Raw genomic sequence first — 60,948 nt, 5'->3', positions numbered from 1 at the left:
TTGGCGAGCAGATTTAAAATTGCTAGCCAAGTCTGAAACTGCTTTCTTTTGTCTTGCCATGTCTCTATAAATTTATTGTTCTTTTGTCAAAGCTGGTGTTCTAAATCATCTCTTTGAGCTAATGTGATTTTGATTCTTTTTCCTTGCTTATCTATCTTTTTAAAAAATATTTGTTTATTTATTCCTTTTTCTTACCCTTGTTTTTATTGTTGTTATTGATGTCATCGTTGTTGGATAGGACAGAGAGAAATGGAGAGAGTAGGGGAAGACAGAGAGAGGGAGAGAGAACGAGAGACACCTGCAGACCTGCTTTCCTGCTTGTGAAGCGACTCCCCTGCAGGTGGGGAGCCGGGGGCTCAAACCCGCATGGTCACGCTGGTGCTTGCACTTTGTGTATGTGCACTTAACGGGCTGCGCTACCGCCCGACTCTTGCTTATCTATCCTTTATTACAGTGATCTCATGCAAGAACTCAGAAGGGTAGAGGAGAAGTTACTTTTTCCTAGCTAAATACACTCAAAGCTTATATTTCAGGGCCGGGTGGTGGTGCATCTGTTTGGGTGCACATGTTACAATGTGCAAGACCTGGGTTCACGCCTCGAGTCCTCACCTACAGGGGGAAAACCTCGTGAGTGGTGAAGCCGTGCTGTAGGTGTCTCTCTGTCTCTCTCCCACTCTGTATCCCTCTTTCTGTTGATTTCTGGTTGTCTCTATCAAATAATGATAATAAAAAAAGAACAATAAAAATAAAGAAAAAAAACCCTGTATTTCTTCAGGACCAAGTTCTAAATACCCAACCTCAGACTTCCTGCCCAAAAGGCTCTAAGTCTTCCTCTAGGGCTTTTGCATGGCAAAGATCATGCTACTGGAGCACATGACATAAAGCTGATAGATTGAGAGGCCAATGCTGGAGGAGTTGAAGCAACTGTGTCACAACTTGCATTCACAGCAAACAAGTCACTGTTCAGATAGTTTAGCAGACATTTATTCAAGAATTCAGAGCTGCCCTATGGAAGACATGGACTCAAAAGCTGTGTTGGATTTTCCTGGTGGGGAGTTCACTTACATATACAAAAACAACTGTCAGTCCTCACTTAGGTCAGTTTTAAGCAAATGAAGTTTTAAGTCAGTGCTGCCTTTTTTTTTTCTTTAACTAGATATATTTGTTTTTTTGTTCATTATATTGCCAAGATCAATGGTGGTCATGTGGCTATTTTTCAAAAGTGATAATCGATCTTGGATTTTCAGATTGGACTATCCACATTATGTTTTCAGAGGACACATATTCTTTTTAGTGTGGGACAAAATTTGGGGGAAAAAGTTGGATTCATTATTTCCACATCATCAGTGTAGAAAATCAAGGAATCAGGGCTGGGGTACATAGCATAATGGTTATGTAAAGAGACTCTCATGCCTGAGGCTCCGAAGTTCCAAGTTCAATCTCCTGCACCATCATAAACCAGAGCTGAGCAGTGCTCTCATTATAAAAAGAAGAAAGAAAGAAAGAAAGAAAGAAAGAAAGAAAGAGAAAAGAATAAGAAAAAAAATCAAGGAGTCAGATATTTCTAACTTTGAAGCTGGAATTCAGGTGTGAGGTGAGTATGATTTCTGTCATAGGGAAGAGGAAGCTCCTAAAGTAACTTGCTGGGATGACATAGCCAAAGGGCTAGTAAATGTTTTTTTTGTTTTTTCCTCTAGGGTTATTGCTGGGGTTCGGTGCTTGTACTACGAATTCACTGCTCCTGGAGGCTATGTTTTTTTCCCTTTTGTTGCCCTTGTTTTTTTTTTTTTTTTTAATCGGTTGTGGTTATTATTATTGTTATTGCTGTCGTTGTTGTTTGATAGAACAGAGAGAAATGGAGAGAAGAGGGGAAGACAGAGAGGGGGAGAGAAAGACAGACACCTGTAGACACGCTTCACTGCTTGTGAAGAGACTCCCCTGCAGGTGGGGAGCCGGGTGCTGGAACCGGGATCCTTACACCATCATGTGCCTTGCACCATGTGTGCTTGCTTAACCCACTGCGCTAGCATCTAACCCCACTTAAACACTCTCTTTACTACTCGTATTTACTCCACCTCCTCACTTCTACTAAATGATTTACTTCCTGTTCACTAAGATTGAGGCTGGATACAGTGAAAATCCCCAAATTATCTTCTATCTCAATGTGACAGAATGATACATAGCCATCCTTTGGCATTATATCAGATTTTGGGTATTTTCTCACACTTATCCTTAATCCTGTGTTACTGTTAGGTGGTGGTGGGACTATGTTTTAAAGGGTTAAAGAATGATGAAAGTGGGGCCAGGCCGTGGCGCACCAGGTTAAGCACATTATAAGAAGCCCAAGGGACCCACACAAGGATCTGAGTTCCAGCTTCTGCAGATCCTGCCCCACGAGGGAAAGATAGAAACAGGCCGGGGGTATGGAGCAGCCAGCCGACACCCATGTCCAGTAGAGAAGCAATTATAGAAGCCAGACCTGCCACCTTCTGCGCCCCATGGAGAATTAACATCTTTTTATTATATTTATTGATTTACTGGATAGAGACAGTCAGTAACTGAGAGGGAAGGGGTATATAGAAAGGGAGAGAGATAGAGAGACACCTGCTGTACCGCTTCACCACTCGCAAAGCTTTCTTCCTGCAGGTGGGGAACCAGGGGCTTGAACTGGGTCCTTGTGCACTCAACCAGGTGCGCCACCAATGGAGGGGATGGGACATGGAACTCTGGTGGTAGGAACTGTATGGAATTTTACTCATTATCTTACAGTCTTGGTAATAATTATTAAGTCACTAATAAAAATTAAAAGATGACATTAACCTGTAGGATATTAGAATTGAATACTTATGACTACCTACCTGTACATACTCAGTTTCTGTGTAATTTTTGTGAACTTCTTGTATCATTATGCAAGTTTCCTCAGTAAGGATGTTCCTGAAGTACTTATTCTATAGGCATATAGTATAGTTTAATTATTACTACAAATTACAAAGTTTGCTTAAATCTTTAAACTGAAAAAAATTACCCCTTCACAGTAGTGAGGTGTTCAATGTTATTCCAAGGAGTTATGTAAACTGATTGGTTGTTGATATAATTATCCAAGGCAGAAAATACATTAGAATTTGTAGAAGAAGAAAGTGATTTTTATTTTGGTATGTTATTTTTTTTCCTCATGAAGATGAGAAGGCATAACACACAAATGGAAGACTGGGAATAAAGCACGAGAAAAAAATAATTTGAGAATTTTGGAAGATCAGCCGCATATTAGGTGATTGTTGAAATTTAGGGACGAGAATTCTTAGGAGCAACATAGAAGTATTAAGGGCATTACTCAGATAATAAATTAGGGCACAGGGATGAAGAAAAGCTATAAAAGGAACGAGGAAGAACAGTAAAAAGCAGCCAAGAGAGCAAGTTTAAGGTGTGGTCAATGCGTAGATGTGACCCATGGGACTACTAAGATGGGAATTGAAAAAGAAAAAAAAAGCAATTGAACTCAGCAATTAAGAGTTCTTTGGTGACCTAGTGAAAGCATTTCCAGTAGAGAGGTAAGGATGTAAGTCTGATTTGTTGTGGGCTGGAAGAAAATGAGATATGAGGAAATGGATACTGTAAATATAGATTAATGTTTCAGGAAGTTTGACTCTAAAGCCGAAATCAGATAATAATTCACTTCCTAAATCCTGCTGATGGATTTCCATTACACTTGAAAAAAAAAAATTAAGCACTCACCACAGCCTGTTAGGCATTACAGTGTATAATTAGGACTCAGTGCTTAGTCTGACTTTTTTTTTTAAATTTATTTATTTATTCCCTTTTGTTGCCCTTGTTGTTTTATTGTTGTAGTTATTATTGTTCTTGTTATTGTTGTCATCGTTGTTGGATAGGACAGAGAGAAATGGAGAGAGTAGGGGAAGAGAGAGAGGGGGAGAGAAAGACAGACACCTGCAGACCTGCTTCACCGCCTGTGAAGCGACTCCCCTGCAGGTGGGGAGCGGGGGTCTTGAACCAGGATCCTTACACGGGTCCTTGTGCTTCGCGCCACGTGTGCTTAACACGCTGTGCTACCGCCCGACTCCTTAGTCTGACTTCTTATGCCACTCTGATTCTTTAGTAAGGTTTCAAACCTAGTGAACTTTCTCGTCCTTGAGTACGCCAAACTTGTTGCTGTGTTGTCATTTCCTCTTAGTTCTGCTGGAACAGCACTGAAGACACCATGGTTAGATCTCCCTTGAAGAAAACCTGCTGGGGGCTGCCATTAGTGGAGATCCACTCATACTGAAAGAAGCTACATATCCAGGGCAATGCTGAGTCAGTGACTGAGTAACGAAGGGACACGGGAACTGTTACTTCTGTCGAACATAGGACTCTTATGGAGACAATTTTTACTTTGGGCTCTTTCTTGTTCTGAGTCTTTCACAACTCCAAGGACTCTGAGGTTCCTATTGGGTTCTCCTTTTTTGACTTCTCCTTTTTTCCTTGCTTTTCTTTCAACGGTGTGAAAACTGTACTATAGTTGGAAGACTCTCTTGCCTTCTCCTGCTTATTGCACTAAACTTCACGGTTGTTTCCTAGTCTCTTTCACAACTAACCTTATTTTGCCATTTGTTCAGAGTCATCGCAGTTGTCAGTCACTGACTACCTCCCAAAAGTCACTTTCTCAGTCTTATAGTACTTAATCCTGGTCACTTTATATTTCATCCTTCAATCTTATTTTCTACATAGAAGTTATTGCTGTGCCATTTAAATGTTTGTATGTTAATTTAAACCATAGGCTAATTAAAAAAAAATTTTTATGGGGGGGGCTAATGGTTTACAGTATAGTCGTTGATACATGGGTGTAATCACTCATTGCCACATAATAGGTGTCTGCAAAACATTCTTTTTAAAAAAAATATTTATTTTTATTTATTTATTCCCTTTTGTTGCCCTTGTTGTTTTATTGTTGTAGTTATTATTGTTGTCATTGTTGTTGGATAGGACAGAGAGAAATGGAGAGGGGAGGGGGAAGACAGAGAGAGGGAGAGAAAGACAGACACCTGCAGACCTGTTTCACCGCTTGTGAAGCGACACCCCTGCAGGTGGGGAGCCAGGGCTTGAACCAGGATCCTTATTCGGGTCCTTGTGCTTAGCGCCACCTGCGCTTAACCCGCTGCGCCACAGCCCGACTCCCTGCAAAACATTCTTACCTCCTCCAGCTTGGGTCCCTTTCCACCATCTATGCCAACACTCTTTTTTTTTTTCCCCTCCTCCAGGGTTATTGCTGGGCTCGGTGCCTGCACCATGAATCCACCGCTCCTGGAGGCCATTTTTCCCCCCCTTTTGTTGCCCTTGTTGTAGCTTTGTTGTGGTTATTATTATTGCCCTTGTTGACGCAATTCGTTGTTGGATAGGACAGAGAGAAATGGAGAGAGGAGGGGAAGACAGAGAAGGGGAGAGAAGGATAGACACCTGCAGACCTGCTTCACCGCCTGTGAAGCGACTCCCCTGCAGGTGGGGAGCCGGGGGCTCGAACTGGGATCCTTACGCCGGTCCCTGCGCTTTGCGCCACATGCGCTTAACCCACTGCGCCACTGCGCCACTGCGCCACCGCCCCCCCCCCCCCATGCCAACACTCTTAACTCTCCCTGTCCCTCCCCTCCCAGGCCTATTTCCTTTCCTCCTTCTCCAGAGTCCTTGGGTTTGGTGCAATACACCAAATTCAGTTCAAATTGTACTTTGTATGTTCCTTTTCTACCTTGTTTCTTAAGTTTTTCTTATGAGTGAGAGCATTCAATATTCAACATTCTCTTTTTGGCCTAGTTCACTAAACATGATTCCCTCAAGCTCCATTCCAGATTAGGTAAAGAAGATGACTTTATCATTTTTAAAGAGATTTATTTATTATTTTAAAAATCATTTATTTATTATTGGAGATAGACAGAGAGAAGTTGAGAAAGGAGGAAGAGGTAGAAAAGGAGACAGACAAGACCTGCAGCCCTGCTTCACCGCTTCTGAAGTTTTCCCCCTGCAGATGGGGACCAGGGGCTTGAACCTGGGTATTTGAGTACTGTAATGTGTGCGTTTAATCAAGTGTGCCACCTCCTGGCCCTTACTTATTTATTTTAACCACAGCACTACACAGCTCTGGTTTATGATGGTGTGGGTGATTGAACCTGGGACTTTGAAGCCTCAGGCATGAGAATCTCTTTGCATAATCATTATGTTATTTTCCCCTCCAGACTTTATCACTTTTAACAGCTAAGTAGTATTCCACTGATAAACTGATCTGTTGTGGGCTGGAAGAAAATGAGATATGAGGAAATGGATACTATAAATATAGATTGATGTTTTGAGAATGTTGACTCAAAAGTCAGAATCAGCTAATTCATTGCAATTGTAAATATACTTCAACTTTCTTTGCCACTCTTCTGTTGTTGGACATCTGGGTTGCTTCCAAATTTAGGCTATTACAAATTGTGCTGCTATAAACATAGGTGTACATAGATCTCCTTGGATAGGTGTCTGTTTCCTTTGGATATAGCCCCAGGAGAGGAATTGCTGTTCCATAGGGGAGGCCCATTTCTAGTGTTCTGAGAAGTCTTCAGATTGTTTTCGCAGGCATTGGGCCAATTTACATTCCCACCAGCAGTGAGGAAAGTTTCCTTTTCTTCATATTCCTGCTAACGCTTGTTGTTACTATACTTTCTAATGTATGATATACTCACCGTTGAATTACAGGCATTTTAAACATGCAATCTCTAAGTAGTTAACATCTTTAACAAAGAGAATACCTTTATGGACAGACAAAACATTTTTTGCTAGAATGCTTATCAAAATTAATTATTTATATTAGCTAATTCCCTGTCTACTTTAAAAATATTTATTTATTCCCTTTTGGTGCCCTTGTTGTAGTTATTATTGTTGTTGTTATTGATGTCGTTGCTGTTGGATAGAACAGAGAGAAATGGAGAGAGGAGGGGAAGACAGAGAGGGGAAGAGAAAGACAGACACCTACAGACCTGCTTCACCGCCTGTGAAGCGATGCCCCGGGGCTCCAACCGAAATCCTTATGCCAGTTCTTGCGCTTTGTGCCACCTGTCCCTGTCTACTTTTAAATTCCCTCAGTTACTTCCATAATGACTTCTATAACTGCTTTGTCTAAACAAATAGTATGTAATCCAACAAACAAACAAAATAAAATAAAAGAACACCCTATCATGACCATGTAGTTGCGTGGGCCGGGGAGATAGCCTCATGGCAAAAAGATTTGCATGTCTGAGGCACCAAAAGTCCCAGGTTCTACCCCTAGTAGCACTACAAGCCAGAGCTAAGCAATAATCATAATTATATATAATAGATTTTTTAAAGTTGTACTTTATATTCTTTTAAATCTAAGTCAGTCTCTCTTTCACAAGCATTGGTTTTTAGAAAAGAATGATCAGTTGGGAACAAATGCAGCTTCACTCCTACTATCAACAGAATCAAATAGGGGGCCATTTAAATCTGCATTTTAAACAAATTATTCTCCAAGTCTTCAGGATTTACAAAAATTAAGAATAAATCGGTGCAAAAACTCTGCAGTCTAGTTCCGCAGTCATCCCCTCCTTTTACCCCGGCTGTAGTCTGGGAAAGCGTGCTTCCCTGATCCCTTGGGGGCATCAGGACACAAGAGGAGCTCAGCTCTAGGGAGCCTGCAGGGCGCCCACCTGGCAGGCAGAGCCCGCCCCGCAAAGGATCAGGGGAAAACGCCATCAGGCCAATCTAAGGGGCGGGCGGAGCTCGGGAGAGGCCGAAGGGGAAGATTTCTTTGACAGACGTGAGATTCGTCCAATGAGAGGAGAGGATAAGGACGCTTCCGCCTCAGTGGGTAGGGCGTGAGCGATTTCCACCAATCCAGCCCAGAGGTGTCCGCCTATGGGAGGCCCTGGAGGCCGCTGAGGTCATTGGTTTCTGTTGAACGGCTTGTGGGAGTGTTGCTTGCTGCTTTGGGGAGGGGGTTTAAAATCCTTCTCCGGAAGAGTCTCAGTCCGAAGAGAAAATGAGTTTAGCGCTGAGGTCGGTAACGAGGCGGCGGCAATGCCCTCCAGACCCCGCAGTGGGACTCAGGGCGGGCGTTGCAGAAGGGAGGCAGCTTTGGTGGGAGGCGGGGGGAGGGGTGTGAAGCCAGGGAAAGGCGTCTCCGACGGCGGCCCTGTGCGCCTCTCTCCGCCCCTTAAAAGCCTTTGCGGCCGGAATGGTGATTCCTGTTAGCGCCCCGGGCTTTGGGGACTGCCGGAAGGACGGGCTGTTGTCGCGGTTCGGAGGGAGCGAAGTATCGCGAGGTTTCCGCGGCGAGCTGGCGAGCGCCGGGAGCTGCGGCTCTGGGTGCATCGGCGCCTGGCCTCGCCTCCCGCCTTATCTCAGCCGTCCAGCTGCAGACAAAATAATAGGCCCACACACTCCTGCAAATAACACAGCCCCCCCTTCTTTACTCTCGTCCCGAGGCCCGGGGGTGGGTGGGTGTGTGTGTGTGTGTTGGGGGGGGAGCCGGGGACCTAATTCCTGGAATTCCTAAGAATTCCTGGGTCTCCAGTTTGTCTTGGGGCGAGTGCTGCAGTTTTAGGGTGAATTCAACCTCATCTGTTCATGCCAAGTGAGATTTTTGCAAGAGCATTCATGAACCGCACATGTATTTTATAAAAGCAATCACAACCATATGGCTGCCTTAAGTTATATATATACACACACACACACACATATATATACTGACTTGTAAATATCAAGTAGAAGAAATTACCAATGAAATGTTAAGTATTAGGCAAATGCAATCTTAAAAAAGATTTGAACCAACAGTGGTAACACGTTGCAAGGGAATGGATACATTAGATAGCGTTTCTCAAGTGATTCGAATAATTAATTATAGGTGCTATTAAAAGTTGAGTGGTTGTTAGACATTTTCCTTTTAGCTTTTTGCTGTTTTTTTTTTTTTTTTAATATATATATACAAATAAGGTTTTGTTTCATCGTAGTGCTTTTAGCGGGAGTACATGCGAATTTAGGAGAAGGGAAGTTAGGTCCATATTTCTTTTAATAATTTGTAATACTGTTCAGTTTGGGGGAGTGCAGATTTATAGACTGTGAAGTGAGTTGGGCTTTGGCTTGAAGGAGAGTTTTTAGGAGAAATTTCATTATCATCTCTTTTCTTCCGTTTTAGAAGTTTAGAAAATGACTGGCTTCCCAAAAAATTAGAAAAAACAACCTGAATTATTGAAAAGCATTGGGGAATAGGATTATCTTTATACAAATAGACTCCCCCCCTTTTTCTCTTTTATCTCATAGAGGTGAGCTTGTAGACAAAACAAAGAGAAAAAAACGAAGGGAACTCTCTGAAGAACAGAAACAAGAAATTAAAGATGCTTTTGAACTATTTGATACTGATAAAGATGAAGCGATAGATTATCATGAACTAAAGGTAATAATATACTTTAACATTTCTATTTTTTTTTCTGTTAAAAAAGTGTGTATTTCAACACTTTTTAAAACAAATGCAGTTCTAATTTAGTATTTTAACTTGCCAGGTTATGAGAATATGAAACCAACCAGGTTAAACATTTACAATTAAGTACTACAATAAAACTGAGTAATGCTCCTAACACATTTTTTTTTTCCAGAAAATCTTCGTATGGCAGAATGAATAATATTTTAAGTGTAAGATTAATTTCTGTGGGGGGGCTTTTTTTATATTAATTAAAAGGACCTAAGCTATAGCATTAAAACAGCCACTGCTGTGTTCTCCCCATTTACTCTTGCTTTCTCTCGTGGTGACGTTGTTCATGATCTATTTTGGACTTGTTATTAATTTATCACTCTCCTTTTTTCCAGTACAAACAAGTGAAATCTGATGTTGATACAACACTATATTTTAAAATTTATTTTCACTTTTGTTGCCCTTGTTGTCTTTTTATTGTTATTGTAGTTGTTGTTGTTATTGATGTCGTCGTTGTTGGATAGGACAGAGAGAAATGGAGAGAGGAGGGGAAGACAGAGGGGGGGAGAGAAAGAGAGACACCTGCAGACCTGCTTCACCGCCTGTGAAGCGACTCCCCTGCAGGTGGGGAGCCGGGGGCTGGAACCAGGATCCTTCGCCTGTCCTTTCGCTTTGCGCCATCCGCGCTTAATCTGCTGCGCTACCGCCCGACTCCCACAACACTAACTATTTTAATGTTAGTTTTAAGATCTAGAATTATTTATAAAGATACCAGGGTGAACACCATGAGTGCCCGTGGGATTACGGCTGGCTCTTGGAATGAACACAGTGAGAAAGATAACATTTTAATAACTCGTTAGTTCAACTACACTTTGTTTCTACCCACCTTTGATCTGTTCTTTTTTTTTTTTTTTTTTACTTTGTGTCTCTTTTATTTGTTGCTACTTTTAATTTCTTAATTTGGAAGTATTATTTCACTGAAGGAATCACCTAAATGGATTTTCCATTCTGGTTCATCCTGTCCCACACAGTAGATTAATCTTTCTTAAAATTCTTGTACTTCGATGTTCATTTCTCATAAGTCTTTAGAGATTCTTCTTTGTACACTGTATAGAGTTGACGTTCTTTTGATTGCAACTGAGTGCCTACTTTTGTCTCTCTTTAAAATATTTCATTTATTTACTTAATAGAGACAGATCAGTGGGGGGGGGGGAGAAGGGCAAGATAGAGAGGAAGAGAGAGACACCAGCAGCACCGCTTTTCCACTTGCAAAGCTTCCCCCTGCAGGTGGGGGCGGGGCCTTGAACCCGGTCTGGTCCTTGCACATTGGAATATGGGCTCAGCCAGGTGCGCCCCCACCCCGCCCCTCACCTGCTTCTCTCATTTGCTAACTGCTTGCTTCCACCTGAGCTCTTCCCATTTCAGGTAAGGTAAGTTGACCTCACTATCTCCAAGTCTAGTTTTTATTTCTGTGTCTGTTTTAATGTTGATCAGTTTTTTTTTTTGTTTTTGTTTAATAAAAGCTTGTCCTTTTACTCTTTATACAACAACAGTTTGGGTCTCTTCAATCAGATTTCTTTAATCAGTAACATGTCAAGATCTTTCTCTAAATTCAAGTTCCTGGATAATTGCTTGATGATTAAAATGTTAGTCTCATAGTAGTTCTTATATTGCTTTAAAATTTCTCCTGCTGCATAATGTTTTAATATTATATTACACTTTTATTTTTAATTTTGGTTAATCCTTTGAGAACAGATAGCTTGTTAAGATGATCTGTGTGCCAAGCCTGTGCATTGTGTAGTCTGTTAACTCTAGTTGAATGCTTTATCACGTTTTAAAAAGGAAGGTAAGAATGATAAGTTACCATTGAAGTTCATTAGTAAAGCAAAGCTATCACTTTATTCTTTTAGAGATATAACACATGTAAGAGTTACATGTTTTATTAATGTGTTGTCACGCCTTAAATTATAAAAACTTTTATAAGGATTGGAAATCACTCCTTTTGTTAACAGTGCTTTGTAATTTGCTTTTCCCTTTTAATCCAAAAGGTGGCAATGAGAGCCTTGGGGTTTGATGTGAAAAAAGCTGATGTTCTGAAGATTCTTAAAGATTATGACAGAGAAGCCACAGGGAAAATAACCTTTGACGATTTTAACGAAGTGGGTGTGTATTTTAATAGTTTTTGTAAACAGCAGTCACTAGGTGATTAGTTAATACCAGTATTTCTTAAATTCTCTGGGCTATGGAATTTTGTAACTGAACATTGTTGTATAATGTGAATTTCAGTTTAGAAATTATTGTTTTAGCCTTGCTGTAGGATTTATTGTATAGATTCTGAACATTCTTAACCAAGGAACTATTTGTGTAGTTTTGTTTTTTTTATGGAAAGATGTCATTTTAAGTAATGTGCATTTTTATTACATGATAAAACTGAATGGTTGATAGAAATTTATCTTCTATAAATATACAAAATTTGTTATTCTTTTGTTCCCAAGACCATTTGGGGGTGTGATTTTTTTTTTTTTTTTTTTTTTTTTTGTGAAAATAACTGTTGGTGTCTTCTTCTGTAGATGAAATGCCTGTTTTCAGGTTTACAAAATGAGGGTTTACATACTCTGGCTAATCTAGATCTCTGTGAACAGGGTTCTCTGTGCAGAGGTGGGGGTGCAGAGAGGATTGTTTGTTGTCAGACTAGAATCAGGATAAAAATTTTTAGAATTTTTAAAGCTATGTTTAAATTTTTATGATTTTTTTTTTATAGGACCAACTTAAAATAATGTGCCATAGACTTAATGTGGTTGGACTTTTCTGTAGATGATTTTAATGGGTCAGTTATTTATGTATGTCTGTTTATCATGTTAGAGTATTCTTAAAGGCATGGGCTTTGCTTTTGTAACTTAAAATTTATTTCCTATAGTCTGATAAATAACATATATGTATGACTTTTTTCTTAGCTAGTGATATCACTTTATGTGTGTCGTGGTATAGTTATTTAGGGACAGATTGAATTACATACAAACACCAACACATCTACCCTTTATTTTTTTATTATTTATAAAACGGAAATATTTTTTTAAAAAACGGAAATATTAACAAGACTACAGGATAAGAGGGGTACATTTCCACACATTTCCCACTCTCAGAGCTCCATATCCAATCCCCTCCCTTGGTAGCTTCCCTACTCTTTATCCCTCTGGGAGTATGAACCCACGATCATTGTGGGGTGCAGAAGGTGGAAGGTCTGGCTTCTGTAATTGCTTCCCCACTGAACATGGGTGTTGACAGGTGGATCCATACTCCCAGCCTGCCTCTCTCTTTCCCTGGTGGGGAAGCCTCTGGGGATGTGGAGCTCCAGGACATATTGGTGTGGTTGTCTGTCCAGGGAAGTCAGGTTGACATCATGGTGGCATCTGGAACCTGGTGGCATTACTGGAGATTCCCAGGTTGAAAGCAGCTTCCTTGCAGAGCTCACACCAAGTGTTGTCTTTACCCTTTACTTTAAATTCTGAGCCAGAAGCAGATAGTGAGAAACAAAAAGATATGGTGATTAGTCCGTATGCAGGAAATAGGTTCATGTTAGTAATTTTTAAAATCTGAAACTTAAACTAAAAACAAAAAGGGAAAGATAAATTCCTCCCTCTTTCTCTTCCCCTCTTTTACCTGAGTACTTCTCAGTTTGGCTTATGTTGGTGTTGAGGGATTGAACCTGAGACTGTAGAGCCTCAGGCATGAGAGTCTCTTATGCTATCTCCTTCACCCTTAAAAGAGAAACTACAGCACAGAAGAATCTTCCACAGTTTATAAACTAAGAGATACCTTACCTTTCAAAGAGGCCATTTGAGGGCTGGGATCCGAGCTCACCTGGAGAATTCCTTGTATTGCCATGCCTGCAACCCAGATTTTAAAGTAACCCAAGTTTGAGCCTGGCACTGGCTGCACAGGGGGACGCATCAGTGCTGTGGTGTCTTTTGCCTTGCCTTGCCTTGCCTTGCCTTTCTCTGTCTCCTTCCTTCCTTCCTTCCTTCCTTCCTTCCTTCCTCCCTCCCTCCCTCCCTCCCTCCCTCCCTTCCTCCAGGGTTATTGCTGGGTCTCAGTGCCTGTACCATGAATCCACTGCTCCTGGAGGCCATCCCCCTCTTTTGTTTCCCTTGTTTTGTTTCCCTTGTTGTAGTCATTGTTGTTGTTGATGTCCTTCATGTTGGATAGGACAGAAAGAAATCAAGAGAGGAGGGGAAGACAGAGAGGGGGAGAGAAAGATACACACCTGCAGATCGGCTTCACTGCAGGGGCTTGAACCGTGATCCCTATGCCGGTCCTTGCACTTTGCTGTCCTTGCGCTTTGCTCCACGTGCGCCTAACCCGCTGCACTACCGCCCGACCCCCTTCTTCTGTCTTTCTGTCTACCTCTTTCTTTCTTTTTTTTTTTTTAATATTTATTTTATTTATTTATTCCCTTTTGTTGCCCTTGTTGTTTTATTGTTGTAGTTATTATTGTTGTCGTTGTTGGATAGGACAGAGAGAAATGGAGAGAAGAGGGGAAGACAGAGAGTAGGAGAGAAAAATAGACACCTGCAGACCTGCTTCACCACTTGTGAAGCGACTCCCCTGCAGGTGGGGAGCCGGGGTTTGAACCGGGATCCTTATGCCGGTCCTTGTGCTTTGCGCTACCTGCGCTTAACCCGCTGCGCTACAGCCTGACTCCCAGTCTACCTCTTTCTATCTGAAAAATGGCTGACTTGGAGTGGTGAAGTCCCAGTGGTAATAAAAATATAAATAAATTAAAATACCTTTCCCCCCCTGTATTTGTGGGATAATTTAGTGGGAGGGAAAAACCAACTTAATTCTCCCAATATTATAAAACTTTTTTGGATTATCTGATCTCAGTTCAGATTTTAAGGTGTTAGGATATAATAGGAATGATACTAATAGAAACGAGAGGTATTTATGTAACATTTGGTTCAATGAAGTAGTTTAACATAGATACTTTGGAGAAAAACATGGATTCAGCAGCTCTTTTGTCATTTATAAGCTGTATAATTGGGTCATTTTACTTTTCTTTGCTTAATTGTCAACTATAAAATAGAAATAGGTTTTTAAAAAAATATTTTTAAAGTTCATATAACTTTCATTTATATATTTATCTTCCCTTTTGTTGCCCTTATTGTTTTGTTGTTGTAGTTACTATTGTTGTTGTTATTGTTGGGTAGGAGAGAGAAATGGTGAGAGGAGGGGAAGACAGGAAGGGAGAGAGAAAGACAGACACCTGCAGACCTGCTTCACCGCCTGTGAAGTGATGCTCCTGCAGGTGGGGAGCTGAGGGCTCGAACTGGGATCCTTAAGCAGGTCCTTGTGCTTTGCGCCATGTGCGCTTAACCCGCTGCGCTACCACCCAACTCCCAGAAATAGTTTTATATAGTTGCTCTAGAAACTGATTTTTTAAACTGAGAACAAGATAAATAACATTTAGTAACATTTATTTTTGGTATATATTATTTCACTGCCTATGTATGTTTGGCTTATTTAAAAAGCATCTGCCTTTATATATATATATATTTTTGCCTTTAGGTACACTACTGGGGTGAGAGAAATTAAAAGTTATGAAAAAAGTTATTTTAAGGAGCTTACAGTTTAAGTGCAGGTGACAAGAAGTTATGGTGTGATGTGGTAAATTATAGTTTTCTTTAGGACAGGAGTTGGCAAATTACAGCCCTTGGGCTATAAATTCAAGTACTGCTTGTGCACTGACACATCTGTTCTTTGATGCTGCTTTTGTGCTACCAAGGCAGAGTAGTGTAGATGAATACCTCACCCACCCATTCCCCCCCCAAACAAACAAAACTGAAACATATTTACTGTTTGATTTTTGTATGAGAGATTCATCAACTCTTGGTCTAGAGCAATTGAAGAAGATTTGCAGAGGGGATTTTTAATTTAGACCTTTAGGAATGGCAATAGGATTTCATTGAGGATAAAGATTGTGGGAGGAACTGAGAAGGACATAGGAGCAAGAGGAAACAGGAACAGCAGAGAATGAGACTGGAAGCTTCTCATGTTTGGGAAACTGCAGGTCATTCTCTCCACTACGTTCTGTCTACTCAAGTCACTCAAGTGACTAGGAAGTTTGAAGTGATTATTCAGATACGTAAAATCTTTTTTTTTTTTTTTTCCTCCAGGGTTATTGCTGGGCTCAGTGCCTGCACCATGAATCCACCACTCCTGGAGGCCATTTTTCCCCTTTTGTTGCCCTAGTTGTTGCATCCTCGTTGCGGTTATTATTGCCATTGTTGACGTTGCTTTGTTGTTTGATAGGACAGAGAGAAATGGAGAGAGGAGGGGAAGACAGAGAGAGGGGGAGAGAAAGATAGACACCTGCAGACCTGCTTCACCGCCTGTGAAGCGACTCCCCTGCAGGTGGGGAGCCGGGGGCTCGAACCGGGATCCTTACGCCGGTCCCTGCGCATTGCGCTATGTGCGCTTAACCCACTGCGCCACCGCCCGACCCCCTCAGATACGTAAAATCTTATACGACGTGTAGAATTTGGGTTTTTAGTCAGCAAAGGATTATTGCTAGTTTTTTTTTTTTTTTGTGGTGAGTTTTATTGAGGGGTTAATGCTTTACAGTGCAATTATTGCCACATGCATATAATTTTATTATGCACCTGGTCCCCACAGTTACCTTCCACCCTCCCTACCTCCCCTTTCCCCAGAGCTCCTTGCTTTGATATAATACACCATGCCCAGTTCATGTTTCACTTAGTTTTCTTCCTCCTTGTCCTTACTTATTAGGTCTCATTTATAAGTGAAATCATTGGTTATTTGGCCTTCTCATTTAGTTTATCTCACTTAACATGGTGTTTTCCAGTTTTATCCAAGACGATGCAAAGGGGACGGCTTCATCATTTTAAACAGCTGAATAGTATTCCATCATGTATAAAAACCACACTTGTTTTAACCACCCACCTGACCCTGGACATGGTGGTTACTTCCTAGTTTTGGCGATTATAAGTTGTGCTGCTATGAACGTGGGTGTATATAGATGTCTTCTGATAGGTGTTTCCTTTGGATGAGTCCTTAGGAGAAATTGTGGGGACATATAGTAGGTCTATTTCTAGTGTTGTGAGAAATCTCCAGACTGTCTTCTACAAGGTTGGACTGATTTACCCTCTCACCAGCAGTGTAGGAGCGTTCCCTTTTCTCCGCATTCACTCCAGTATTTTTTTTTAAATTTATTTCTTTATTGGGGAATTAATGTTTTACATTCAACAGTAAATACAATAGTTTGTACATGCATAACATTCCCCAGTTTCCCATTTAACAATACAACCCCCAGTATGCCATCTGTCATCCTTCATGGACCTGTTGGACCTGTGTTCTCCCCACCCACCCACCCCAGAGTCTTTTACTTTGGTGCAATACGCCAATTCCATTTCAGGTTCTACTTGTGTTTTTGTTTCTGATCTTGTTTTTCAACTTCAGCCTGAGAGTGAGATCATCCCATATTCATCCTTCTCTTTCTGACTTATTTCACTTAACATGAATTTTTCAAGGTCCATCCAAGATCGGCTGAAAATGGTGAAGTCACCATTTTTTACAGCTGAGTAGTATTCCATTGTGTATATAGACCACAACTTGCTCAGCCACTCATCTATTGTTGGACACCTGGGTTGCTTCCAGGTTTTGGCTGTTACAAATTTTGCTGCCAAGAACATATGTGTACAGAGATCTTTTTGGATGGATGTGTTGGGTTCCTTAGGATATATCCCCAGGAGAGGAATTGCAGGATCATAGAGTAGGTCCATTTCTAGCCTTCTGAGAGTTCTCCAGACTGTTCCCCACAGAGGTTGGACCAATTGACATTCCCACCAGCAGTGTAGGAGGGTTCCTTTGACCCCACACCGTCTCCAGCATTTGCTGCTGTTACCTTTTCTGATGTATGACATTCTCACAGGAGTGAAGTGGTATCTCATTGTTGTCTTTATTTGCATTTCTCTGACAGTCAGAGACTTGGAGCATTTTTTCATGTGTTTCTCGGCCTTTTGGATCTCTTCTGTGGTCAATATTCTGTCCATGTCCTCCCCCCATTTTTGGATGGGGTTATTTGTTTTCTTGTGGTTGAGTTTGGCAAGCTCTTTATATATGTTGGTTATTAAACTCTTATCTGATGTATGGCATGTAAAGATCTTCTCCCATTCTGTGAGGGGTCTCTTGGTATGGGTAGTGGTTTCTTTTGCTGTGCAGAAGCTTTTTAATTTGATGTAGACCCATAGGTTTATACTTGCCTTAGTCTTCTTTGTAATTGGATTTGTTTCATCAAAGATGTCTTCAAAATTTACGCAGAAAAGAGTTCTGCCAATATTTTCCTCTAAGTATCTGATAGTTTGTGGTCTAACATCCAAGTCCTTGATCCACTTGGAATTTACTTTTGTATTTGGTGAAATACAGTGATTCAGTTTCATTCTTCTGCATGTTTCTTTTTTTAAATTTTTAAAAATATTTATTTATTCCCTTTTGTTGTCTTTGTTGCTTTATTGTTGTAGTTATTATTGATGTCGTTGTTGCTGGACAGGACAGAGAGAAATGGAGAGAGGAGGGGAAGATAGAGAGGGAGAGAGAAAGACACCAGCAGACCTGCTTCACCGCCTGTGAAGCGACTCCCCTGCAGGTGGGGAGCCGGGGGCTTGAACTGGGATCCTTACTCTGGTCCTTGCGCTTTGCACCATGTGTGCTTAACCCGCTGCGCTACAGCCTGGCTCCGTCTTCTGCATGTTTCAACCCATTGTTTCCAACACCATTTGTTGAAGAGACTTATCGTTCCCCATTTAATAGTCTGGGCACCTTTGTCAAAGATTAGATGTCCATAGGTGTGGGGCCACTCCAGTATTTTTTGTTACTGTCTTTATGACATTCTCACATATGTAAAGTGGTATCTCATGGTTGTCTTCCTTTGCATTTCTCTGGCAATCCGTGACTTTGAGCACTTTCTCACATGGATCTCTTCTGTAAGGTTTCTGTTCATGGCCCCACCCCACATTCTTAATAGGGTTGTTTATTTTCTTGGTGTTAAGTTTACTGAGCTCTTTATGTATTTTGGTTATTAGTCCCTTATCTGAAGTATGTTGTATAAAGATCTTCTCCCATCCTATAGGATGTCTTTCTGCTAGTTTGGTGATGCCCTTTGCTAGGAAGAAGCTTTTCGGTGTGATGTAGTTCCACCGATTTATTTATTTATTTTAACTTTTTAATTTTTTTTTTGCATTATCTTTATTTATTTATTGGATAGAGACAGCCAGAAATTGAAGAGGGAAGGGGAATGATAGAGAGGGAGAGAGACAGAGAGACACCTGCAGCACTACTTCATCACTTGTAAAGCTTTTCCCCTGCCCGTGGGGACCAGGGGCTCGAACCTGGGCCCTTGAGCACTGTAACATGTACTTCAACCAGGTGCGCCGCCACCACCCGGCCCCTTGTTTTTGTTTTCTTTGCTGTTGGATTTGAATCTCTGAAGACCTGTTTTTTTTTTTTTTTCCAAAGATTTTTTATTTATTTATGAGAAAGGAGGGAGAGAAAGAACCAGCCATCCCTCTGGCACGTGGTGCCGGAGATCAAACTCAGGACCTCATGCTTGAGAATCCAAAGCTTTACCACTGTGCTACCTCCCGGACCACGAAGACCTGTTTTAAAGAAAGGAAATGCTTGAACTGGGAGGTGGTGCAGTGGATAGTGTTGGACTCTGGATGAGCTTGAGGTCATCGAGATCCCGGCACCTCCTGTGCCACAGTGATGATCCTCTCGTGTTCTCTTTCTCTCCCTTTCATCGTTAATGAACACTTTGAAAAAAAGAAAGGGGAAAGTCATATTTTAGAAAGCTAATACTTCATGAGGTATTTAAGATGGGTTGTATTGAAGAGAGATTGTAGGTAGAAGACAAGACTTTATTCTGAAGGTGGTGAGAATAAAAAAAGGGACATTAATGGGTAAAGTATTATCCTTAGCACTTTAGGATTTGATTACTGAGTAGGATTATGGGATATTATTTCTAGTTGTTATTGTGGTTTTATTCTTGTGGGGCATGGAGCATCACAGCTATGTCAGTGAGTTTAGATTCCAAAATGTTTAACTGGCATACTAGTTATAGACACTCAGAAAAAGTAGTGAGACATGTAGATAAGCTATGTTTCTATCATCACCTTTAGTGATTGTTAGTGAAATATTTTTTAATTTGATATTTTTTTTCCCCCTTTGTTGCCCTTATTGTTGTAGCCTTGTTGTGGTTATTGTTGTTGATGTCATCATTGTTGGATAGGACAGAGAGAAATGGAGAGAGGAGGGGAAGACAGAGAGGGGGAGAGAAAGATAGATCTGCTTTGTTGCCTGTGAAGCGACTCGCCTGCAGGTGGGGAGCTGGGGGCTTGAACCGGGATCTTTATGCTAGTCCCTGTGCTTTGCGTCACCTGCGCTTAACCCGCTTTGCCTGACCCCCTAGTTTTGATATGTTTTTAAGTGATGTGCCGGTATATTTCTAGTATGGTAATTAAATTTGAAAATAGAGAATTATAAGGGTGGGCCAGGTGGTAGTGCACCTTTTTTAGTGCATACACCATAAGCAGTGCACATCGACCTCAGGTTCAAGCCCCTGGTCCCCACCTGCAGGAGGAAAACTTCATGAATGGTTAAGTTGGGTGCTGGTGTCTGTCTCTTTTTCTATCCCCTACTCCTCTCAGTTTCTGTCTATCCAACAGTAAAAAAAAAAAAATGAAAATATTGAAAAAAAATTATAGGGGATAGAATGTGCTATATGCCTTATATGTTTTAGACCCTTGGTTCAATCCCTGGTGTGTGTGTACTTAAACACACACAGTTACATGAAGAGAAATTTGTGAAGTAGATTGAACCTACAGTTGTCTGTATGTCAGTTACCTTATTTACAGTGGTAAAAAATATATCTCTTACAACTAAATTCTGCTTTGTAGAACAGGAATAGGACATGACGTTGTGGAGGACAATAACCAAAAAGGTTGTACTGAGTTTTTTTTTTTTTAAATAGGCAGCTTTATTTATTTATTTATTTTAAACCAGAGCACTGTTCAGGTCTGGTTTATGGTGGTGCGGGGGATTGAACCTGGGACTTTGGAGACTCAGGCAAAACTTTATTTATTTATTTTCCCTTTTGTTGCCCTTGTTGTCTTTTTATTATTGTTGTAGTTATTATTGTTGTTGTTATTGATGTCATTGTTGTTGGATAGGACAGAGAGAAATGGAGAGAGGAGGGGAAGACAGAGAGGGGGAGAGAAAGATAGACACCTGCAGACCTGCTTCACCGCCTGTGAAGCGACTCCCCTGCAGGTGGGGAGCCGGGGGCTGGAACCGGGATCCTTGTGCTGGTCCTTGTGCTTTGAGCCACCTGCGCTTCACCCACTGCACTACCGCCCAACTCCCTGTACTGAGTTTTTAAAAAAATATTTATTTTATATATTTATTCCCTTTTTTTGCCCCTGTTGTTTTATTGTAATTATTATTGTTATTATTGATGTCATTGTTGTTGGATAGGACAGAGAGAAATCGAGAGAGGAGGGGAGAGGGAGAGAAAGATAGACACCTACAGACCTGAAGCGACCCCCGGCAGGTGGGTAGCCGGGACTCCAACCGGGATCCTTAAGCTAGTCCTTGTGCTTTGTGCCACGTGCGCTTAACCCGCTGCGCTACAGCCTGACTCCCGATTGTCCTGATTTTTAAAAATATTTTATTGATTTACTTTAGTGAGAGGGAGTGAGAGAGAGAGAGAGAGAAAGAGAAGGGGAGGATACCAGAGCACTGCCCAGCTCTGGCTTATGGGTGGGCCTGGGGATTGAACTTGGGACCTCAGAGCCTTAGAAATGAAAAGTCTTTTGTGTAACCACTTTTGCTATCTCATACTACTGTTTTAAATGTCCAGAATGATGATTTTTGATGGTTCTCAAGAAAAGCAGCCTTTTAAGAAAAAGTATTGATAAAAGATTAGACACATAAGTCTGAAGTAGCTAACACAATTAAAGCATCAGTGGGCTAAGAATTTATACATCTTGGAGCCCAATCTGTTCCCCACATCACCCTGTTGCTTCTTTAAGTACGTTAATACTTTCAGCAAGCTGCTTTTCTGGTTCACCTGTCATGTAAATTATTTAATTGGTGAGGAAAAATTTTTAACACTTTTTTTTTTTTTCCTTGTCCTGCTTTTTTGTTGGGACTAAATTCAAAACTAGTTGAGTATGAGCCATAGAGTTAAGTGTGGTATTTTATTTCGGTGTTATGGCTGTGTATATGCCAACTCCTTCTGGGCTGAATATTTATGAGCTTTGATGCTATGCATACTTACAGTAATATACTTCAATTAGTTACTTGGAAGACTTTTTGGATAAAATTTAATCGATAAAAAGTAAGTTATTGAATATATATGCAGATGAGTAGGGGCTTATTCTAAAGTTTATTGAGCCAAATATGAAACAGCAGCAAAATCAACAGCGATTATTACAAGGGACTTGAGTTTCATTTATTTACATTTTTTTCTGTTTTGGGTGGGTTAAATGTTACAGTACTTTTTATAAGAATCTACAAGTTTTTAATAAACCCTTAGCAGGACTGGATTCTTTTTAATGGCATGTTGGAAGTTTTAAATAGCTTTTGTTGTAGCCTAGCATATAGAACTCATTCAGCAGTGTTTTATTTAGATATTCTCATGGCCATTTAGCTGGGAAGTAGTCTAATTTTTGCTCCCAATTTTTGTTTCTGCAGCTATTGACTTAAAGACTGGCAACACTGAGAACATTACCTTTACTCAATCACCGTAGTCCTCCATATATTAAAATTACTATTAATTTCTAGGTCTGAAATTAGATTTAAGTGGCTTGGGAGGTATCTTACTAGGTAGACCACTGGACTTGCAAGCGTGCGGTTTCTAGGTTGATCCCTAGAACTGTGTATCAAAGTGACGCTCTGGCTTGTCTTTCTCTGCCTTCTGTCTCATGCCAAACTCTTCCTCTATGTAATACTAAATCTTAAAAGATTAGAAATTAGAGCTATGTTTAACTTGAATTTTCTGAAAGTTTATTATTATAAACTTGGACAAATTGCTGGACAAATTGATATAGCAGAAAACTTTAAAAAAACTTTTTAAAAAATTTTTTATTTAAGAAAGGATTAATTAACAAAACCATAGGGTAGGAGGGCTACAATTCCACACAATTCCCACCACCCAATCTCCATATCCCACCCCCTCCCCTGATAGCTTTCCCAACTTTTTTATAGTTAGATTCAGTTCTTTTAATGGCTACTTTTCATATTTTGGAAAACTATTACATTCTTTAATCGTTCAGATGCCGGTGGAATTTTCACCTGCCTTTGTCAAGGATTATAGTACATTCTGCTAGTTTTTAGTTTTGTTTGTTATTAAGTCATAGTAAATTTAAAGACCAGTGATAGTACTAGGTTTTTGTAGTCAACAACACTTTTTATCCAGTTAGTGCTATTTTGTTGGTATTTTCAACTAGATTACACACTGATAACTGGACATTAAATAAATATGATGTAAGGACAGTAGTTTTTTTTTTTTAATTTCTGTGTACTGTAAACTAGATTTGCTTTCTTTTATAATGTAGCCCAAACTGTTGAACACTTATTCATTAAATGATTTTTTTTTCTGATAACCAAGTTTATCTCCGAATTTTGGGACCTTGATTTGGCAGGTCCTTGTCAAATGATACAGGGACAGCTTCACTGCTTTAGAAATCTAATACTTCACTGTAAGCTTAATTTTTATTTTACTTTTCCTTTTTTTCTTTTCTTTTTTAATTGACTATAGTGACAGACTGGATATTGGATAGAGATCCACATGAAGAAATACTGAAGGCATTCAAGTTATTTGATGATGATGATTCTGGTAAAATAAGCTTGAGGAATCTGCGACGAGTTGCCCGAGAACTGGGTGAAAACATGAGTGATGAAGAGCTTCGGGCTATGATAGAAGAATTCGATAAAGATGGTGATGGCGAAAGTAAGTTTTGAATCAGACAAAATATTCCACTTCTGTACACAGATGATAGACTTTTCCGAAGCCATGTGACCTTTTTTTTTTTTTTTTTTTTTGCTTCCAGGGTTAATTGCTAGGGTTGGGTGCCTGTGCTACAAACCCACTGCTCCTGGAGGCTATTTCTCCCTCCTTTTGTTGCTCTTGTTGTTTATTGTTGTCATTGTTATTATTGTTGTGTTGTTATTGCTGTCGTTGTTGGAGAGAGAAATGGAGAGAGGAGGGGAAGAGAGGGAGAGAAAGATAGACACCTGCAGACCTGCTTCACCGCCTGTGAAGCGACTCCCCTGCAGGTGGGGAACCAGGGGCTCGAACAGGGTGCCTTAAGCTGGTCCTTCTGTTTTGCGCCTTGTGTGCTCAACCTGCTGCATTATTGCCCACCCCCCCCAGCCATGTGACCATTTTTAAGAGCCTTTGAAAACTATTTGGTGTAGTTGTTCATCCTGCAATGGACTTTTTGCATGTATGTTATATATACTCAATTTACAATGTTGCAGACCTTTGAAAACAGCTGTATGTATTCTAATAGGAAGTCTCATAGCCTGAGAAGGTACTGTTGATTTTCACTCTTTAAGTTAGCTTTAAAGAAATGTTCTGTAAAGGTACTTTCTTTAGTAGCATAGAGAATCTTGTTGTATTAATTTTATGAATCTTTAAACATGACTACTCTGCATCAGTCAAAAAGTAAGAATTGGCAGGAGAGATACAGCATGGTGGCTATGCAAACAGACCCTGGTGCCTGAGGCTCCAAAGTTTCAGTTTCAATCCCTCATATAACACCATAAGCCAGAGCTGAGCAGTTTCTCTGGTAAGAAAAAAAAAATTACAGTTTTTTCATGTGACGGATATCAGTTTACATTTTGGCTATTCGTCTGACATTAGATGAAAACAGCACTTAGCGGGAGGGGAGTTGGGCAGTAGCACAGCGGGTTAAACACACATGGCGCAAAGCGCAGGGACCATAAAGATCCTGGTTCCAGTCCCCAGCTCCCCACTTGCAGGGGAGTCGCTTCACAGGCGGTGAAGCAGGTCTGCAGGTGTCTGTCTTTCTCTCCCCCTCTGTCTTCCCCTCCTCTCTCCATTTCTCTCTGTCCTATCCAAGAGCGATGACAACAATAATAACAACAACACAAAACAACAAGGGCAACAAAAGGGAATAAATAAATATTAAAAAAAGAAAACAGCACTTAGAAACTGCCTTTGAAATTTAAAGATGTGAAGTTTGCTGCTTATCTGTATATTTCCTTTGAATGTTAGAGTTCATCCTAACTGCTCCATTACTTGAAAAAAATGACTTATCTACTTAATGCTTTATTGGGGGTTAATGACTTACAGTGTAGCTGTTGACACATAGGAACAACTCTTATCTCCCTGTGATAGGTGTCTAGGTATCTGTAAGACTCTTGCTCCCCCAACCTAGATCCTTTTTAATAACTGCATCCATGAAAAATTTCATCGGCTTTCCTGCCTGCATTACTCCAAGTTACTATACAACTAACTTACTTGGGCATTGTCCTATGTTCAGATGACTAGCAAGCAAATTATATATATATTTTCCCCCTAATTATTGATTACAAATAAAATTCAATGCTAAGAAATGTGTGATATTAAAATAGTCTAATTTGATAATTTTTGATTTGGGATTTGTGTTTTCATGAGTTGGGCTTTCTGAGACTTTGCATGAAATCTGGGAATTCATTATGTTGTCTGTAGACCATATGAATAATAATAATATTGTATATACATACACTGCTGTTTTTCCTCTATACATGTTACAAATATTACTACGATTGATATTTTATAATTGTTTTGCAGAATTCAACTAACTTCCAATTAAGTGTAAAATAACAGAATTATACTTTAAGACCTTTTTCAGTAGTTGCTACTTGACACTTGTCAAGGAACACTAAGTGTAGGTGTGTAGTCAGTCCAGAAAATAGTCTGTTGAAAGGCATTTTCTCATTCAGAAGCAATGAGACTATCACTTTCCTTGTTTGGCCTAGCTTTAGGAAACTGCATACCGCCTAAACTGACATGGGTCCTTGCTGCCTTCTGAAACTCTTCTCATTTTTTTGAAAAGCAAATTATATTTATAATAATTTGAGTTCCTTTGACTGTAGTTTTGTTTAGATATAACCTGTTTTCTTTGTATATATTAAACTGGTGGCAATTATAATACTTTTGTAATGCTTTTGCTGCCCTTTTTTGGTGTGGATTTAGTAATTCATTTGTCTTTGAATTTTTTCTATCCACTACTTACGCATAATGAAAGTGTGTGTGTATAGAGAACAATAAACAGGGCCGGGTGGTTGAGCACACGTTACAGTGTGCAAGAACTGGACATAGAGCCCCTGGCCTCCACCTAGAGGGGAAAGCTTTGTGGGTGGTGAAGCAGGGCTGCAGGTGTCTCTTTGTTCCCTCCCTTTCTACCACACCTTCCTCTCTCCATGTCTGGCTGTCTCTGTACAATAAATTAAAAAAACAAAAACAAAACGTGAATGAAAAGTTACAGGAAAGAAGGTATAAAGTGAAATAATAATAAAACTGTGATATTGCTATTCAGAGAGTCCCTTTTCTAGCCCTTACTTCCCTACAAGAAGTATGAAGTAAAGCATCGTGAGTCTTTTTTGGAAAGTGCAAGTAATAATATAAAGCCTGCTGAATAATTTTTAAAAATTTGGAGCTGGAAAGACAGCATAATGGTTATACAAAAAGATTTTCATGCCTGAAGCTCCAAGGTTCCAGGTTCAGTTGCCAGCACCACCATAAGCCAGGGCTTTCAGCTGTGCTCTGGTTAAAAAAAAAAAAAAATCTGATAAGTATTAACATATTTAATAATTAATATCTTTTAGGATGCATGTGTATTGTCAGTTAATATCTTTTGCAAAGTAAATCTATTGATTCCTATTCATGTATATGCATGTGCAGATGAAGAAGCTAAAACTCCGAGTGGCCTTGTTCCACTACCTCAGAGCCAGTATATGACAGAGGCAGAGCTGAAACACAGATTACCGCAATGCGAAAGAAGATGCTTTACACTCTGACACTGCATTGCCTCTTGTGCTATAGAACAAAATGTTAACTAAGTTTTTATTTCCATAAAATTTTGAAAAATTGATTACTGTTAAAAGAGGCAATAGATAAATAAAATATTCAACTGGCACTTCAGATGTTGAAGTGTTTTTTTTTTTTTTCTTTTCTTTTCCCTTATAAAGCCAGATGGTCTTGAAAGTACTTACTCTACTTGGTTTTTCTAATATTCTTAATTTTTATGACATATAATAAGATTTACCCTAGACAAATACATAGCAAAGTTACAACATACATGGAAAAGGCCTCCTTGGAGAGGGACCTGAATCACATACAAGCTTCCACCACAGAGAACAACAGCTTAAGTAAAGGAACCAATCTGCACTGCCTGGTCACCACCTGGCCAGCATCTCCACTGACCTGCCCAGCACCCTACGACCTGTATCCATATGAGCTCCCTGTCAGCTGCCCTGTGACCCAAGTTCTAGGAGCTCGGCATAATACATACTTGATAGAGAAGATTATAAAGTCAAATTCACAAAGGCACCAAATTGCCTAAAAGACCCACTGGTAATAGGCTAATTTCCGTAGCCATTTTCCCTTCACTTTTGTACCTTTTTTTGACAAGTTTCCACAACCAGGGAGATGGTACCGTGGATAATAAATGTTGGACTATCAATCATGGAATCCCAAGTTTAGATCCCTGGCATCACATATGCCAGATGGTCTGGTTATCTCATCTCCCTTGTTTTAAAAAATCTTTTTAAAAGGGAATACAGAATACTTTTAAAGTGCTATTGTACTTTGTTTTTTTTTTTTCTTTTTTTTTAAATTTTTTTTAATTTATTTTTTTCTTTTTTATTTAAGAAAGGATTAATTAACAAAACCATAGGGTAGGAGGGGTACAACCCCACACAATTCCCACCGCCCAATCTCCATATCCCACCCCCTCCCCCGATAGCTTTCCCATTCTCTATCCCTCTGGGAGCATGGACCCAGGGTCATTGTGGGTTGCAGAAGGTAGAAGGTCTGGCTTCTGTAATTGCTTCCCCGCTGAACATGGGCGTTGACTGGTCGGTCCATACTCCCAGTCTGCCTCTCTCTTTCCCTAGTAGGATGGGTCTCTGGGGAAGCTGAGCTCCAGGACACATTGGTGGGGTCTTCAATCAAAAGTGCTATTGTACTTTGATAAGCTTATACATAACATTTTGTGGTTTTAGAAATACTAAGTTTGTTGAAACTTGAGTATTGAAATTATACAGATTGACAGAAAACAGTTGCAGATCTTTAACAAAACAATAACTTTGGCCAATTTTGAATACTTTAATTATGACTAGATTATACTGTTAAAATTATTTATAGTTCAATCTAAGGCTACTTTCACTATTTTTTTTTTTTTTTGTAAAAAAAAAAATGTGTGTGTTTGAGTATGCCTGTTGGTACATATATTGTAAAATGACCACAGTAAGTCTGCTCAACACCCATGATCACAGTTAGCCTGTTTGTCTGTGGTAAGGACTTCTTACAGAGCTGGGTAGTGGCACATCTGCTTAAGCACGTTTGCTTCCAGGCCCCCACCTGCAGGGGGGAAGCTTCATGGGTGTTGTTACAGCAGTGCTGCTGGTGTCTCTCCCCCTCCCTGTCTCCCCTTCCACTCTCGAGTTCTCTCTGTCTTTATCCAACAATAAACAAAATATGAAAAAGATAAAAGAACATATATGTAATATGTATATAAAACAATACTGTTTACATTTTTATTTAGAGAGGAGAGAGACACTTTAACACCATCCCACCATCCATGAAGACCCGAAGTGCCTTCCATAGTGCTACCAGGGCTTGAACCCAGGTCCTAAACCCATGGCACATGTTGGGTGTATCGGATAAGTTCTTACCTGACTTTATTGTGGCAACTTTTTTTTCCCCTCCCTCTTTTCTGATAGAAACTGGGACTTACTTGGTGGGCAGGGAGAAAGGGCAGGTGAGACACTCGCAACACTGCTTCACTGCTCACGAAGCTTCTTCCCTGCTTCCTCCCTGCAGGTGGGGCCTGGGAGCCTGAGCCAAGGCCCTCACTTGTAGTACTATGTACTCTTTGTGGGTGCATCGCTGCCTCGCCCCACTGTGGTGAGATTTTCTTTTTAATTTTTTTTTTAAAATATTTATTTTATTTATTTATTCCCTTTTGTTGCCCTTGTTGTTTTATTGTTGTAGTTATTATTGTTGTTGTCGTTGTTGGATAGGACAGAGAGAAATGGAGAGAGGAGGGGAAGAGAAAGATAGACACCTGCAGACCTGCTTCACCGCCTGTGAAGCGACTCCCCTGCAGGTGGGGAGTCGGGGTTCAAACCGGGATCCTTATGCCGGTCCTTGTGCTTTGCGCCACCTGCGCTTAACCCGCTGCGCTACAGCCCGACTCCCTTTCTTTTTAATTTTTTAAAATATTTATATATTTTATTTTTATTTATTCTCTTTTGTTGCCCTTATTTTATTGTTGTAGTTATTATTGTTGTTGTTATTGATGTCGTTGTTGTTGGGTAGGACAGAGAGAAATGGACAGAGGAGGGGAGGACAGAGAGGGGAAGAAAAAGACACCTACAGACCTGCTTCACCGCCTGTGAAGCGACTTCCCTGCAGGTGGGGAGCCCCGGCTGGAACTGGTGTCCTTATGTAGGTCCTTGTGCTTTGCGCCATGTGCCTTAACCCGCCGTGCTACCGCCCTACTCCCTAATGAGATGGCCCCCCCTTTTGTTGATCTTGTTGTAGCCTTGTTGTGGTTATTATTATTGTTGATGTTGTTTGTTGTTGGATAGGACAGAGAGAAATGGAGAGAGGAGGGGAAGACAGAGGGGGAGAGAAAGATAGACACCTGCAGACCTGCCTCACCGCCTGTGAAGCGACTCCCCTGCAGGAGGGGAGCCGGACCCGGATCCTTATGCCGGTCCTTGCACTTTGCGCCATGTGCGCTTAACCCGCTGCGCCATCGCCCAGCTCCCAGATGAGATGTTTTTATGATCATTTCTCTTAACAGTTTAAGGAGAATTTGTATGATCTTTGCTGCCATCAACCCAGTTCTATTTTACGTATCTGCGACTTGTTTATTTTATAGCGAAGTCTTTACCTTTTGTCTCTTGTAACCCATTTTACCCACTGTCTACACCTCGTAGCCGCCACTCTGCATTTTGTTATTTCTATCTGTGAGGTTGCGTTTCCTTTTTCTGTCCTAAGTTTCCTTATATAAGCTAGATCATACACTATTTGTTTCTGAGTTACTTTAGTCTAATGCTTCTAGGACTCATTCATGTTGTCATAAATGGTAGGACTTCATTGTTTACAAAATGATTGAATCCCTTTGTATATATACAGCCTAAAAAAATCCATTCACCTACTTATGGACACATGTAGCTTCTTTTTAAAGTATTCCCCCTCCCTCTGCGCTCTCTTAATGTGGTGCCAGGGGATGAATGTGGGCTTTGCACATGCATGCAGTTGCTGTCAAGCGACTTGCCCACTTTTCTCACTTTTTAAAAATTTATTTTTTATATATTTATTTTGTTGCCCTTGTTGCCCTTGTTGTTTTTCATTGTTGTTGTAGTTATTGTTGTTGTTATTGATGCCGTCGTTGTTAGGACAGAGAGAAATGGAGAGAGGAGGGGAAGACAGTGGGAGAGAAAGATAGACACCTGCAGACCTGCTTCACCGCCTGTGAAGGGACCTCCTTGCAGGTGGGGAGTGGGGGGCTTGAACTCGGATCCTTGGCTCTTTGAGCCATGTGAACTTAACCTGCTATGCTACCGCCCGACTCCCTTTTCTCACTTTTTCTTTGAGAAAGGAGAGATGCCACAGTACTGTGGCACTAATCCCGGAGGTGATCTCTAGTGGATCCACGGTGCTACAATATTTTAAATATTTTTAATATTTTAAAGCCCAGGACCTCATGCACAGCAAGTAAGTGTTGTATCAGGAGAGCTCTTTGCCATTCCCTATTTTCTGTCTAATCATGTTCCGACACTGATACATGGACTTTTTTTTTTTCCATTCAGGTAAATTAAGCTTTTATTGAAAACAGAACATGTTAGGAAAAGAGAGAGAGAGGACTCACAAGCTTTATAGCCACGTGGTGGTCCCAGGTGAGAGAGAGTCAGGGTAGAGAAAGACTTGCATGATACTCTCCGGCTTAGAGAGAGCCATGGATTTTGTTTTAACATCCTTTTTACTATATAGAAATTGTTCTCTGTTTCAGCTGTGGCATGGGAAAAGCGCAGTTGTTAAATATATATATTCGGGAGTCGGGCAGTAGCACAGCAGGTTAAGTGCACGTGGCGCAAAGCGCAAGGACCGGCATAAGGATTCCCAGTTCGAGCCCCTGGCTCCCCACCTGCAGGGGAGTCGCTTCACAGGCTGTGAAGCAGGTCTGCAGGTGTCTGTCTTTCTCTCCCCCTCTCTGTCTTCCCCTCCTCTCTCCATTTCTCTCTATCCTATCCAACAATGACATCAGCAACAACAGTAATAACAACAATAAAAAAAACAAGGGCAACAAAAGAAAGTAAATTAAAAAATATATGTATATATTTTTCAATATATATACATATATATTTTTCAATATATATGTATATATATTTCAAACCATAAGTATAAAAAATGGTATACTGTGTTGTCTTTCTTAAAGCCAGTATACTTGAAAAATTCCTAATACAAAATGCTTTATCTATGCATCATTATTTAATTGGGTAAGTTTTTGAAGTTTTTACTATTACAGAATTTATATAATATGTCTTCTCTTATAGAATCCTGATTGATCACATTTCATATAATTTTGTACTAACAAAGTTGTAATTAATGAACATTTTCAGTTTCCTGAACAAAGAGATACAAGCAAAGAACTATATATCTTGATGTATCAAGAATTTTTTTGAATTTTGTAAAAGTCAAAGTATTAGTAGTATGATTCGTAGTAATAATTGTTCTCTGAAAAATAGTAATTCTAACTTGTTTTCTTTTGTATTACAGTAAATCAAGAGGAGTTCATTGCTATTATGACTGGTGACATTTAAGGAACTGTAAGGATAAACACTAAGAACATTGCAGTTATCATCTTATATTCTGTTTTTGTGCCTGGATCCATGGTTAAAAATTAGCATTCCCCCCCCCCCAGAAGAAGTAAAAATGAGACTCTTAGTGCATTCTTATGCTACGACTGTGAAGTTTCTGTGTGTGAACAGCATTGTTTGTATTTTGTTAATTTAGCTTTGTATTTGTGATACAACTTTTTATATTTATAAAGTTTAAAAAAAGTGAGTCATGTGCTACTCATTTTTGGGGGTTTTCTTCAGCATTAGTGGTCACTTTTGTTTCATTGCACTTTTTTTTTTGAGATTTTTGTTAATAAAATTTTATTTTGTTAGTATTTTAATGTTTGGTAAATTTCTTGTTTTATGGTGACTACAAATGTCTATAAACCCTCAATAATGTCTTTCTTAAATCTTTTATCTTTATACCACTGATTTCTGAAAAAAAAAAGAATTTTGACTACCGGTAGAATAGCATATATTTTTTTACTACAAACTTGACATTCTATATTTCAGTTCAGTATAGTTCAGTATAGATATAATTCCTTTTTTTTTTTTCAGTCATTCAGTTTGGAAGTAAAATGTGTTGTGTGTATAGGCCCATTTATCCTCATTTGTTATGTTCTATAACATTTTTGATGCTATGACAGCTAAATATGGATATTTCCTTCTTAATCTAATTAAATACAGTTTGAATCACCTAACTTCTTGACAAAGTGAAAGATTTAAATTTTGGAATTTTGATCTCTTAAGATAATTATCACTCAAACGTCACAGTAAGGAAAATATAAAACTTAAGTCATAGAAATCATTTTAGGCTATATTTTACCTGATAAAGGAAAATTCCGTGATTCACCAAGAAAGAGTAGAGAGAGACTTTTCATGTATTGGGCTCTTCTACTTGTGAAGTTTATGTTAGGAGAGAAACATAGGTATGAGGCTAGGTCACGGAGAAATAGGGCCTGTGCCCGTTCTTCCCATACAATCCTGTTTTTGGTATGGGCTCTCCAGGAAGATAGTTGAGTTGTTTATTTCTTGTTTTAAATTTAAAGTAGTAAATTGAAGAACTCTAAATTTTGTGAGCTCTGAAAATGTTACATAGTTATCTACTAGACACTTAACCAAGACACTCGCAAAGCTTTCCCCCTGCAGGTGGGCACTGGGGGCTCGAACCTGGGTCCTTGAGCGCTGTAACATGTACACTCAACCAGGTGTGCCACCACCTGGCCACAGTATAGTCTTTAACATAGGTACAACTTCTCATCTACTTTTGATTGGTGTCCAGTAGAACCTGGATACTTAAGGCTTGTCCTTGTGCTTCGTGCCATGTGCACTTAACCCACTGCACTACCGCCCAACTTCCTGATTTTTTTTTTTTTAAAGGATTTATTCTGTAGGAGACCAGAAAACTGCCCCATTAGGTATGGTGCAGGGCATGTGTTCTGTTTGTTGAGTTACCTCCCTGACCCCAGAACAAAGTTACTTTTGTAACTTAGGGAAGGTTATTTATTTTTACATCTGATTTGTTTAATAGGAGATTTTCACGTGAGAGAGTGAGAAATTGGAGCACCATTTCAGTACATACTGTGCTGGGGAATAAGGGACCTCAAGTATTCCAGTCTAATGTTCTCCCACTGGCCAAGCTTATTATTATTTTTTCAATTTTTTATTACCCTTATTTAAATTTTTTATTTATAAAAAGGAAACAATGACAAAACCATAGGATAAGAGGGGTATAGCTTTGCACAATTCCCACCACCAGAGCTCTGTATCCCATCCCCTCCTCTGATAGCTTTCCTATTCTTTATCCCTCTGGGAGTATGGACCCAAGGTCGTTGTGGGATGCAGAAGGTGGAAAGTCTGGCTTCTGTATTTGCTTCCCCACTGAACATGGGTATTGGAAGGTCAATCTATACTCCTAGTCTGCCTCTCTCTTTCCCTAGTGGGGAAGGGCTCTGGGGAAGCAGAGCTCCAGGACACATTGGTGGTGTTGTCTGTCCAGGGAAGTCTGGTTGGCATCATGCTAGCATCTGGAACCTGGTGGTTGACAAGAGAGTTAACATACAAAGCCAAACAAATTGTTGACCAATCAACGGACCTAAAAGCTGGAGTAGTGCCGATGAGGAGGACCTGTGGCTATACTAGTTTTTTTTATTATTAATTTCTTTATTGGGGAATTAATGTTTTACATTCGACAGTAAATACAAGTTTGTACATGCATAACATTTCTCCGTTTTCCATATAACAATACAACTACCAGTAGGTCCTCTATCATCCTTCTTGGATCTGTATCCCCCCCCTCCCCCCCCCAGAGTCTTTTACTTTGGTGCGATACGCCAATTCCAGTTCAGGTTCTACTTGTGTTTTCTGATCTTGTTTTTCAACTTCTGCCTGAGAGTGAGATCATCCCATATTCATCCTTCTCTTTCTGACTTATTTCACTTAACATGAATTTTTTCAAGGTCCAGCCAAGATCGGCTGAAAATGGTGAAGTCACCATTTTTTATAGCTGAGTAGTATTCCATTGTATATATAGACCACAACTTGCTCAACCACTCATCTGTTGTTGGACACCTGGGTTGCTTCCAGGTTTTGGCTATTACAAATTGTGCTGCCAAGAACATATGTGTATACAGATCTTTTGGGATGGGTATGTTGGGTTCCTTAGGATATATCCCCAGGAGAGGAATTGCAGGATCATAGGGTTGGTCCATTTCTAGCCTTCTGAGATTTCTCCAAACTGTTCTCTACAGAGGTTGGACCAATTGACATTCCCAACAGCAGTGCAGGAGGGTTCCTTTGAGCCCACAACCTCTCCAACATTTGCTGTTGTTAACTATCCTGATGTATGACATTATCACAGGAGTGAAGTGGTATCTCATTGTTGTGTTTATTTGCATCTCTCTGACAATCAAAGACTTGGAGCATTTTTTCATGTGTTTCTCGGCCTTTTGGATGTCTTCTGTGGTGAATATTCTGTCCATTTCCTCCCCCCATTTTTGATGGGGTTATTTGTTTTCTTGTTGAGTCTGGCATGCTCTTTATATATGTTGGTTATTAAACTCTTATCTGATGTATGGCATGTAAAGATCTTCTCCCATTCTGTGAGGGGTCTCTTGGTTTGGGTAGTGGTTTCTTTTGCTGTGCAGAAGCTTTTTAATTTGATGTAAGTTCATGCTTGTCTTAGTCTTTGTAATTGGATTTGTTTCATCGAAGATGTCTTTAAAATTTATGCGGAAAAGAGTTCTGCCAATATTTTCCTCTAAGTATCTGATAGTTTCTGGTCTAACATCCAAGTCCTTGATCCACTTGGAATTTACTTTTGTATTTGGTGAGATATAGTGGTTCAGTTTCATTCTTCTGCATGTTTCAACCCATTTTTTTCCCAACACCCTTTGTTGAAGAGACTTATCGTTCCCCATTTAATAGTCTGGGCACCTTTGTCAAAGATTAGATGTCCGTAGGTGTGGGGGCTTACTTCCAGGCTCTCAATTCTAGTTTTTTTTTTTTCCCCTTTTTCTTTTTGCCCCTGAGCCTGAAATCTTATATGCCATTGGATCCAAGTTATTGTCTGGGAAATGATGTCATGGCTGGGAAAAGGACCAGAAAGCTGGATCAGGGAAGAGATTAGCTCCCTAATATGGGAAAGGGGTATAAATATTGTTAACTAAAAACCCCATCAATTTGATGTGATCTGGGACCCATAATTAGCTTAGGAGCCTATGTGGCCTCTGCATCCCTCTAGATCTGAGCTCACATTCTGTGGTCATGAGTAGGAACATTCCAAGCTGCTCCAATATCAACCCATCTTCCTCAGGTGTAGCATAGAGTATGTTGTCCTTTCTGCTTTTGGAGGATAGAACATTCTCTACTACTGTTGATCCAACTTGAGGGCAAGGTCCTATGGACCCATACTTATTTATTGGATGGAAACAGTCAAGAATTGAAGGAAGAGGGTGAGAGAGATGGAGAGTGATAAAGAGACACTTGCAGCCCTGCTTCACCACTTATGAAACTTTCCCCACGCAAGTGGGGACCGGGGGCTTGAACCCGGGTCCTTGTGCATTGTAAACGTACACTCAGCTGAGTGTGCCACCACCTCGCCCCAGAGACCAAGATTTTATTTAGACAACAAGTTAATAAAACCATCTAGACAAATTAGGATATATAGTGAACTTTGGGAATAGTTACCACTGTTATTTTTGAGAAGACTATTTCAACCTGTTTCCTTTGCACTCAAATGAAAATGTAGAAAGCTATTTTTTGAATGGATATTGTATGCTTTAGCTAAACTGTATAAGGGAATGCCTCTCTAAACATTTAATATCAAAGTGCTGCTGTGCTCCAAATATCTGTTCATGTTTTTAATTTTTTTTTTCTTGTTCACTGGTGCCTTATCACGTAGGATTTCACTATTCATGGAGGACAGTTTTTCCCATTTCATATATACATATGTACACATTTATGTTTACACATAAACACACACACGTGTATATGCACACATGTGTAGTAGGAGGAGAAGAATGAAAGAGGGGATGGGGAAGGAAGGAAGGAAAGATACCATAGCACCCTGGAAAGGTGGAACCTTTCATAACGTTGCATATGGTGCTTGAACCTGGCTGGGTCCTCTGACATGGCAAAGTGCTAAAGGAAAGCTCTGCTAGGTCTTAGTGGAGGTGTGTCTGAGAGAAGGTCAGTGAAAGTCATTTTAATGGCAGGACTGTGTTCAAGGTTGGTTTTGAGTAGGAATTCCTGGAATATAGCAGTCACCTGAGTGAGAGGTTAGTCGGGTCTTGAGGATCTTGAGTATAACAACCAAGGAACATCCATCAGTTGATACAGGCAATTTGTCTACATTTCTTGATTCTGAGTTCAGTCATAATCAAAGCATTTGTTGAAAGCTTCATCCAAGGTGTGATGAAAGACTGTTTGTTAAACAGCTCCTAGTCTCCACTTGCGAGGGGGGCGGCGGGGAGGGGAGCTTGATTACTGATGAAGCAGTGTTGTAAATCTCCTTCTCTATCTCCCTCTCAATTTCACTTTGTCTTATCATAAATAATTTTTTTTAAAAAAAGACTGTCAAAATATTAAACTAGTGGAACAACATTTCTAGTTTATAAAAACTCTTTGAGATGAACTCTAAACACTAACTGTAATTACTAACCTTATCTAATTTTCTACAAAAAAATCCAAGGTGTCTTTATGTAGAACTCTGGGTACCTGAAAGTCTATTCAGAATATGTAAAATTTTTCATTATATGGTAATTTTAGGGAGATTACTGACATTTTATAGAATCAAGATCAGCAGGGCTACTTCCATTTCATACTTTATTTAAAATGTTTTTTAAATGAGTATTCTTTATTTTAAAATAAAAGGAATTAGGGATCCTTAATAGATTCCCTAGAGTCCAACATTTCTAATTTTAGTATGTTGTAACATTTGTCCAACACACTACTGTGTTCTCTGAAAAGACATCATTTTCACTGCATGGCATTACCAAAGATTGTCTGTCCCCAGGGTCTTCCAAAAGGTCCCTGTAAACCTGACAGCTAGAAAACGTGTACTGATGTAAAACATAAATTCTGGCAACTTACTGATATAAACCTACTCCTGATGGATGGCCCTTTATAGAGCAAAAAGTCACTCAATGTATGTCAGCTAAACGCTAAGTAAAACAAGTATTTCGAATTCATAATATCCTACCATTGAGAATCTCCTTAAAATTTAACAACAGGTTAAAAGACTTAGGGTTGGCCAATGGAGGAACAGTTTTACGTTAGAAAAAATATGCATTTTTGGGCCCGGGTGATGGTGCACCTGGTTGAGTGCACATGCTGCTGTGTGCAAGGACCCAGGTTCAAGCCCCTGTTCCCCACTTGCAGGAGGAAAGCTTCGTGAGTGGTGAAGCAGAGCTGCAGGTGTCTCTCTGTCTCTTATCTTCCCCTTCATCAATTTCTGACAGTCTCTATCCAATAAATAAATAAAGGCAACAAAAATTGGGAGTCGGGCGTTAGCACAGCGGGTTAAACGCACGTGGCACCAAGCGTAAGGACCAACTGTAATGATCCCGGTTCAAGCCACCGGCCCCCCACCCCACCTGCAGGGGAGTCACTTCACAGGTGGTGAAGCAGGTCTGCAGGTGTCTATCTTTCTCTCCCCCTCTCTGTCTTCTCCTCTCCATTTCTCTCTGTCCTATCCAATAATGATGACATCAATAACAACAACAATAATAACTATGACTACAACAAAAAACAAGGGCAACAAAAGGGAAAATAAATAAATATTTAAGAAAAAGTAGTAAAAATTAAAAAAAGAAAATGTGCATTTAAAAATTTTATTTCAGGGAGTCGGGCTGTAGTGCAGCGGGTTAAGCGCAGGTGGTGCAAAGCACAAGGACCGGCATAAGGATCCCGGTTCAAACCCCGGCTCCCCACCTGCAGGGGAGTCGCTTCACAGGCGGTGAAGCAGGTCTGCAGGTGTCTGTCTTTCTCTCCCCCTCTCTGTCTTCCCCTCCTCTCTCCATTTCTCTCTGTCCTATCCAACAACGACAACAACAATAATAACTACAACAATAAAACAACAAGGGCAACAAAAGGGAATAAATAAATAAAATAAATACTTAAAAAAATTAAAAAAAAAATAAAATAAATTTATTTCAAAAATCTTACTAGTGATTTAATAATGATTAACAAGTTTAAAGACAACAAAAATATGCATCTTACTTGTCTTGAAAGTCCATGCATTTTAAGTCCCTGCCAAACAGACTTAACCATAGTCTAAGCAATATATATATGTACATATATATTCCTTTTCTATCAATATTAAACGTGTATATTTAAATCTGAATGATTTAGCTAAAACTGAATTCCCAGGAGACTTTTCCTTTATTTATTTATGTATTTGTTTATTTGATAGAGACAGAGAAACAAGTTGAGTGAGGTAGAGAACAAGAGAAAAAGAGACACCTGCAGTGTTTGTGAAGCCTTCTCCTTGCAGGTGGGGCCAGGGGACTTGAACCCCCAGGAGACTTTTCTATACCAGTTTTTGGGAGAAAAATGCTATTAATCTTAAGTTTCAAGTGATGGTGGGTCATTTTCAACCTTGACAATTGTAACAATATTCTCAGTGGGGAAAAGAGCAAAGAAATACTTGGATTCTAAGAATTGTCTTTATTAAAAAACAAAAACAAAACAAAACAAAAACTTTAAATTTGCTGGTGTCTCTACTGTGGCAAAGAGAGCGACTTTGGGAGAGATTACGAATGAGACATCTCTCTGGACCACCTCCCCTCTCCCCAATACAATTACCCTCCCCCCCAAATACCCAACAATCTAGGCTGCTTGAGTTCTATTCTAATGACTTTATTTGATATTGGGAAAGATGAACTTGTAGTTATGAAAATTCTTTGTGAATTGCAACATTAGAATGTAAGTTGCTTATTTTGCAGTTAGAATTACTATGTGTTCAAGTGACCTGTAGTTATACTGTTTTATAGTCAGATCCTGGAACTTCTGGATCTTTAAGATTTCTAGGGAACTCTCAGGAATCCAGGCCAGGTAGTTAAAATATTGCTGGGGATAAATTTTAAACCCACATTAGTTCTTTCTTAAGCATATTTGTAAATCAGATAAGTAAGAGAATAACTTAGTCCATGTGAAGGAAATCAAGGAATCACATAATCATAGACTGTCAATATTTAGTTGAAATAATATTACCTACTAACTCCACTTTGTGAAATTAAGCTTAACAATATTTCTCCTTATAATGGTCAAAATAGTAATTAAATTTTAACTTAAATAAAAGGCTAATCTTGCTTCCTACCAGCTATTTGGGTCTCCACTTTCAAAGGATTGATTCATGTGTAAAAGAGAAAAGCAAATTTTGTTTTCCATTTTATGTATCATTTATGTCTTGTTTTTCCACAGAAAATGACTTTATAACAAACTTCTCCAGTACAAATCTGATAACATATATTAAATTAGAGACAATAGATCACAAATAGATGGAAGGAAGAAGACATCTGAGTCAGCTTCAGTTAATCATAGTTAATTTGCAAATGTTTTCAGTTCTGCTGAAGAAATAGCAAGAGTTAAGATATAATACAGTACAAAGTGTTGACTAATCATGAACCTAGAGGCAAGAATATTGAATGAAGATGAAGATTTGGAGTCTCCGATTTGGAAAAAGCTAGTAGGTCTGTTTTAGGTATATTCCAGAGGGCCCATGACTTTACTAGTTTTTGCCTGAGCCTGACATCTAATATGCAGGTAGACCCAGATTATTGTCTGGGGAGATGGTGTCATAATTTTAAAAAGGACTAGAAAGCTGGATCAAGGAAGAGAGTAGCTCCCAAATATGAGAAAAGTATATAAATACTGTTAACTATAAATCTCACTGGTTTGATCTGGGGCCCATATTCAGCACAGGAGCCTGTGTAACCTCTGCATTCCTGTAGTTCTGAGCTCGCATTCTGTGGTCACGGCTAGGAACATTCCAGACTGCACTAATTACAGTACCCATCTTCCTCAGGTAGTAGGTAGAGTATGTTGTCCAACCTCCTTTCGGAGAATGGAACATTCCCTACCATTGTTGATCCACATTGAGGGCAAGGTCCTATACAGGCCCACAAAGGGGTCCATTGTGTTGTTCCTGATGGAGATGAGCAGTGACAGTGGCTAGAGTGATTTATTAGAGATCTAGGCCCATCATGTCTGTGTGAGAACCCCAAGGCTCCCTGACTAAGGACCCAGGTTCCAGATATCAAGATGCCAACCTGTCTTCCCTGGGCAGAAGACCCCACCATGTGTGTTGGAGTCCGGTCTCCCCAGATCCCTGCCCTAGGGAAAGAGAGAGACAGGCTGGGAGTATGGATCCACCGGTCAACGCCCAGGTTCAGCGGGGAAACAATTACAGAAGCCAGAGCTTCCACCTGCACCCCATAATGATCCTGGATCCATACTCCCAGAGGAATAAAGAATAGGGAAGCTATCAGGGGAGGGGATTAGATAATGGAGCTCTGGGGAGGGCATTGTGTGGAAATATACCCCTCTTATTCTATAGTATTGTCAATATTTCCATTTTATAAAAAAAAAAAGGAGAGAGAAATAGTAAGAGACCTGGGATAAGACTTATCTCCATATCACAATTTGCTGCCTTTTGCCATTTTTCCTCTTCTCCCTCTTATATCCCTTGCACCACAGAAGTATGGAGTTAACTGAGAGGCATCTCTGTTTGCAGTGAGTGGGTAGGTGTATAGCAGCCTCTCCTCACTGTCCAGCTCACTCCCTCAATTCTCAGAATCTTTGGGGTGGAATATGCTAGACTCCCTATGTGCCTCAGTGTTGCTAATCTCCAGGCTAGTTAATCTGTTCCTATATGAACTTCCCAGGAATCCAGACTAAGGTAAAAGATGAGTAAAGGTCTAGTGGTAAAACACATCTGGTTTTAGAATGTGATTTACAGTACTGATGTAAAAGTTTCTGTAAATTCACATATGCTATGTCCAGTGACATTCCTTATATACTACTTTCTTTTTTTAAAATTTCATTTATTTATTGAATAGAGACAGTTAAAAATCGAGAGGGAAGGGGGCATTAGAGAAGAAGAGAGACAAAGAGACACCTGCAACACCGCAAACTCGCAGGTGGGGACTGGGGGCTTGAACCTGGGTCTTTGAGCATTGCAACATGTGCTCTCAACCAGGTGCACCACTGCTTGGCCCGCTCACATCTTACTTTCTAAGGAAAATCTAGAAACACGAAATTAAGTTAGGATTGTTATATAGTTCAGTAGCTTGAAACATGACTTAGGATTCAGATGAAGTTTGCCTTGAGGAATACACTAACCAATACAATAACTGCTCACTCAGAGAGTTCCAAATCTCAAGAAGTTAGAGACTTAGGGGTGGTATGGGAGAAACTGGCAGGCACAACAGTAAAACACTGATGACAGAGATTCAGTAATTTATATTTTGGGCTTGGTTGCTCTGAGATCTCTAAGACCCCCAGGATGTGGGAAGCAGCTAAAAAAATTTTTTTTTCATCTAAATTACAGTGTTCGTTTGCCCCAGGATGGACACAGCTCAATCTCAGTTTTCAAAAGGACACAGAATAAAACCTCACAGTTAGGGAGTCAGGCAGTAGCGCAGCTGGATTAAGTGCAAGGACGGGCATAAGGATCCCGGTTTGAGCCCCCAACTCCCCACCTGCAGGGGAATCACTTCTTAGGCGGTGAAGCAGGTTTGCAGGTGTCTATCTTTCTCTCCCCCTCTCTGTCTTCCCCTCCTCTCTCCATTTCTCTTTGTCCTATCCAACAACGACGATATCAATAGCAACAACAATAATAACTACAACAATAAAATATCAAGGGCAACAAGAGGGAAAATAAATAATTATTAAAAAACAAAAAAACCTCACGGTTCTGTATTGTTCAAAGGCAGCTGTGGTCATGGTCCACTGATGGAAATAGGAACACCTGGTTCTGGTTTTATTTCAATTCCTGTTTTATTCATGCATAGAAAAAAATTGCATACTTATATCTTCCATTATGTATTGCGTGTTAGGGAATTATTCCTGGGGGGGAGGCAGTAGTATACCCGGTTTATGCGCACATAGTACCAAGCGCAAGGACCCGCTGAAGGATCCTGCTTCGAGGTCCCTGGCTCTCCAGGATGGGCAGTGGAGTCGCTTCACCAGCGGTGAAGCAGGTCCGCAGGTGTCTTTTTTTTTTTTTTTTCTCAAGCAATTTTTCCCCTTTATTATTTTTTTATTTTATTTATTTTTTTTGATTCTGCAATTCATTTACATTTTTTAAAATTTTTTATTTAAGAAAGGATTAATGAACAAAAACATAAGGTAGGAGGGGTACAACTCCACACAATTCCCACCACCCAATCTCCATATCCCATCCCCTCCCCTGATAGCTTTCCCATTCTCTATCCCTCTGGGAGCATGGACCCAGGGTCATTGAGGGTTGCAGAAGGTAGAAGGTCTGGCTTCTGTAATTGCTTCCCCGCTGAACATGGGCGTTGACTGGTCGATCCATACTCCCAGTCTGCCTCTCTCTTTCCCTAGTAGGGTGGGTCTCTGGGGAAGCGGAGCTCCAGGACACACTGGTGGGGTCTTCAGTCCCGGGAAGCCTGGCCGGCATCCTGGTGGCATCTGGAACCTGGTGATTGAACCAGGTGTCTATCGTTCTCTCTCCCTATCTTCCCTTCCCTCTCAATTTCTCTCTGTCCTATCAAATAAAATGGAAAGGACGGCCACCAGGAGCAGTGAATTGTAGTGCCCGCACCAAGCCCCAGCAATAACCCTGGAGGAAAAAAAAGAAAAGAAAAGAAAAGGAAATCATTCTTTTTAACCCAATGAATTCAATTAGAATGTTATCTCTTGGTACTTCAATTTGGCTAATATTCTTGTGAGTTTTTAAATGAAAATGTGCTTTTATATTTTAGAAGTCATTAGTCGGATATGCACTGTTAGTTATAGATCAATGAGAAGTCATTAGTAAGATTATTGCAGCTTTTGAGTCTAATTTTTAAAATCTTCATGTTGCATATTAGTTTTGTTCCTATGAAGGAGCTTTGCTTTGAGGATGCTCTTCTTAGAGGAGTTTTTAATTTAATTTTTATTTATAAAAATGAAACACTGACAAAAACCGTAGGATAAGAGGGGTACAGCTCCACACAATTCCCACCACCAGAACTCTCTGTCCTATCTCCTCCCCTGATAGCTTTCCTAGTCTTTAACCCTCTGGAACTATGGACCCAGGGTCATTATGGGGTGCAGAGGTGGAAGGTCTGGCTTCTGTAATTGCTTCCCCGCTGAACATGAGCATTGGCAGGTGGATCCATACTCCCAGCCTGTCTCTTTGCCTAGTGGGGCAGGGGTATGGGGAAGCGGGGTTCCAGGACACATTGGTGGTGTCTGCCCAGGGAAATCTTGTTGGCATCATGGTAGCTTCTGGAACCTGGTGGTTTGTTGGGCATTAAGCCAGCTCCTCTGCATTGCTTGATGCTGTGGTCTATTTACATAATCATTGTTTTGGCTGAGACCCGCCCTGCCTGCAGGGTACTGGTTAACTATGGAAGCTTTCTACCTACATGCTCTTTTCTCCACCTCCTCTCCTAGCCATTTCCTTTCCCACTTGCCACTTCCGGTTAAAGGTATATATAAAGGCGTTGTTTCTGATCAATAAAGGCATTGCATTATGTTCCCACTCTGCCACGAGTTCCTGGTTCCTCTCCTGCCACTGAGAGAGCACGTGCCCAGGAAGAAACACCCAGGAAGCTAGCCCGACAGTGGCTAAAAAATGAGTTAACATATAAAGCCAAACAAATTGTTGACTAATCATGAACCTAAAGGCTGGAATAGTGCAGATGAAGAGTTGGGGGGTCTCCATGTTGTAGATAGTTAGTAGCCTATTTTAGTTATATTTCAAAGGGCCCATGACTATAGCAGTTTTTTTTTTTAAAAGAAGGAGTTTTGATTCTTATAATTATGATTATATTTAGTACAAATTTACATTTAGAACTGGTGACACTGAATCCATAGGTCTTCCTTTAACAGACTATAAGCCTTTCACTATGTATTTTTTCAAAAAAGCATGCTTTTAATCTGTTCAAATTAGGATAGTCCTTGGAAAGAGAAAAAAAAGGCAGGGCAAAATATTTTTCAAATTCCACTAGGGGGACCTATTGGTGCAACTAATAATGGAGGAAGACGAAGCACTTCCTATAATACCAGCTACAGAATGTTGGTTTCCTTTTATAAAGAGTACACACACTTGAAAAAAATGTTTTTACAGTTGATATAACATATTTGTCATAATATTATTTATATTCCATATATAGAAATGACCTTTAAAGAAGATGAAAATAAAAATTGTCATTATTTGAAGATGTGCATTTAAAATATCTATAGGATGACCTACAAAAAGAAGAAAAGATATTTTCCACAAATGAAATGTTTTTAAAATTTAATTATTATTTATTATTATTATTTTGTTACCAGAGCACTGTTCAGCTCTGGTTTATGGTGTTATGGGAGAACCTGAAACTCTGGAGTCTCAAGCATGAGAACCTATTTGTATAGCCATTATGCAAACTGCCCCCTTCCATGTTTTTAAAATTTATAATTCAATCCAGTATATTTTACTCCTTACCACCTTGGTCTTTGGGATTTGAAGGTTTACAATTTTTATGAAATAATTCCATGCATACTGTTAATTTTTATAGACATAAGTTCTTTGATCACAAAAATCCATAAATCTTATCTTCTTTACTTCTAGTTGTAAGGATGTTGTTTGCATTTTCAGATTATACATGCTTCCTTAGCATCAAATATTAGCTAATTTATCTCTATCATTTATCTTAACATTCCTTACATATATACACTGTGCATAGGTGTGCGCATGCATGTGTGTGTGGGGGTGGGTGCGTGAGTTGGCTGAAACTTGGTCTTTCAGCTGTGCACGATTTCACTGACACGATTTCACTCATCTGGGCCACTTACTTTTTTTTTTGTTCAAATAGGCAGGGAGATGGAGGGACACCATGTTCTACTGAAGGTTCCTTCATTGCTACAGCACCTGCCATGTGGTGTCAGGGTTCCAACCTGGGTGGCATGCATAGTAATGCGAGGACCCTACTTGGTGAGCTCCCTCTCAGGCCCAGTAATCTTTAACATTCTTTTAAAAATATTATTGTTATTATTATAATTTATTTATTTTCCTCAGGGTTATCATTTGGGGCTTGGTGCTGGCACTACAAATCCACTGTGCCTGGAGGCCATTTTTTCCATTTTGTTGCCTTTGTTGTTGGATAGGACAGAGAGAAATGGAGAGAGGAGGGGAAGACAGAGAAGGGGAGAGAAAGATAGACACCTGCAGACCTGCTTCACCACCTGTGAAGCGACTCCCCTGCAGGTGGGGAGCCGGGGGGCTCAAACTGGGATCCTTACAAGGTCCTTGTGCTTCACGCCAGGTGTGCTTAACCCACTGCTTGGCCCTCACCTTAACATTCTTATGGTTAAATAGTTGTATGTTCTAGAGTTTTTACCTGAATGATATCACCTGGTTTTATTGACTGGAAGTAATCAATTAAGGGCACTCAGTGGTAAACAGACTTTAAGTATCGTGAGGCAGATATGTCTGTTTCTACTTTTCAGATCAGAAAATTTAGGATGAGAACCATTACATTGCTTGACTTTTGTAATGTGCTTTGCTTTCTGATTCTAAGGCAAATATTATTTTTCCAATTTATTCAGTATGATTAACATATGTAAGATAGGAACTAATTTTTGTTTCAAGCATATTTCTTTAACCTAGACTTGGAAAATTACAATTTGAGTTACTGCACCTTATGACAAGACATTGTTCTGTTTGAGAAATTTCTTACTCTTGATAGCCTATTTGGATAGTCTCAGTTGTCCTCGTTACAACCAAGATACCTTATTTTAGATGTAATGGAATTTCTGGTATCTGACTCAAAAATATTGTAATGATAACTTTGAATATCTTGCTTTCGTACACACATACTTGAACACACTACTTTTTTCTCCAAAGAAAAGCTTTAACTGCACATTATGAATTATAGAATTTAATTCAATCAAAAATGAAAAGAAAATGTGTTACTGACAAATAATAAATTTTACTTATACTAAGAGAAATGCAAAGTTAAAACACTGAGATACCATTTTCACCTATGCAGTTATTTTTGTAATGTACTCTGTAAAATGCTATAAGGAAAGGGGGAATTAAATAAATACATCAGACTGATATTTTTCCACTGTTTGGATAAAAAGTTGGTACAATCATTAGGGAGAACAGTCAATCATATAGACATTGTAAATGCTTATACCACAATGCCTGGCAATACACTTTTTGAAGTTTAGGCTATGAGCCTACTTGTATACATACAAAATTATTTGTAAGATTATTCATTATTTAAAAAAATATTTATTTAACTTTTGAGAGAGATTCAGAGACACACACACACACACACACACACACACACACACACACACACACACACACACAGAGAAATACCAGAGCACTGCTCAGCTCTGGTTTATGGTGGCGCAGGGGATTGAACCTGGGGCTTAGGAGCCTCAAAGCATGACAGTCTGTTTGCATAACCATTATGCTATCTCCCCCACCCATTCATAAATTTATGATAGCAAAAATTGGAAATAAAACCTCTCATGGGAGTCGGGCGGTAGCACAGCGGGTTAAGCGCACGTGGCACAAAGTGCAAGGACTGGCTTAAGGATCCCGGTTCGAGCCCCCGGCTCCCCAACTGCAGGGGAGTCGCTTCACAGGCGGTGAAGCAGGTCAGCAGGTGTCTGTCTTTCTCCCCTTGTCTGCCTTCCCCTCCTCTCGTCATTTCTCTCTGTCCTATCCAACAACGAGCAACCTCAGCAATGGCAATAATAATAACCACAACAAGGCTACAACAACAAGGGCAACAAAGGGGGGAAAAACGGCCTCCAGGAGCGGTGGATTCATGGTGCAGGCACCGAGCCCAGCAATAACCCTGGAGGAAAAAAATAAAATAAAATAAAATAAATAAAATACTTAAAAAAAAAAAACCTCTCATATCTCATATAGTAGTTTGGTTAGTGGAGTACTATATAGGTGTTAAAAGTGTGAGAGAGTTCTATACTGATAAAAAGTTTTATGTAATAAGTGATATTAAATGAAAACTGCAAGGTGTGGAACAGTGTTAGACTGAGAATATAGTGTTAGACTGAGAATATAGTTTCACATTTCCTTCTACATTGGCCTCATGAAGACTAATAAAAGTGATTCCTGCTTGGGACTTAAGCATCTGGATAATTGATAGAAATATAGAATTTTATCTGGAACCATAAGAATATTCTGTCTATATAAAAAGTATATGTGAAAAACAAAGAATATGTTAGTAAAAGTTCAAGAGTCTATGTATTCTCTGATTTACATACTGTTTTACACATACACACACATGCATACACATGCATAAACACACTTTAAATCACATATTCATAAAGACAAAGGGAATGGAAGCTAAGCAGCACATTTTTGGAAGTTGGAAAACAGATGAATGAATGGTACAGACTCAGCAGAACCAGAAAGCCAAATTATTTGCTGAGAGCAGGGACAACTTGAGAAGCTTTCACATGCAGAATATGCAAAAGGTTCCAGAATTGGCTTCTCCAGGTACTTTTGGAAATGAAATTGAAGGTGGTCCAAAAATAGAGCAAGTGGTTGAAAGCCTCTTTTAAGAAGCAGCTAAATTCTCAACTGCTCAGCCAGGCAAAATTTCTCCCCCAATCTTCAGTTAGTCTCTGCAGTTAGTAAAAAATATCTTCCTCTCTGTTCCCACCCCCACCCCATTGAAATGCACCATTTGACCTCCATGTTAATTAGTAAGCTGAAGCAATAATTACTAGTCGTGGGCCCCTAGGAACATACCTAAAATAGACTTCCTAACTTTTTTTCCACCCTAAGAGCCCTACTCTCATCTGCTCTATTCCTACTTTTGGCCTGTTTATCAAACATTTTCGTCCTGCTTTATAGCTTACAGCCGTTCAGACACCAAGCTGCAGGTGCTACTGTGATCCCATCTTGACTTCCCTGGGCAGATGACTTCACCAATGTGTCCCAGAACCTCACCTCTCTAGAACCCTATCCCTAGGGAAAGATTGAAACAGGCAGGTTGGGGGTGGGGGGAATGGATCAACCTGCCAATGTCCACCTCCAGCAAAGAAGCAATTACAGAAGCCAGAGCTCTCACCTTCTGCACTCCAAAAACAATTTAGTTCTATACTCCCAGATAAAGAGAAGTGTTAGGGGAGGATGAACAGAGGGCTCTGAACTCCAACTCCATCAAGACCTGAAGAAAGAATAGAAAAAAAAGAAGGACTTTTGGATGTAGTAATAGGTGAAGGTGGGACTTAGAAAGGAAGAGAGGGCAGGACCATAGAAAAGAGTAGGCAAATATATGTAAACATATATTTATATATTTATAAAAATGATAGTCAACCCATATCTGTGACCTTGGGAGAACTACTGCAATTTCTAGTGGAGGGAATGGGGACATAGAACCCTGGTGGTGGGAAAGGTGTGGAAATGTACCCTTGTTATTTTGTAAATCAATATTAAATCACTAATGAAAATGAAAAAATAAAATGTTAGGAAGAGTTTCAGTGTGTGTGGGGGTCACAATTGGGTATGCAGTATCTTGCTAAAACCATAGTGATTTAGTGTTTGCTATTGAATACCAATCAATTCAATATCTCTTTCTCTATTTTGTTTCCCAGAATATTAGCAACCCCATCTAGACAGGAGAGACTTTAAAAATTATTATTACTATCACTTTTACAGTAGGAGCACACAATTTATTTAATATAAATTTTATATGACTCAATTCTTCAAAAGGTAAAGAAGACCTAAGAAATTATAGGTAAGTTTGATGAAGTACAGACCATCTTGGGAAAATACTTTAGGTAAAGAAATATGTGGTAAGTAAAAGAAACTAGGAAAACGTTACCAAGGCCTGTTTGAATCCTTCTCACTATCTCTGTTGTCCAAGATAAGGATATATCTTTTCTCTGAGTATTGGGAAGGTACTTCTCACATGGGGATCTTATGAATCATTCAAGTGAAGGTCAGAATGACCTTCCTTTTCCTGCTGTTTTCTTAAACTCCTCCAGCTTAAATAGTCAAAATGCCACGATTGTATTTTTAGAATAGAGATTTCTGAACCTCATCAGAATAGGTCCCTAAGAGTGAAGAGATTTCAGGTCTACAGTTTTATAAATTATTAAATTACTCTGCAGAATGGTGACATTCTTACTACCCTTAATGACTTCAGCCAAACTTAGCAATATAAAATAAATTCATCTTTCTTGATCTTAGGATGTATGAAGTTAGCATGATACTATTTTAACTCCTTTTTCTATATTTCCTTGATTTCTAGTGGGTATCTTTTTTTTGGTCTCCAGGGTTAATTGCTATGGCTTGGTGTCTGCACCATGAATCCATTGCTCTTGGAGGCTATTTTTTTCCTTTGGTTGCCCTTGTTGTTTATCGCTGTTGTTGATATTACTGTCATCGTTGTTGGATAGAACAGAGAGAAATGGAGAGAGGAGGGGAAGACAGAGAGGGGGAGAGAAAGATAGACACCTGCAGACCTGCTTCACTGCTTGTGAGGCGACCCCCTGCAGGTGGGGAACCAGGGGGCTGGAACCAGGATCCTTATGCCGGTCCTTGTGCTTTGTGCCATGTGAGCTTAATCCATTGCGCTACCACCCGACCCCCTAAGGATCTATTTCCTTAAGTACAGAACCTTCAGAAGATAGATTGGTTTATTTAAAAAATATATTGAACACAAGTTCTGCTGACTACCCTTTTCTGGAACTCAATTTGCTGCATTGAACTGTTGATACCTCTTTGGATTTTTAAAAAAATTTCTTTATTGGGGAATTAATGTTTGTTTTTTTTTTTTAAATAAAATATTTATTTATTCCCTTTTGTTGCCCTTGTTGCTTTTTATTGTTGTATTTGTTGTTGTTGTTGTTGATGTCGTTGTTGTTGGATAGGACAGAGAGAAATGGAGAGAGGAGGGTAAGACAGAGGGGGGGAGAGAAAGACAGACACCTGTAGACCTGCTTCACCGCCTGTGAAGGGGCTCCTCTGCAGGCGGGGAGCCTGGGGCTTGAACCGGGATCCTTACATCGGTCCTTTTGCTTTGCGCCACTTGCGCTTAACCCACTGCGCTACCGCCCGACTCCCAGAAATTAATGTTTTACATTCGACAGTATATACAATAGTTTGTACATGCATAACATTTAGATTTCTAGTGGGTATCTTCTATGTGTTTATTGGCAATTTAATTTTTTAAAAACTTTTATTAAATTGTCCAAATCGTCTATGATATTATCTCCCTATTATCACTGATTTTTTCAGGAGTTATTTATAATTTGGGATTCAAATACTTTGTTGGAAATATGTATTGCAGGTAGGTTTTGCTATCTCACAAAAACATTATTCCCCACTGTCTTTTGCTACAAAGAGATTTTCATTGTAGTATAAGCAAATGTATCTAAAGGGGACTTCAAAAAATCTCCTGGGTGTTGGGCGGTAGCGCAGTGGGTTAAGCGCATATGGTGCAAAACGCAAGGACCAGCGGAAGAATCCTGGTTCAAGTCCCCAGGCCCCCACCTGCAGGGGAGTCGCTTCACAAGAGGTGAAGCAGGTCTGCAGGTGTCTATCTTTCCCCCTCTCTGTCTTCCCCTCCTCTCTTCATTTGTCTCTGTCCTATCCAACAACAACGACAACAATAATAACTACAACAATAAAACAACAAGGGCAACAAAAAGGAATAAATAAATAAATAAATATTTACCAAAAAAAAAACAGAAACAAACTGAGGGGTCGGGCGGTAGCGCAGTGGGTTAAGCACATGTGGCTCAAAGTTCAAGGGATCCGGGTTGGAGTCCCGGGCTCCTCACCTGCAGGGGAGTTGCTTCACAGGCGGTGAAGCAGGTCCGTGTGTGTCTTTCTCTTTTCCTCTCTGTCTTCGCCTCCTCTTGCCATTTCTTTCTGTCCTATCCAACAACAATGATATCAATAACAACGATAATAATAACCACAACAATGATAAAAAAACAACCAGGATAACAAAATGGAAAAAATGGCGTCCAGGAGCAGTGCATTTGTGGTGCAGGTACCGAGCCCCAGCAATAACCCTGGAGGCAAAAAAAAAAAAATCTCCTGAGTCATGATGAAAGAACTGGAAGACTGGTGTCAGGTGAGGGCTCTCCTGGTTGAACTCACATGTTGCAATGAGCCCCTGGCTCCCACCTGCAGGGGAAAAGCTTTATGAGTAGTGATGCAGTGTTGCAGGCAACATCTCTCCCTTTCTAATCTCCCCCTTCCCTCTCGATTTCTGGTTGTATCCAACAAATAAATAATGATTAAAAGGAGAAGAAGAAGGAGAAGGAGAAGAACTGGAAGACCCAATGAAACGACCAGCCAGGACCCTTTATTATAAAGCTTGTAGGTGACAAATGCTAGTTTGGATTCAGAACTTTAAAAAACAAAACTTTTTTACTCTTAACTGAAAAAATCAGAAATCATTAGTGAGAAAAGTGCTTGATGAAGAGATTAAATCGATGAAGATGCTGTGCTGCACTGCTCAAATTTGCCTCTCAAAGACCAACGCACTTGGTAAAGCTTGTAAGAGGCTCACAGCTGAGTGGCTAAGAGGCCTCACTTCACCCAGGGTTAGATTCCTCACCAGGGGCAAGCAGATCACGTTAAGATGCTCGTGAGTGGAGCACAAAGATACAGTTCCCTTGCCTCAGGGGACAACTGTAAAGAGTCATTCAAGCTCCTTGTAGAATTGGCTGTGTCCCAGGGAGGAATACCTTTGGATTACTTTGTTATGATTGCTTCCCCTAATGATGTTCATGTCTGTTCTTTCTGAAATGTGTTTTAATCAGATGCTAAATATTTATGCTGACCTTGAAGGCACTTTCATAATTTTCTTTTTTTTTGCTCCACTTTCTAATATTTTCTCAGATTTTTTTATTGTTAAGTATTTCCTCTCTCATATTAATGAAATAGTTATATGACTACAAATGAATAGGAATGTATATAAACACTGTTCCCACCACCAAAAGACTGTGTCCCATCCCATCCTCCCTGTGAAGCCGTGAGCTAAGTCAGAAAGATAAAGACAAGTATGGGGGTGATCCTACTCATAAACAGAAGTTGAGAAAGAAGAACAGAAAGGGAAACTCAAAGCAGAATTTGACTGAATTTGGAGCAGGGCACCAAAGTAAAAACCCTGGTTTGAGGGTGAGGGTGGATGTTCGGCTTCGATTTTTCTCAGATTTTATCTCCTAAGCAATCCAGTGAGTTATGAGTTATTTCCTGTCGTAATATATTTAAATTGGGGGGCTAATTTTACATTCTCTTAACATTTTTTTGTTAGTGTTTTGATTTTATTGTATCAAGGATATAAGTTGGGAAGGGTTTGGATTTTGGATTTCTTTTTTTCTATTTTCTCTTCCTCCTCCTCCCGTCCACCTCCTTCTCTTTCTTCTCTGGGCTACAAATGTACACAATTTCATAACTTCAGGTCACCATTGATTATTATTATTTATTTATAAAAAGGAAACATTGACAAAACCATAGGATAAGAAGGGTACAACTCCACACAGTTCCCACCACCAGAACTCCATATCCCCTCCCCTCCCCTGATAGCTTTCCTATTCTTTATCCCTCTGGGAGTGTGGACCCAGGGTCATTGTGGGATGCAGAAGGTGGAAGGTCTGGCTTCTGTAATTGCTTCTCCGCTGAACGTGGGTGTTGGAAGGTTGATCCTTCCAGCCTGCCTCTCTCTTTCCCTAGTAGGGTGGGGCTTTGGGGAAGCAGAGCTCCAGGACACATTGGTGGGGTTGTCTGTCCAGGGAAGTCTGGTCGGCATCATGGTAGCATCTGGAGCCTGGTGACTGAAAAAGAGTTAACATACAAAGCCAAACAAATTGTTGACCAATCATGGACCTAAAGGCTGGAATAGTGCAGATGAAGAGTTGGGGGGGGTCCTCCATTTTGTAGATAGCTAGTAGGCATATTTTAGTTATATTCCAAAGGATCTGTGGCTATACTAGTTTTTTTTTTTTTTTTTGCCTGAGCCTGAAATCTGATATGCAGATGGATCCAAGTTGTTGTCATGTCTGGAAAAATAACAGAAAGCTGGATGAGGGGAGAGAGTAGCTCCCTAATATGAGAAAGGGCTATAGATATTGTTGACTGTAAACCCCATCGATTTGATTTGGTCTGGGGCCCATATTCAGCTTCGAAGCCTCTGTGACCTCTGCATCCCTGTAGATCTGAGATCACATTCTGTGGTCATGAGTAGGAACATTCCAAGCTGCCCCAGTATCGACCCATCTTCCTCAGGTGTAGCATAGAGTATGTTGTCCAGCCTCCCTTCAGAGGATGGAACATTCTCTACCTTTGTTGACCCAAGTTGAGGGCAAGCTCCTAGAGGGGGCCCACAAAGGGGTCTCTTTTGTTGTTCCTGATAGAGCTGACTGGTAACAATTGAGAGAGGGATTTATTCGAGGTCTAGGCCCATCATGTCTATTTGGGAATCTCAGGATTCCCTGAATAGGGCCCCATCTGATGGGGCCAGGTCACCATTTTTAAATAGAGACTGGGAAATAGAGAAGAGCCACTCTAGCAATATTGCCTTCCTCACTTCCTTAAAGGTATTATTCCTGAAGATGCTCCTCAGCTAATTAAGTCACATAGTACTAAGCACAAGGGCTCGCTCAAGGATCTGGGTTTAAGGCCTGGGCTTCCCACCTGCAAGGAGGACACCTCAGAAGCGGCAAAGCAGGTCTGCAGGTGTCTACTTCTTTCCCTCTCCCTCCCTCTCTTTCTCATCCTCGCTCTCAGTTTCTCTCTGTCCTACCGAGCCCTAGTGATAACCCTGGAAGTTAGGAAGATATTGATTGTGCTGTAGGCTTAGTGGGTGGCCAGTCCAGATTGAAGTAGATTTTAAAGCTTTGGAAGAAATTACTCTGAGACAAAAAATTTCTGTAACACCTGGAATGAGCTATACCTTGAGATGTAACAGTTTTCAAAACTTGGCATTAAATTTAGATGATTATCACACAGAAAACGTAGCAGTAATAAAAACATCACTAGCTCAGGAGAAATGAAAACTTATGTAATAAAGGAAGATGAGGGGCCCAGCGCTGGCGGCACAGTAGATAAGCATGCATATGGCACAAAGCCCTGGGCGGAAACCAGCTTGGGCGGGTGATAGGAATTTCTCTGTAAGAGGAGAAATACATGACAGAAGCAGCCTCTCAAGGAGTTTGTAACACACGGAGAGGAGAGAAATTGGTCTATAGCTGGTGGCCAGTGTTGGGTCTTTCTTTGGTTTCAAAACCGCTATTACCTTCGCACGACGCCAAACTTTGGGCATAGACTCAGATTCCAAGATGTGGGACAGGAATGAAGTGAGCCACTTCTTTGCCGCGGGACCTAGGTTAAGAATGAGTTCTGGGGTGATGTTATCATAGCCAGCAGCCGTTCCCGGTTTAACCCTCTTCAAAGCATCTTCCAGTTCAGACAGTGTAAAGGGAGAGAGTTTTGGAGATGGACAAGATAACCAGAAGTGGGATGACCACTCATGGGAAATTTCTCTTTTCCAGACTGGGTCGATCTTAGCACGTCCAACTTGAGTTAGGTGACTGGCCACTGAGTTTGGAGATACGGGAGGATGGGAGACAGGAGGGGGTTGGCTACCAGCACCCAGACTGTGAAGAAGCTTCCAGGCCTTCCTACTTGAGTGGGTGAAGTTCAGACTTTCCATGAGTTGTTGCCAGCGGGCTTGGCACGCTGCATCCAGGGAGGCAATGAGATGGTCGGCCACATCTGGGTCGCCCGACTCATCATACTGCTTTAGTAGTTGCTCGCATTCAGCATCAAGACAAGGCGTATAGTTAGCACGTCTCCCACGAGGAATGGCTTGGGAAGCTGCTTTGAAGATGGCTTGGCGGAAGCGCCTGTAGGAATCTTCAGAGGGGATAGAGTTAATTGGAATTGCAGGAATAGATTTGTTGGTAAGATCACTGAACAGACGCCAGTTTGCTTTCCGAAAGTTCCATCTTAGTTTCTCCGAGCACAGAATCAGTGGGAGCTGGAGACCAATGTGGATGATAGCTGGGCGGTGATGACTGTGCGGGAAGATCTTGAAAACTTGTCTTGTAGCAGGAAAGGCTTGGCCGTTGACTGTGCTAATCCAGCACAGGTCAGGTGACGAGTCTTTATTCCATCTAGCACTGTGAAAAGAGCCTGGCTGTTTGGGATCGTATAATAGGGAGAGGTCATTCGCTGAAGCCCAGTCGGCTAAGATAGAGCCGTCAGCACAAGTGGAGGAATATCCCCAGTCTTGGTGATGATATTAAAGTCTCCAACGTAAACGGCTGGGTAATTCGGGCTAGGCATGACCTCATTATCCCATGAGGCACTGGGAGGCTTATATACGTTGATGAGCTGAATAGTTCCAATAGTAATGGAGTCGTAGAAGGTCGAAGAGGCCGTATGGTAAACGTCCGCAAGACACAATTTGGCATAGATGGCTTGGCCGTGTTTAGGATGGACATTATAGCATATTAAATCGAATCCACTGATGGTGAATCAAGCAGCTTCATCGACTGCTATATGTGTTTCTTGTAGGCAGATAACATCTGCCTGATGCTGTATCGCCAATTGACCAATAAGAACGCGTTTGGCAAAGGACAGCCCCTCAACATTAAGTTGGAGGACTCGAAGAGCAGGCCCAACAGCTTGAAAGCTGTCAGGAGCTGCTTGTTGCTGGCTTTGAAAGTGACTGGGATCCATGTGGATTCAGTCGGCTAGGAAGGATTGTCAGTTTCCCCAATGAATGGGTACTCACAAGATGCACCACGGGAAGGTCGATCCAATGCATCCACCTGCGAACTACCTGCGAACAAACCCTGGCCCTCTCAACTTACATTGAAAATGGATTCCAGAAGAATTTAAAGACGGGTGCTGTCTTTGTTGATCTCACAGCAGCCTATGACATGGTCTGGCACCGTGGTCTCCTAGTCAAGATCTCAAGATGCCTGCCTCCATGGGTGTCCAACACTATATCGTTTCTTCTCCAAAACAGAAGATTCCGGGTGCATCTGGGTGACAAGTCTAGCAGATGGAGACTTGTCTCAAGTGGCCTCCCCCAGGGCTCTGTTCTGGCTCCTACGCTATTGAATATTTACATCAATGACCTCCCAGAAACTTCTTCAAGGAAGTTCATCTACGCCGATGACATCTGCTGTGCAACTCAGGCATCCAAGTTCGACATCCTCGAGGAAACACTCACGAAAGACATGTCTCTGATATCTGATTACTGTAAAAAATGGTGACTAATCCCTAGCACTGCAAAAACGGTATCATCTGTTTTCCATCTACACCATGCCTCGGCCTCGCGTGAGCTTAATGTGCAGCTTGGCGATACGAGAATCCGGCATGAAGCCCAGCCAGTCTATCTTGGCGTTACTCTCGATCGCACTCTGTCATTTCACGAACATCTCATAAAAACTGCAGCAAAGGTGGGTGCGAGGAATAACATCATTGCAAGACTGGCCAGCTCCTCATGGGGCATGAGCGCTTCCACACTACGATCATCATCTCTGGCATTATGCTATTCCACTGCAGAATACTGTGCCCCAGTATGGTTCCATAGCCCCATGTCCACTTGGTCGATTCCAAATTATATTCCTCCATGAGGATAATTTCTGGAACCATCTGTTCCACCCCGGTTCCATGGCTGCCAGTTCTTAGCAACATCACCCCGCCAGATATTCGTCGGGATGCGGCATCATCTAAGTTCATTTCCCACGTCTACGCTCGACCGGACCTGCCAATATACGCGGATATCTTCGCCCACCCTGTCCAACGCTTGACGTCTCGTCACCCAATCTGGTCCCCTACGCCTACACTGAACTTCTCTGTTCCAGTCTCTTGGAAACAGAGTTGGCAGTCAGCTGAGGTAAAGAACAAACACCTCATCACAGACCCCTGCAAGCGTCAACCCGTTATGATTGGGCCCTCCTCAATCGCTATCGAACAGGCCATGGCCGGTGCGCCGCTATGTTCCATCGCTGGGGAGCCAGAGACGACCCGAACTGCCCCTGAGGCTCCAGACAGACTATGACCCACATAGTCAACGACTACCACCTCTCCAGATTCAAAGGAGGTCTTTACATCAGGCTCAACCTGAGGCTGTTGAGGCTACGGAAGAAGGGCCCGGTTTGAGCTCGGGCTCCTCACCTGCAAGGGGAGCTGCTTCAGTGGCGGTGAAGCAGGTCTGCAGGTATCTTATCTTTCTCTCCCACTCTCTGTCTTCCTCTCCTTTCTCTATTTGTCTCTGTCCTACAGTAACAACAACAAAATGGAACAAATGACCTCCAGGAGCTGTGAATTCATAGCGAAGGCATCGAGTCCCTCCAGCGATAACCCTGGAGGCAAAAAAAAAAGTATTTGTTGTCTGGCTATAAAAACACAGACACAGTCATAAAAGATAAACATTAAATATTGACCCAACCAAAATTTATGCAATAATACTGTGAGGATCAGGTGTATGTGTGTTATATGAATATGCATGTGTATTTTCTGGTGTCAAAACAAAATATATACATAGAGACAACAAAATAAGAATGGTGCGGATTTTAGTATTAGGAACATGACTTTGGGGGCTGGGTGGTGGTGCATCTAGTTAAACACATACATTACCCGGGTTCAAACCTGGCCCCCACCTGCAGGAGCAAAGCTTCACAGGCAGTGAAGCAGTGCTGCAGGCGTCTCTCTGTCCCTCTCCCCCTCTATCTGGCTTTCCTTCTAAATTTCTGTCTCTATCCAATAAAGTTAAAAAAAAAAAAGACTTTTGACCAGACTGTATAGATTTATTTATTTTAAAAATATTTTATTTATTTCTTTTTTTATATTTTATTTATTTCTTATTGAATAGAGACAGAGAGAAGTTGAGAGAGGAGGGGGGATAGAGAGAGGAAAAGAGACAAGAGACCCCTGCAGCCCTGCTTCACCACTTGAGAAGCTTCCCCCCCTGCAGGTGGGGACCAGGGGCTTGAACTCAGGTCCTTGTACACTGCAATGCATGCACTTAACCAGGTGTGCTGCCACCTGGCCCCACTGTGTTAGGTTTAAGTCAAAGTTCTACAGCCTGGTAGCAGTATGACTTTGGATAAGTTGACCTCTTAATGTGTTTTAGTATTCATCTGTGTAAGGCAGGTTGATAATACACATCTCACAGAGTTGTCTCAGCTAATGTTTATGAATTAGACTACCACCACACCTTTACATAGTAACTGCTATATAAACATTTTCTATTTATACCATCTACCATGAACTGAATTGTATCATCTCCCTATTATATGGTACTTGAAATCCGAACTATGCTCACCCCAGTGTCTCAGACTGTGACTCTGTTTGGAAATAGAGTCTTTTCAAGATGTAATTAAAGTCAAAATGAGTTTACTATGGTGGGTTCCAATCTGATCTAGCATACTTATAAGAAGAGCTTAGGACACACTGAGGGCGACACCAAGGACACACAGGTGTAGAGGAAAGACTGTAAGGATATAGGAATGCTCTCACAGATGGCACGTACAGAGAGTGCGGGTCTGCAGGCTGAGGAGAGCTGTTTCAGAAGAAACGGAACCTGCTGACATTTTAACCTTAAACTTCTGGTCTCTAGAACTCTGAAAAAAGTAGTTTCTGGAATTGATCTGCTTATTTATGATACTTTGTTATGGCAACCCTAGTTCCATATGAACAGAAGTTTACGAAGATGAATTATATGGGGAGCCTGTAGTGGAGGCTATGGACTCTCTGGATTGTACTTAAAAAGCATGGACAAAGCCAGGCCAACTTTCTCAGACAGGTAGAGAGGGAGAGTCACTGCAGCACCAAAACTTCCTCCAATGCCTATATACCCCCAAATGATTTTTTTAAAAATATTTATTTCCTTTTGTTACCCTTGTTGTTTTATTGTTGTAGTTATTGTTGTTGTCGTCGTTGTTGGATAGGACAGAGAGAAATGGAGAGAGGAGGGGAAGACAGAGAGGAGGAGAGAAAGATAGACACCTGCAGACCTGCTTCACCGCCTGTGAAGCGACTCCCCTGCAGGTGGGGAGCCGGGGTTCGAATGGGGATCCTTATGCCGGTCCTTGGTCCTTGTGCTTTGCGCCACCTGCGCTTAACCCGCTGCGCTACAGCCCTACTCCCGCCCCAAACGATTTTTAAGGGCAGGAGCTATATCAAGTTAGCTATCTCTTCAGTTCCTTTATCTGAAGTTTTGGATCTCTCTCTCTTTGTTTTACTTTTTTATGTTTGCTTATTTCAGATTCTGCCACCAGTAGGGTTTCCTGAGACAGATTTATGGGACGTTGGTTAATTGAAGAGCATCTTCAGGAATAATTCCTTTCAGCAAGTGAGGAAGACAGGATTGGGTCACGTGAAAATTTAAACCAGGATGTAGTTACAACAGCCAACCCCACAGGACACCCTTTACAGTTGTTGACCTGGAGCAGTGAAATTGCTCAACCATGTGGTTCAGTAATACAAAACATATGTTTGAAAGAAAGGAAAGAATAAAGACAGAAAGGAAGAAAGGAAAGGAAAAGCAAAAACAACTCCCTTCCTTCTTCTTTGTCTAGTGAATTTATGATTTTCCCTTCCTATCTCACCAGAACAGTAGCTAAAATATATCTTCTTTCCTATTCCATGGTAATTGCTGTTCGCTTCCTTTTCCCCCCTTCCTATTCCAATCATTTTGTTACAACTGGTATAGTCTCATCTTTTTTTTTTTTAAATTGCAGAATAGTTTTCCATTGTGTATATATATATATATACTTCACAACTTAAAAAATATTTTAGAGAGAGGCAGGCTGGGAGTATGGATCGACCTATCAATGCCCATGTTCAGCGGGGAAGCAATTACAGAAGCCAGACCTTCCACCTTCTGCATCCCACAATGACCTTGGGTCCATACTCCCAGAGGGATAAAGAATAGGAAAGCTATTAAGGGAGGGGATGGGATACGGAGATATGGTGGTGGGAATTGTGTGGAGTTGTACCCCTCTTATCCTTTGGTTTTGTTAATGTCTCCTTTTTTAAATAAAAAAAAAAGAGTAGGAGTTAAGTTTTCACCTTCAAAATGAAATGATAATTCTGTGAACTGATGGAGGTGTTACTAACATAAAGGTGACAGTTATGTTGCAATATATAAATGTCTTAAGTCACTGTACATTGTAAACTTACACAATATTATATGGCAAGCATGTCTCAATAATAAAAAGTGAAAATTGCACCTGAGGAAGATGGGTACTAAAACTGGGGCATCTTGGAACATTCCTACCCTCAAAGAATGGCTTATGCTAGATGTACATAGTTTTAGAGAACATCAATTAGGCTTATGTAATAATAATATAGAATTATTGTAGTCAACTACCTTTCTCTAAAAATTTCATTGGATCAATGATTTTTTTTTTTTTTTAGTGTAAGTAAACCAAAACATATGTCATGTATCTGGGTTTTAAAAATGGATGCACTGAGCTGTGATCATGAACTGAGGGCTCAGACTGACAGTGACTCAGAGGTTAAGCAGACTCCCATGCTAAATATGGGCTCAGATTCATGTGAGTTAAAAACAGTTAACTGTATTTGTGTATTTTCTTCAAGTTTTGGATCTACTCTCTGCCTTAGTAGAATGTCTAGTTCTATTCTCAACTCTGCCTACATC

General features: G+C 40.5%; 1 protein-coding gene across 3 annotated transcripts; it reads left to right on the top strand.

The window, feature by feature from the left end:
* The first annotated feature begins 7,897 nt into the window (after window positions 1–7,897).
* On the top strand, window positions 7,898–31,832 carry CETN3 (centrin 3). Of its 3 annotated transcripts, none has more exons than XM_007518967.3 (5): window positions 7,898–8,037; window positions 9,301–9,433; window positions 11,497–11,611; window positions 23,283–23,474; window positions 31,545–31,832. In XM_007518967.3, exons 1-5 carry the CDS (start codon window positions 8,021–8,023, stop codon window positions 31,586–31,588), a joined length of 501 nt encoding a protein of 166 aa, XP_007519029.1. In that variant the 5' UTR covers window positions 7,898–8,020; the 3' UTR covers window positions 31,589–31,832. The 3 variants fall into 3 exon arrangements, with proteins under 3 accessions (XP_007519029.1, XP_060057140.1, XP_060057141.1); XM_060201157.1 differs by lacking the exon at window positions 31,545–31,832 and adding an exon at window positions 26,436–26,670; XM_060201158.1 differs by lacking the exons at window positions 9,301–9,433; window positions 31,545–31,832 and adding an exon at window positions 26,436–26,670 and having other exon boundaries at window positions 7,912–8,037.
* The last annotated feature ends 29,116 nt before the right edge of the window (window positions 31,833–60,948 follow it).

This window comes from Erinaceus europaeus, chromosome 11, assembly GCF_950295315.1.
Source record: "Erinaceus europaeus chromosome 11, mEriEur2.1, whole genome shotgun sequence".
Classification (NCBI taxonomy): domain Eukaryota; kingdom Metazoa; phylum Chordata; class Mammalia; order Eulipotyphla; family Erinaceidae; genus Erinaceus; species Erinaceus europaeus.
Note: the sequence above shows the minus strand (reverse complement) of the source record. Positions and strands in the feature narration are given on the sequence as shown.

Bases quoted from the DNA above. Each gene is read 5' to 3' on its own strand.
- CETN3 (XM_060201157.1), top strand. The intron at 9,434-11,496 runs GTAATAATATAC...TTAATCCAAAAG, and splicing joins TAGATTATCATGAACTAAAG to GTGGCAATGAGAGCCTTGGG. The intron at 23,475-26,435 runs GTAAGTTTTGAA...ATGCATGTGCAG, and splicing joins TAAAGATGGTGATGGCGAAA to ATGAAGAAGCTAAAACTCCG.